This window comes from Oryza glaberrima, chromosome 7, assembly GCF_000147395.1.
Source record: "Oryza glaberrima chromosome 7, OglaRS2, whole genome shotgun sequence".
Taxonomy (NCBI): domain Eukaryota; kingdom Viridiplantae; phylum Streptophyta; class Magnoliopsida; order Poales; family Poaceae; genus Oryza; species Oryza glaberrima.
Window position 1 is genome coordinate 10,962,378 of NC_068332.1, and position 72,089 is coordinate 11,034,466.

At 43.6% G+C, this 72,089-nt stretch overlaps 3 protein-coding genes across 5 annotated transcripts in view; 1 reads left to right on the plus strand and 2 right to left on the minus strand.

Annotated features, from left to right (window-relative positions):
• The window catches only part of LOC127780876 (probable S-adenosyl-L-methionine-dependent RNA methyltransferase RSM22, mitochondrial), a 6,321-nt gene extending 5,377 nt beyond the window's left edge, over window positions 1-944 (minus strand). The window contains exon 1 of one of the 2 annotated variants that reach the window (XM_052307859.1): window positions 609-944. The gene's annotated coding sequence lies outside the window, so the exon portion shown is untranslated. The remainder of the gene's footprint in view (window positions 1-608) is intronic. The other variant, XM_052307858.1, reaches the window with a different exon arrangement.
• A 37,149-nt stretch (window positions 945-38,093) lies between these two features.
• On the minus strand, window positions 38,094-40,783 carry LOC127780604 (uncharacterized). 2 transcript variants are annotated; one of them, XM_052307533.1, is made up of 5 exons: window positions 40,655-40,783; window positions 40,403-40,555; window positions 39,826-39,905; window positions 39,105-39,727; window positions 38,094-38,689 (listed from the first exon to the last, which is right to left on the minus strand). In XM_052307533.1, the coding sequence occupies exons 3-5, from the start codon at window positions 39,835-39,837 to the stop codon at window positions 38,428-38,430; spliced, it is 897 nt and encodes a 298-aa protein (XP_052163493.1). In that variant the 5' UTR covers window positions 39,838-39,905; window positions 40,403-40,555; window positions 40,655-40,783; the 3' UTR covers window positions 38,094-38,427. The 2 variants fall into 2 exon arrangements, with proteins under 2 accessions (XP_052163493.1, XP_052163492.1); XM_052307532.1 differs by having other exon boundaries at window positions 39,105-39,749.
• A 17,289-nt stretch (window positions 40,784-58,072) lies between these two features.
• LOC127780180 (uncharacterized) lies at window positions 58,073-58,735 on the plus strand. The gene has a single exon (XM_052307128.1). The coding sequence runs from the start codon at window positions 58,202-58,204 to the stop codon at window positions 58,436-58,438; it is 237 nt and encodes a 78-aa protein (XP_052163088.1). The 5' UTR covers window positions 58,073-58,201; the 3' UTR covers window positions 58,439-58,735.
• The last annotated feature ends 13,354 nt before the right edge of the window (window positions 58,736-72,089 follow it).

Here is a 72,089-nt window from a genome sequence, read left to right on the forward strand (position 1 = left end):
CAAATAACACATAAAAATCATTCCAAGTCCACATCAAATTAATTCTGATCGGGATTTTACATATATATTTTCTTTACTATTATAAAAATTGAAGATATTTTTGCTGGTACTTTGGTATATCATCCGTGTATAAGTCTGTTTTAAGTTCGTTCGCTTTTCAAAATACATATCTATATTTGAGTCAGGTTTTAAATTCATTTGTTTTGAGAAATACAGAAGGAATCGTACAAGAAATTTCTTTAAAAAAATTCGCATGCTAACTTAAGATGATCAAACTCCTAATTGCAATTCATGATTTTATAGAAAAATATATATCCAAGCGAATTCTCATATTGAATTTAACCATAACTAAACTGTTTAACAATAATAAGATTAAAATAACTTTCACCCATTGCAACACACGGGCATTTTTTCTAGTAGAAAAAAATGTTCATAAATCCTAATCGAAAATCACAGGATTCACAGCACTACATTCAGCTTCCAAGCTAGGTTCTTCAGACAAAGTTACAAGTTAAAAGTCACTGCATTGCACTATGCCACTATCCGTTGTCTGACAAATGAACATGAGATAGATACTGGAGAGAACCAAATCTTGTTAGTAACCTTACCTGGCTTAGGACGCCGGGACGGTGGTCTGGTTGGTGGCGCGGCGCGCCGACGCTGGGCCCGGGCGGGCGGGCGGTGTGCCGGTGTCACGGGGCGAAGCGGCGGAGCGACACGGACCGCAGGGCGAGGGGGCGGGCGGGAAGCGCGGGGCCGCAGGGCGACGGCACGGCACCGGCGCACGGCGCACGGCGCATCGGCCTCGGACTGACGGGCGGCGGCAGCGGGTCCTCCCGCTGGGCGCTGCCGACTCGACTCCTGTCGAGAGAGAGAGCGGGGGAGGAGGTGGACGGGGCAGTTGGGAATGGGGAGGGGAAGGAGTTAGGGACTTAGGGTTAATGAAAATTTGGGCTTTGGTTTGCTATTGGACCAATGGCCCTGAAATAACGAGGAGTGGAAGGGAAAGATGCTAGGCCTTTTTTACGGGAAAAAATATACTTTGACTCCCTCAAATATCATCCGAGTATGATTCATATCCTCCAACCATAAAACCGGGTATATCGACTCCTCCATCTATCAAAATAGGTGCAAACAATGTCCCTCGGTAGTTTTGGAGGTGGTTTTGGCTGACGTGGCGTCTACGTGGCGGTTTTGACCAAGTATTTGTCCTACGTGCCGCTTACGTGGCATTAGAATAAAAACAAAAATAAAAAAATATGTGGGACCCCGATGTCATTTAAAAAAAAAGTATTGTGGGACCCACATGTCATCCTCCCTCTCCTTCCCTTCCTCCTCCACCTCACTCTCCCTTATAGCTCTCGGGAGCGCGGGCGGTGGCGGTGGAGACGAGGCCGAGGGGAGCGGTGGCGGTGAGGAGCGGCGGCGGCGGTCGGAGGAGGAGGAGAATGCTGAAGAGGTGGTTTGTGGGGAGGATGTGGCGGAGGAGAGCAGAGGAGGAGGAGGAGGACAGCGTCCTTCGGGGAGGAGCTCGTGCTTGTGCCACCATCGCCGTGCTCGTGCTCGTGCTTGCGCCAATGCCGCCGCTCCACACCGCCTCGTCCCCACCGCCACCACTACCCTTCACCACTCCCCACAGCCACAATCGCCGCCGCTCTCCACACCCACAGTAGTCGCCGCTCCCCTTCGCCACATCCCCACCGCCGCCGCTCCTCACCACCACAGCCATCGCCGCTCCCCACCTCCGCTCCCACCGCCACAGTCACCGCTGCTCCTCGACCTCCGCCGCCGCCGCTCCCCACACCCATAGCTGCCGCCGCTCCCCTCCACCTCATCCCCACCGCCGCCGCTCCCCATTGCTGCCGCTCCCCACCGTCATAGCCGCCACCGCTCCCCGACCTCTGCCTCGACCCTACCGCCACTGCCGCCACCACTCCCCTCCACCTCATCCCCACCGCCACAGCCACCGGCCCTGTAACACCCCAGAAAACCACATAAGCCTGGGATGCCACTAAACAACCATACAAAAGTGCCAAAACAAGCAAATTTCGGCAACAACTACCTTAGACAAGAAAACATCACAGAAGCATCAACATATAGATTAAGTTTATGATACAACAACTGACTGACATATAGCGATAGCCTTTGAAAAGTAGATAATCAATGGCCAGCAACTCTAGTATTTAATTAACCCATTATGTCTAAACACAAGTAATCTTGGCAACATATTACAACAATTATGACTAAGTAAGATCATGTCGTGCGACAATGTAGCTAATTCCATCCCTTCATGCAAACATGTCACGGCAAGTACCTGAAAAGACTATAAGCGGGTGAGAATAAATCTCAGCAAGCAAACGGCTTTAACAAGCTATTTGAACCACATGTTTATTATATAGCTAATTAAATACCACGTTATGATTCGCATAAAGACAAGTTCAATATCCAAGGAATAAAACATCATGACATCACCAATTAAATCCATATACTCACAAATTCTCAAATCCCAGAGAAGAAAACACTTCTCAAAGACATCTTCGATCGATAATTTTCATAACAACCTACAATATGTGCATATACAATGCAATGGTATGTACTCCAGCTTTCACACCCAACAAGGTGAATATGTGCATATGCAATGCAATGATATGTACTCCAGCCTTCACACCCAACAAGGTGAATATGTGCATATGCGGCGGGGCGGATCCGGCTGCCGGCGACGAGCGATGAGAGAGAGACGAGCGGGGTGGATCTGGCTGCCGGCGACGAGAGGCGGACGGGAGAGAAAGGCGAGCGGCTGCGGCGGCGGAAGGCGAGGAGGGAGCGACGACGCTGGATTTGCCGCCCTTGACCGGTGACGGCGCGAGGCGGAGGAGGCCGAGGAGGACTGCGATGACGCGATGCGAAGGTGAGAGAGGGAGGCGGCCCTCATCGCCCCTGCCGCCGCCACGAGAGGGGGAGAGAGCGGTGGCGGCGAGAGGGAGAGCGAGAGGTGAAGAAAAAAGATAAGAGTGGCGCGGCGAAAAAAATAGAGAGAGAAAGAATTTGTGCGGTGGAGGGGTAGGGAAGTAAAAATATGCATGGGGCTTCGTAGGCTAGGACTCCCATTGTGGGCTGGAGTATCTCCACTAAGTTGCTTCAGATTTTAGGGAACCCATCTAGGGTATTCTACATTGGGAGATGAGTGTCCCAGAGAGTGTCCTCAGTTAGTGAGGGCACTCTAGGGGTGACTTTGATTGTACATGCCCTAAGGTGGAACTTTTTTTTTGAAGGACTCGCACACAGTGCGAAGTTCATATTGATAGAGTAGGAAGGTGGGAACTTTTGCCTCTTTGCGCCAAGTTTTGGCGTAGCGAGTGTTAGCGCTAGGCTAGGAATCACAGTGGTGGTGCTACTGCCTCACTTCGCACGCCTGTGACCGCCACGCCGCCTAGGAGTTACCGCGGCGCTGCTGCTGCCTCGCTTCGCACGCCTGTGACCGCCGCGCCGCCGCTGTTCCTCGCCACCTCTATCTACGCCTCCCCGTCGGTCGTCGCCACTAGGCACTGGCTCGTCGAGCCACTGCCGTTGTCTGTTCGATCCGTGAAGGGTGGAGGCGTAGACCACCACGAGGCAAGCATCGAGGCCCTGTATGCGCCCCTCGGCCAGCGGCGCCGGGATCCCTGGCCCTGATTGATTGACTCGCTCCATGCCGCAGACCACAGTGGTGCCACTTGTTACCACCCTGCACCTGCTCCAGGATTGCTAATTGGCACGCACGGCCCCCACCGTTTCCACATCTTTCCCTTCTTTTCCACACATCCTTCCTTTCTTTTCGCGATTTTGTTTGCTCTTTTTCTGATTCTTTTTTTTCGCGCCAATTATCAAGTTTTAAATCATGACTTGAAATTTTTTAAATCTTAACTTAAAAATTTTTAAATTTAGACTTGAAAGTTTTCAAATCTCGAGTTAAAAATTTTCAAATCTCAAGTTAAAAGTTTTCAAAATTTTCAAATCTAGGACTTGAAAGTTTTCGAATCACGAATTGAAAGTTTTCAAATCTCAAGTTAAAAGTTTTCGAATTTTTCAAATCCGAACTTGAAGGTTTTCGAATCTCGAGTTGAAAGTTTTCAATTCTGAATTGAAGGTTTTCAAATCTGAGTTGAAAGAAGGGCAGAGGGCGCTCGGGCGGAGAATAAGGAAGAAGGGAAGGGCGGTGGCGGCGGGAGCACGGGGGAGATCGAAGAGGACGACCTCAAGCACGGCGGCGAGTAGAGTGGGGCGACGACAAGGCGAAGCGGAGCGGCGGCGCGCGAAGGCAGGTGGAATGGGGCGAGGGCGGCGGAGCAGCCAAGCGGAGTGGGACGACGGGTACTGGAGCTCACAGATAGCCGGCGGCACAAGACTGCGGCGACAACGGTGAACGGCGGCGCGACGGCGAGAACGGAGGGCACCGGAAGGAATAGCATGACGCGAGCAACTCACCGAGGGCGCCGCCGGCTTTGCAAGGGGTAGCACGACAACAGACGGCGAAGGGAGACGGGAATCCAACGAAGGCTGTTGGGGTCATCGTCGGCGGCGGCGGTGACCCAGATGGGAAGCAAGGGGACGGCGCCGCCGGGGCAGCCGTGGAAGTGGAGCGTGACGCGGAGGCAGCTGCTGCCGCCGCCTCCGCAGTCGGCGTCATCGCCCGTGTTGCGGCTGCCGCTCCGCCGTTCGCCCGCGCGCCGCTTTGTTGTCCGCCCGCGCGCCGCCTGCGCGCCCCTCCGCCGCCCGCCGCCCGCCGTCCGCCCGCGCTCCACTCCGCCACCCGTTGCCCGCGCGTGGCTTCTCCCCCCGCCGGCACCAGGAGCTCTTGGCGAGCCCGCTCCTTGAGCGCCACCAGTGACTCCGATGACAAGTGTAGCATCCGCTCGCATCGTCGTCGCCGCGTTCCTCCTGTCTCGCTGCCACTGCCAAGCCGACGCTGACGCGTTCCTCCTGCGCCTCCGTTGATTCCGCCTTCGCCGGCCGCGCGTGCGGCTCCAGCTGCGCCGCCGCGGTCGCCTGCCACTCCGCCCCGCGCGACGGCAGCCATCGGCGACGCTGCCGCCGCCGCATCGGCCCTCCTCTCCGCCGCGCTCCTCCCTCGCCAGCTGCCGGCCGCGCCGCCCGTGCCACCGTGCGACGCGACCTCTAGCTGCTCCCCCGCCGCCCGCGCATGGAGATGAGAGGTCTCCTCCTCGTCGGCGAGCACGGAGAGGAGGCTGCTGCCGCCGCCGCCGTCGCCCCTCCCCTGCGACCGCGTCATCGCCGCCACCGCCGCCTTGCTCCCCTGCTCCCACGTCGGCCGGCGGTCTCCTCCCCACCCCTTGGCGGCGGCGCGCATGGCCATGTTGTGCGCGATGTTCGCGCCGACGCTCTCCCCGGCGAGGTACGCGTGGGAGAAGTCGGCGTGGTCGGTGAGCCAGGCCTCCTCCCCAGTGCCGACGCCGCCTCTCCGCCGCCGCATCGCCGGCCAGCCGTCGGGCCTCCTCTCCCCGGCGACATCATCCCCGCCGCCGGCCGGCCTGCTCGACCTCATCCTGACAAGTGAGAGAGAGAGGATGAAGGGAGAAGGGGGCAATAAGAGAGAGGTAACGAGGTGGCATACTGACATGTGGGGCCCACATGGGTCCCACGCTGACTCAGCAGCCACGTAGGATAAAACTGGGATAAAAACCGCTGAGGGGCCTATTGTGACCAGTTTTGTATAGTTAAGGGACCCTATATATCTGGTTTTGCGGTTCGAGGACGTTTTTGTATCCCGATGACAAGTTGAGGGACCTTCGGTGTACTTTTTCCTATTTTGGTTGGAGGTGGAGTTCAACGAGGGCATTGATGAGATCATGGGGATTCGTGCAGTGGCGGCGCCCCGCCGCGTCCACTCGAAACCGTCGCTTCTCTCTCTCCCCCCTGCGCCCTGCCGCCCCGGTGCCGGCCAATCGACCATCTTACACATGAGCCCACGGACCAGGTTAGATTTGGGCCGTTGGGGATTCATGCTGCGCCGACCGCTGCGGGTAATAAGTTCATCTGGGGTCTCTTAACTTGTCAACAAATTCGACTTTCATCCTTTAACTAAAAACCTAGATACAACGGGTCCCTCAACAGGTCCCTCGGTGGTTTAGATAGCGGTTTTGGTAGACGTAACGTCTACGTGGCTAATTTAACTGATCTTCATCTGACGTGGTATTGACGTGGCAATCCGGTCGGTCAACAAATTTTGGCGACTCCGCTAGGATAAGAATTTCGGTTGCTTGATTAGACCGAAATCGATATACTTATCTATTTTATTCTCCCCAGTTTAATTTTGCTATCGCCGGCTGCAGCTGTTGCATTTGTTTTGGGACCACCTATACATTTGTCGACAAATTTTCTACTAAAAATTTGACAGATGTAATTATAATACAATCGTAGTATAATTACACTGTAACTGTAACTTGTATATAATTACACTGTAACTTGCATATAACTATAGTGTAACTTGTATGTAAGTTTCACGTAATTTTGAATCGTTAGATCTATTACAAGATTTGTTCTAGTGAGGAAGAAAAAAATCACAGCACACACATATGTGAAAGGATTTATTCCCAGGACCTCTATTTTACTGAAATAACATGTTACCGAGAGATTCTTGAAAGTTACATACAAGTTATATTATAGTTACAGTGTAATTACATGTAAGTTACAGTATAATTACACTATGATTGTACTGTAATTACATCTAACAAATATTAAGGGGAGAAATTTGATGACAAATATCTAGCGAAATCGTTTGTTTTTTTGGCCGAATAATCTGATCAGCTGGGGGTTAGGAAGAACAGGATATCTGCACGTTGTGAGGGCACGGGTAGCGAGGATTAGGGTGTGTTTATTAGTTCACATCAAAATTGGTTGAAATTATAACGATGTGACGAAAAAGTTAGAAGTTTGTGTGTAGGAAAGTTTTGATGTGATGAAAAAATTAAAAATTTGAAGAAAAAGTTTGTAACTAAACTCGGCCTTATTTTGTCTTTTGCAGGGTCAGAAAGTAGCTCCTGCATGCACACGCTGACGGAGGACAGAAGTATTTCAGGCAGATCAATAAACCAGGAAAGGTCAAAGCTTGCTGAAGAATATATGGGGACGTACCAGTGCGCTGTCACCTTCCTATATTAATTGCGAGGTACAATTTATAAATACAATATCTGCTCCTCAAAATAATTTTGTAAATGCCACAAATTCTCATTTAGATGTGGCTAGATCTAATTTCAATGAATATACTACATCGGCTAATGATTGTTCAAATAATTATTTGAAATCTTTAAATTATGAAAATAATATGTCACAGGCTATGCAAAGTAATTCACATCCTTTAAATTTTGATAATACCAGCAATATACAATATGTACACGCACCTTTTAATTCATCAACAATTATTTCACAATATATGATAACAAAACAAAGTATGTCGATGAATAATGGGTATGGATATGTTAGTCATTTAGTCAGTTACTCTGAGCCACTATATGTTTCCCCAAATACTTTGCATGTTCAAACATATGATCGATTGGCTAGTATAACAATGGAGCACTTCTGGATAGAGCTTATGGGAAGAGCAGGTACATACCAAAAGCCATATCCTGATGAGTTTGATTTAGGTCCCTATGTGCCTTGTTTTGTTAAATTTACTGGAAAAGATTGTAGGACTGCAATAGAACACATGGGACAGTTTCTTGTGCATTGTGGTGAAGCCATCTCTAATGATATTTTGAAGTTAAGATTATTTCCCCTATCATTGTCTGGTGCTGCTCTTATTTGGTTTGTCACGCTTATGCCAAATTCTATTCATACATGGTCTCAGTTAGAGCATCAATTTTATTGTCGTTTTTTTGGAAGCTGGTGAAGTGGGTCACAATATGATAGACTATAATGGTAGTGTTCATAATTCAGCTTGTTATTCTACCAACAGTTATAGCCGAATTAATGACAATTCACCGAGCATGCATGTAACTCCACAAAATTTCACAGCGTACAATTTATCCCCACTCAGTCACAAGATTTCGGCATTACTCATTCTTCATTGCCGAAATCAAATGTAAATAGTTTTCAACATAATGGGTCATATGTACAACCAACAATGCATAAAGCCAAACATAGGCTTCAAAATGATGACATTAAATTAGCAAGTTCGGCTATGGACCAATTTCATGAGGAATTTAGTTTCAAGAGAAAGAACCTTGAAGAAGAAATATATAGAGACATGATGAAGAGGTTGAATGTTTGTGTTTTAAATAAAAGGTCGGAACCAACTTTTGTACTAGAACAAAAGCCGAATAATGTAGAATTATCGACTAAGAAAAAAATGGTACCTGTGTTTGAGTTTTCTGAAATTGAAGAACCTTTTGTTCTGCCAGATGAATTTCACGCCAAGGAAGTTGATGAGCATCAAATCGATGGAGCACGAGTCCTTGAGAACACGGAGAAGACGTTGGAGGGCCATCATATGGCTAAGCATGACATTGTTCAAGTAAATAAATCACCATGATGCTTCTCCAACAAATTAGATAAGGTAACATTCACAGGTAATTTGCTTATTCCCAATTTGATCATGCATCTAAAAATAATTCATACATTAGTAATGTCACCATGAATAATTCGAAGGGATCGGTTGGGGGAGATTAATATTCTTGTTGGCAATAATAAAGTGTTTAAATTTTCTATATCACCATTGCCAAAGTTTATGTCTACATGGTTTGCTTGTGATCAATCTAGAGCTAGAGGCACAAAACTAAAATTGGAAGATATTAATGACGCTGGTGCTAATATAGTGGATAACTCTAAATCGCTGGACAAGGGAGAAATATAAACAATTGTGTAGCCGAATGGATAGATAGTAAATCCAAACCATTCGTTTGTTAGCTTTAAAACCATCTCCACAAAAGTGTCGGCTAGAGGAGAAGAAGTATACTTTTGACTTGACCATGTGTGATCATATTTTTGATGCATTGTTGAAAATAGTTATATTAAATTACTTGATCACCATGTCATGCCATTACTTCAGGATTTAAAAGAATGAATTTATTGTAAGGGGCACAATTCGTTTGATCATTGTACCAGAGTTTGTAATATTTTTCGTCAGAAAATACAATCAGCTATTAATGAAGGCCAATTGCATTTTGCAACTCCAAGAAAGTCATATGCCAAGGATGACCGTTTTGATAAAAGAAATCAGTCTAGGTGGTCTATGAAAGGACCTTGATGTCGCCTAGAGGGGGGGGGGTGAATAGGCGGTTTTAAAAATAAATGCGGAAGCTAAAACAAAACAGGGTCGGATTGTCTGATATCAGGTCGGATAGTCCTATGTGATCAGATAGTCTGAACTGAGATCAGACTATCTGACCTGCACAACAACAATACAAACAAGAGAACAACCTAAAAGATCTAGATTCAATCCACAAGCAAAGAGGTGAGCTCGACCAACAACAATATTAGCATAGCATAAAGCAATGGAACAAGAAGGTAAAGAGAGTGAGGATATCACCGAGGTTTATGCGCCGATGTATTTCTCGGAGTTCAAATCCTTGAGGGGATTCTAGTCTCCGTTGAGGGGCTCGCAAAGAGCCGGGTCTTTTTCAACCCTATCCTCGTGAGGTTGCACAAATGCACTCCTCCTTCCACTAAGGGTATCTCTTTCCTTGCGGAGGCGAGATCCGGCCTTCACAAACTTCTCTTGGCCAACCACACGTAGATCGGTGGCCCAAGAACGACACCTAGCCGTCTAGGAGTCCTCAACCTCCAAGAGTAATAAACACCACACAACTCTTAGACAAATCCTAGTGCTCAAGATCAAAAGAAACACATACTAGACTCCCAAACTCCAAATCCACACACAAAGATCCAAGTCACGAAGAACAACGGGGATTTGAGATAGAGAGGGAGAGAGCTCAAAGATCCAAAGCACTTAGCACAAAGCTCAACCCAAAATAAGATTTGAATGAAATGAGTTTGGGCAACCCTAGAAAATGGTTGGTGGGGGGTTTATATAGATCCCCCAAAATGTGACCGTTCGAGGGGAATCTTTCAGCCCACGTCGGATAGTCCGATACAAGATTGGATAGTCCGATATTTTAAACCTCCAAGGCAACGAGAAACAGAGAACGAAGTTCCATGAAATTTTGGACTTTCCGAGACATCGGACTATCTAATGTTAAATCGGAGTATCTGATATTTTAGAAGCAAAAACTTCGTCCTCAAACAGAGACTCAAGTTTCATGAAATTTCGGAGTCTCTGTGTCATCGGACTATCTGATCCGACATCGGATACTCTGATACTTAGAAAAACTCACTCGATAGGATTTTTCAAATCAAGGCAGAGAGTGAAGTTCTGTGAAAAATCGGATAGTCCGATACATCGGATAGTCTGATTTCAAATCGGATAGTCTGATGTTGCTCAAGTAAAAATGCAATAACTTTTTACTCCGAACTCCGATTTCGAAGATCTTGGACTCTATGGAAAGCTAGTTTCGTGGACTATCAAACCCAACATAAAACATGGTCCAAAACCTTCAAGAGATGTTGGAAAACTTGCATAGAAACCCAGTGTAAGTGTTGTGACAAGTGAAACAACTTGGGATTGAAATTTTGGCTTAGGTTTTTCAACTCACACAAAGATGAAGCATTTTGAGCACTAGTATTCAACCAATATTCAACCAATTATATGCATGTGGTATCCCTCTTAATAGTATAGCCTCCTAAACTCAAATTTGAAAGGCAAAGTCATACCAATAGGAGTACCTTCACACCATATTGTTTCTTCACTTGGAGGGCTACCAACGTCAAGGTCATTTGATCATCGGGAAGATCTCATCTTCTTGATCTTTGACATTTCATCTTCCATTTCTCAAATGATTGATGTGGATAATCCATGGCTTAAAATGGCCTCGCACGGTTCATCACGACACAGTCTTCACTCGCCCTTCACCACCGGTTTCGGTTCGTCGGCGCCAAGCCCCTTGCTTGCCCTTCACCACCGCATGGTCCATCGCAACTGAGCGTCGCTTGCGCTTCACCGTCTTGCCATAGGTAGTCACTTCATACCCGCATCTTCAATATCTTCTCTTTAATTCTCATCTATCGATAAGTCCATTTCCTAGCTTCTTCACCGGACTAATCACTTGCTTATACACTTAATAAGTGCATTAGTCCCTTAATCGTTTGTCATCAATAAACCAAAACCCACTAGGGGCATAGATGCTCTTTCAGTCTAGCAGGAAGAAATCTTCGGCACAGGTGGGAGGCAGTTCAACAAGAAAGCAAATCTGGGTGCCGAAGTCTAGAGGTCAAGAAAAGTGCTTAGCCACTGGTGCACGTGTGTACAAAAGGCTTCAGTTTAGAAAAAGATTGTTGAACCTAGGGGGTATGCATGTGTACAACAACTAGAAACTTTACACCACGTGAGTATGAACTAGAGGCATCTTCGGCAGAGTTAGTATCAAGTCAGAATCCACCAAAGAGCTCGAGGGGCTATGGCAGCCAGCCGAGATACTCACACAGCTTATCAAATTGGCAGAAGCAGCGGCTTCACAAGCTTAGTGCAGAAAAGCTGAGTTAGAGAGGTATGGCATGGGATCATAAAGAAAGTGTTCAGGTGCAGAATGAAACATATGTTAAAGTTGAAATGGAGGCAAATAATGAGAAGGGAGTTAGGAGGTATGCGCCAAATCAACGGTTTGCATCTAATCATCAGGTTCCTTCGCCACCATATTATATATATTCTTCACCTATGCAACCGAGGCCTATGTCTTGGCCTTATTATAATTCTTGGATATCATACGAGTCTTTATATTATGGAGGAATGTTACCATATAGTTTTGCATCTTGACTATTATCATTTTTAGAGACTGAAATAATTAGGTGCTAGAGATATTTATGATTCTTGTATTTATATATTATTCAATAGAGTTTATTTTGGTCATATTTTGTGCAAGTGGGGAAGGTGTTGTACTGTTTTAATTTCACCAAGTAATATTGCTTATGACACATCGGTCCCTATTGGTCTCTTTAGAATATCCTTGCACTTTAGACCGAATACGAGACTTTATATTTGGTTTGCAGAGTTTTGTCTATGTGGGTGTGTGAGGGATGTAGTTTTCGATGATTTACTTTTAATAGTCCGACAGAGTAATAGGAAGTTTCAGTGTTTTGACGGACTGTTAAATAATTATTTCGACTGATGCTTAGATTTAATTAAATTGCTATAGCCTTAATTGTCCATCATATAGCTAAGTCGAGGTGTGTTTTATAGTGAATAAACCGGCTATAATTAGCTGTGTTGGTTCGTATAATAAATCTATGCGGGCCGGTTTGTTAGGTGGAAGTAGTGTGGTGCATCACGTGTGTGGTTGTAGCAATGTGTCAATTTTATGTTTCACGACGGTGTTCCTGATGGTCTGCATTTTTATTTGGCTGGGGTCACGCATGCTGCAGTTGATGGTAGTGGTGTTCATATACACACTGTTGGTTGGTGGGTTGATTACAGAAAAGACCGAGCAGGGTATTGCTAGTTCGGTCCAGGGGATTCCAGCATGTTTAGAAAGACTCGGTACGGAGGTCATCAGGGACAACCGAATCAATAGGAAAGTTTGAGCCGAGTATTTGGAGGGATCCATTTGTTGATTATGTAGAAACCCGGATGAAATTAGAGATAGAAAAGTTCGGCGACAGGTATGTTTTATTGGATGACAAATTATATCACGGAGTTGTAGATGGCTTGTTTTAAAATTAGTGTGTAGGTTTTGATTAGTTTAGAGTAGCTAATGCTTATAATGAGAAAATAAGGGGAAAATCGTTTCAAATAGGTAAAGTTAGCATGGCTAACGATTTTGTCCGTTGGTGTTAGAAGTAGTAAGTTTGGCATGTGGTCATCAAGTTGGAAAGGTCCGTATAAAATTGTAAAAACTATCCCTAAAATTTATATTTTGTTCAGTCTATGCAGGCGAATAAAAGGTTGGATAAAGCTCTTAGTGGGAATATTTGAAAAGGTATTATCCTTCTGCACGGTAGCAAGCTTGATTTTCTTGGAACGAATACATATTTGAGTATCGTTTTGAGATGACGACTGTGGATGGTCTCAGAACAGATACCGTGGTTGAGTATCGTTTTGAGAGGAGGACTGTGGATGGTCTTAAAACAGATACCGTGGTAGAGTATTGTTATGAGAGGACGACTGTGGATAGGCTCAGGACCGATACCGTGTATGGAGTATCGTTCTGATAGGATGATTGTGGTTTAGGTTGGTTAGTTTTATTGTGTTTTCGGTAAAATAAAAGTTATACGTATTAGTTATACCAAAAACAGGGGGCATGTGTTTATGCCATAATTTGGCTAGTAGTTAATTCATTTAGGCATGCCAGATCGATTGTTTAGTTTAGCTTCACGATTCATTGAATGGCTTGCTTGAGAGCCGGTTAAATGTGTGTGCAGTTTGTTGGGTGGCTGTAGAATTTTACCTATTTTGGAGACATGTATATATATATATACAGATCATGCAGGTGTAGCCGGATGATTAGGAGTTTTGGATAGCCACAGCGGTGAATCGGGTGGACTGGTACGTGGTGAAGATTATAGATGATCATCATCAGCCTGATTGCATGCCTACAGTATCGACTCGGATAGGAAGGAAGGATGGATCCATCGAACATGAAGGAGACCTATGATGCCGGGTGTGGTGCCAGTATAAATTTACGGCCCCGACGTCGGCAAGACGGCCCCGATCAATTATCAATTTACTTCCTCCGTTTTATAATGTAAGACTTTCTAGCATTGCTCACATTCATTTAGACGTTAATGAATCTAGACATATGTATGTGTTTATATTCATTAACATCTATATGTATGTAGGCAATGCTAGAAAGTCTTTTACATTGTGAAACGGAAGGAGTACTATTTCTCTGTTTGTTACTTTTCCGTTATTTTCTATTTTCTTTTCATGGCCGAGTTCTAGTAACTTAGGATTTGGTTAATCTTTGCCGTTTTGTGCTGAAAAACGAACGTGCTTCTCTACGAAAACGAGAAGATTATCCTTTGCTAGTTTGCTCGGAAACTAGTTGTTCGTCGTCACGTAAGTATGATATTTATCTTCTTTGCTAATTTGCTTGTAAATTAGTCATGTGATTCTGCGAAAGAGAATTAATCTTGAAATTGGCTGCTAGCCCGTTTTGATCTATCGATTTTGACGACTCTGTTGATTACACCGCAAATCGTTAGTTGATCTTGTGTTGGCCATGAAAAAGCGTGAACATGTGGCTGCTCCGATGATCTCCCGGCCAATGCTCTTCAACTTGACGGCGTGTGGTCGCTGCTGTCACGGGTGGCATGTCGACGGCGGCCGCGGCGTGAAGCACCATCTTGGTGACTGGTGACTCCTCGGGTCAGCAAGACATGGACGAAGACGAGCTTGGAGAGGCATCTTGATCCATGGCATCGATCAGACGGCTGAATTTTCTCGCCGGCTGATCGATGTCACTTGATGGATTTTAGTAAACAAGTTAGTCAAAGGGTATTTTAATCATTACGAGAAAATTCAATTCAATAAACGTGTGCCAACTAACAGCTCGTTGACGGTGATGGCATACAGAGTAGAGGTTGAAGAAAACACAATGGTAACGCAGTGGAGGGAGGTTGAAGAAAAAATGATGGTATATTATTGAACTTCATAAAGTCAGTGCTAGATTGTAGGAGTGTGACAAACTCAGCTGAGTGAATTCTCTCAAATAAAAAGGGGCGTCACTCATTTATTTTATTCTACTCTCCTGTACTAAATTTATACTCCCTCCGTCCCATGATATAAGGGATTTTAAGTTTTTGTTTGTAACGTTTGACCACTCGCCTTATTCAAATTTTTTTGAAATTATTATTTATTTTATTTGTGACTTACTTTATTATTCACAGTACTTTAAGCACAACTTTTCGTTTTTTATTTTGTTGTTTGCAATAAGATTACTAAAAAGAAGTAATATCACACTATATTCAATATAAAAAATCATAGATTACCTTGTAACCATAAAAACTAAATATGTATACCACTGTTGGAGAAAGGGGCATCACTCCCGGAGAAAGGGGCATCACTCCCGGTTGGTAACCTCCTATAGTCCCGGTTTTGTAACCAGGACCACGAATCCGGAACTAATGACCATCTTTAATCCTGGTTACAATAACCGGGAGTAAAGATTGATCTCTATTTCCGATTGGTGTTACCAACCGGAAATAAAGATGGAAATCTTTATTCCCGGTTGGAGTTACCAACCAGAACAAAAGAGGGTAGCGCCAGGCTCTCTAATCCCTATTCTTCTCCTTTTCTTTTTTACTATTCTTTGCATATTGATTTCACACCAAAATCACATGGATCAAAATCACAAAATCGAACGTTGACATCACAAATTCACACATACATCACAAATCCACCAGATATCCACACATACATCACAAATCCACATATTATTGACACAACAATTTCACAAAAAAAAATCAAACAAATTCTCAAAAAAAATTCACACTGCTGGGGAGGGCATCGCCGCCGCCCACCGTCTCCCGCGCCGCCACCCACCGCCGCCTGTAGTCGCCCCTCCCACCGGATCCAGTGGAGGGGAGGGCACCGCCGCTGCCTCTAGCCTCCTCCCGACGCCCACCGCCCGCTGCCTCCCCCTGCGGCCGCCACCGCCCGCTGCCGCCCGCCGCCTCCCCCTTTGTGCGCTGCCGCCGCCCACTGCTCACCGCCTCCGCCTCCTGCCCGCCATCGCCACCGCTGCCTGCCGTTGCCGCCGTCAGATCGAGAGGCCGGAGGGAGCAGATCGAGGGAGGAGAGAGGGGAAGGGAGGAGGGATCGAGAGGGGAGTGGAGGAGTTAGAGACTTAGAGCTGTGAGAGAGATCGAGGCACGCTAATAGATAAGGACGAGCGATCTGATCGAGGCGTGCGCGCACAGCTCCAGTATTTAGTCGCGGTTGGTATAAACAACCGGGACTAAAGATCTATTTTTAGTCCCGGTTGTTTATGCCAACTGGGACTAAAAATAATTGGGGTTTGACCTCGACCCGACAACTTGTTGAACCGGGACTAAAAATGATCTTTAGTCCTAAAGATCAAAAAAATTTTAACCGGACTAAGAATAATCTTTAGTCCTGGTTCTTATTAGAACCAGGGCTATTGTGGAAATCGACCGACCCAGCAAAGATCACTTCTATAGTAGTGTACCATGAAATAGACCAAATACTTTGATATACTAAATGATAATATCTATCATATTAAAAAACACTTTATTCCGGTTATATGTAAACTTGCTTATTACCATCCTTCGGAACATTCGAATTAATATGGGTTTTTGTTTTTCTTTTATTATACATCAATTCACTTATGCATCTTTATTGTGAAAATTATTTTTGCTAATTGTTAACACTATTTAGAAGAGACTGACATAATTAAAAGGGTTTATAATGCGGTTTCATTGACATTTACGATTGCACATACGCATGTATGTTTTTTCGGGCGATTAGTAGTCTCTTACTTACTTACGTACGTTTTTCTTAGGTTTTCATCGTACAAATATTTTTCTCTCATAGGGATAGGGTATGTGCATGTGTATTCATTGGGTGGGTATGCACGTGTTTATATGAGCATTTGCAATTGCCTTTTAGTTCATCGTTAGTAAAAAAAAATACTTTCAAGTAAATAGATGGGATGGTGTGCAGTGGCGCAGTGGTGGTGTGGCTTCTTCGACAACCTCACCAGAATTTGAATCTTGGAGCCCATACTCCATGTAGCACCAGTTAATTTACATATATATATATATATATATATATATATATATATATATATATATATATATATATATATATATATATATATATATATAGAAAAACTATTCTACACCCGTGTATAGAATAGCTATTCTTTACCCCCCTCCCTCCCAAGGGTCACACCCACCTCCCCCTCCTTACCAAGGCCCAAAACTCACCTCCCACCTCGGTCAAAGGCCCCTCCCACTGGTCAAACCCGCCTACTAACTCCCCCGCACCACCCACCTCTTCTCAGCTCTCGTCCCAGGACAGTGCAGTAACACGATGACCACTGTGCAGTAACACTGTGTCTTACGTGCAGTAACAGCGTTAAAATATAGTTGAAATATAGTCATGACGGATCTACTTTTGATAAGCTCTTTTTTTCTAGCATCATGGTGCAAACGGTTTTAAAAAACCTTACATCACTTGGGAGATATTGTTCATCAAAGCTTGACTTTTTTGCAATTTGTCTCTCCACAAGTGGTAATACTATACTATTACTTGTTACTACTTGTCTGTTGTACGTTACTACAATCACATCACGATGTTACTACACTGCATTTTACTATGTTACTACACTGCATTTTACTGTATTTTTTGGGTAGTGTTACTGCATAAACACATGGTAACGTGTACCTTCCATGCAGTAACACTTTTACTTTTGTGCAGTAACAAGTTTATGGTTAGCATCTAAGACTTTTAACCTATATATTTTTGTTTCAATTCCTGATTTACTGTAATTCACCACAATATTACTGCCAAAAGTGCAGTAACGTCATATACATGCAGTAACACTATATTGGAGGGAGGAGATCGGTATTCTTGAAAAGAGGGAGGAAGAACGGTTTCTTGAGGAGGGGAGTACGTAGATGCATTTTGAAATTTAAACCTCCACATGCAGTAACACTATAGCATCATTGTGAAAACGGTTTTAAAAAATAATACATAACTTGTGAGATATTGCTTTTCAAATATTGACAATTTGAACTTTAACACTCCATATGCAGTAACATAGTATGTAATTTGCAGTAACATGCGTATATACATGCGGTAACATGGTTTTACCAAATGTATAAAATTGTTCAAAACACTCCATCAATCAGACCTCGCTCAAAGCCACCTACAGACTTTACCTATAGCCCACCTATTCGATCTTCATCTTGTAAAAATGACATAGTAAAACTACAATTATCGTGCAGTAACATAGCTACTTGAAAGTGGTAACATGTACCTATTATGTAGTAGCACTTCTACTTTTGTGCAGTAACAAGTATATGGTTAGCATGTGAGGCTTTAACCCAGCAATACTAGTCACTTGGCTGTAATAAGAACCTATATATTTGTAGTAACCGGACATGCCACTATATTTCGTAATGTATGAGAAGATAAGTTTTTACTAAGAAAACTCTATCACAATTGAGAAATAGCCTATTGGTTAGTGCCATGTGGTAATTTGAGTTGAATGTCTTGAGTTATATTCCCATTGAAGGCAAATTTTTTCCTTTATTTTTTTCTCTCTCAAAAAAGGGGAGGGGTGGAGGTGGGATCAGGAGAAAAAAAAGGAGAGAGGAGGAGCGAGCGCTCCTGGGTTGGGGGGAGGGGGAGCGAGCGCTCCGGGGGGTGGGGAGGGGGAGGTGCGCGTGAGTAGGGGGAATCGGGAGGGGGGGGGAGAGGAGGGGGGTATAGAATAACTATTCTAAACATTTTAAACATTTTAAAAAAATTCATGCTCATTCAAATTGGATATATACTCAATTTGAATCTTGGAGCCCATACTCCATGTAGCACCAGTTAATTTACCTATATATATATATATATATATGTGTGTGTGTGTGTGTGTGTGTGTATGTCGACGGGTGATACTCGTAGACCGGATATAAAGGGTATTGGGGTACGCTGGTACAAGGATCTACGTAATACGACATCAAGCAGACAGGAGACAAGAGTTATACTGGTTCAGGCCCCTTGATAGGTAATAGCCCTATTCCAGTTGATGTGGGATTATATGATGGAAAACACAGGTTACAAAGGGAACAATGGAACTTGTCGGATCCGGCGAGATCGTAGTTGAGTTGGTTCGACTAGATCTCGATGGCTTGGCTCCTTGCAGGCTCCGGCTTCGTAGGCTGTGTGGGTTGTGTTGGCCCTGAGACTCGATGATCTTAAGCCCTCCTCGGGGGGGTCCCTTTTATATCGCAGATCTGGAGGTCTCCAAGTAGAAATCGGAGGTATCAGACCCTATATGATACGTCAACGACCCAGTCCTGTCCGAGTAGGATTCTTCCCGTCTGTAGATTTAGTGAAAGGTTTCCTTGGAACATGCAGGAAATATCCGTATGCGCGTGGGTATACCATACCGATATGTAACGTATATCGAAGGGTAAAGGGTATGCCTAACCCGTAACCTTGACAGTAGCCCCCGACTTCTGCTTAAAATGAACTCGTGCAACCATTTGCGACTTCGGGTGTCGAGGCTGTTGTCATTCCCGGTGCGAGGACCGCGGAGACAGACCGTAGTCGAGCAAGCCATTTGAAGCCCAACGGTGACAAGCGAATTTTAAACTGAAGTCCAGAAAACCGCCGCGCGTAACGGACCCAGAAATTTCCGGTGGGCATCTCTCTCTGTTTCTTGGAATTTGCACCGTCGGTAGTGCGCCTATTTAAAGGAATTTTGGGAGTCCATTTTGAAGTCCACCGACCCTGTTGAACACACACCACCTGTAAGCGCTCTTTGCCTTCTCCGCCGCCACAAGAAACCCTAGTTCATCAACCTAGGCTCGTTTTCCGGCGATCTTCGATCAGCAATGGACCTCGGCAAATCGGCTTCCACCAGTGCGACGTTGAAGAAGCTTCAGGAGGACGGCGCCCTTCCTGGCCGTGGAACCATGGAGAGGGAAGCAGGAGGTACTAATCCTCAGCCCATCTTGGGTCGCATGGTTGCGATCGAAGATTATGTTCTCTGCGGTTTTCTCCCTCCACCTTCCGAGTTTCTTCTCCTGGTTTTGAATTTCTATGGTCTTTCTCTTCTCCATTTGAACCCCAACTCCATCGCCTTCCTTAGTATCTTTGTCCATCTTTGCGAGGCCTACATTGGGGTACAGCCCTTTCTTGATCTCTTTCACTCTTACTATGAACTGCATTGGATGGAATCCAACAGGGTATCTGGTTGCGTCGGGTTCCGACTTCGGGATGGCCTGAAGTCGCGTTATATCCCCTTCCATTGCCCTTCTTCCCGCAGCAAGTGGCGGAATAGGTGGTTTTATCTTGAGATCAAGGACTCGAACCCTGTCTTCGTTGTTCCCAAAGATCAACCGGACAAGATTCCGTCTTGGACTGCAAAGCCCCCCTTGACCCCCTCTCTTCAGTCGTTTATCGACATCATCGACGATCTCCGAGTACGGGGCTTGTCGGGATATGAAGTCATTGCAGACCTCGTCGGTAGGCGGATCCAGCCGCTCCAGGCTCGGGCCCATCCAGCTTATAACTATTCCGGGCCGGAGGACGCGACCCGGGTTTCTCCTCGGGGTATCTTTCTCGCATTTATCTTGTCGTCAGATCATGCAGCAAGAAGGATTTTGCCTTACTTTGCATTGATTGTCTTTCAGGCCTCGGACGCGTCTCCCCCACCTCCATGATGACAACGCATTGTGATGATCGGCGAGAAGTAAGTAGATGAATTCTTGGATTCCCGCGCTTCTTATTCGAGCGTTGTCTGACTCGTGGTCGTCCTGTAGGGAGGCGCGGGCAAAGGCTGCACGAGCCAAGTCCGAAGGGACTTCCAGCGCGTCGCCTGTCGTGGCCTCGACGGATGTTGTGCCCGTAGCCGGGAGCCGGGAGGCGACGCCTAGCAGCCCAGTCAGCGATCCCGCGGCAGGTTGTGATCTGCCAGCTGCCGTCCTCACCTGGGAGGAGCTCCAGGGTGTTGACACGGGAACATTGTCGGGAAGACGGAGAGGTGGTCGCCACAAGTTCTTCGGGCTTACGCTTGCGATCTTTGTGGTTGTTACTTCCACTCCCTCCTGCGGTCGGCGTATCCTTCTTTGGCTTCCAAGTGGTGCCCGACTGCTTGGACGCCGTGATAGCATCTTCGGCTTTGGCATACTCATTGGCTTTTTTAAACATTTGTTTGACCGTCTTGGGAGGTTTGCATCCGAACTTGCCGACTAGGTCCTCGTGGCGAATGCCTTTAGTAAAGGCGGCGATGATGACGTCGTCGGTGATGTCGGAGATCTTGTTGTGCTGCTCAGAGAAGCGTCGAATGTAATCTCGAAGAGATTCTCCAGACTTCTGAACGATGTTGTAGAGATCGAAGCGTGTACCGGGCCGTTCAAAAGTACCTTGGAAGTTGGCGATGAAGTGGTCGCGTAGCTCTGCCCATGATCCGATCGTGCTGCGGGGTAGCCCGTGAAGCCATGACCGGGCAGAATCCGCTAGGGCCACAGGTAGATAGTTCGCCATGGCTTTGCTGTCTCCTCCTGCTGCGCGGATTGCGAGACCATAGACGGTGAGCCAAGACTCAGGGTTGGTGGTGCCGTCATATTTCTCGATTCCAGTCGGCTTAAAGCCGGCTGGCCAATCCACTCGACGCAGATCGCTTGTGAAGGCAGCAACTCCGTCCACGTTGTCGTCGTAGCGATCCGGTGAATGATGGCCTCTTGCTGCGCGGCGCTGGTTGATGGTGTCGCGAAGATCGACGGGGTGTCTTCGATGTGGGGAGTGTGGTCGTTCAACTCGGCGCTCCCTATATCGCTCGGGAGGTGAGCGAACGGACTGTTCATCATGTCCCCTGCTCCTGCGACTAGATTCGCCGCCGGCAATGTTGAGGCTTGGCTGGTGATAGTCTTGAGATCGAAGATGAGGGACTCGGCTACCAGTCAGGGTGCGGGTGCTTGCGGAGTTGGCTGGAACCGAGGCAGCGATCATGGTCTTCGTCTGGTTTAAGATGTTGACTACATGATTAGCTTGGTTGAGTGCGTCTTCCTTGAGGAGGGTGTCGAGGAGAGTGATTGCTGCAACCGCGTTCTGCTGGGGGGTGCGAAAGACCGCTGTCCCATCGACGTCTTGTTGCCCAATGAGCTCTCTCGCTCGCCGCCCAGATTCCAAGGCGCGTTATCGTCGATCTTCAGCCTCCTTTGCAATCCGTTCGCGATCTTGTTGCTCACGCTGTAGTCGTTCTCGCTCTTGTCACTGTCGCTCTTCCTCCAGTTGGCGATGTTCAGCTTCTTGCCGTGCGCAATCTTGGTCCGCTTCTCGGGCTTGGCGCTGTTCCTCCGTTTCGTTGTCAGCCATGAATACGCCGAAGAAGAGGGGCGTGTAGTTATCCTCATAGCTGTCGTCGAAGTTGTCGAGGTCGCCGTGGTCGTAGTGGTAGCCGAAATCGTCGTAGTCGAGGATCTCGATTGGTCGAGAACTAACGCCGGGGGAGCTGAGGTAGCCATCCAACTCTTCCGCCAAGACTGTCCCGAGAGGTTGGAGTATAACGCCAACCTCCCTGGATCTAGATCGGATCGGGGCCGAAGCCGGAGCTCGCCTAGATCTTCGAGTGGGAGATGTCTTGACTGTGAAGACAGCGGCCAAATCATCAAGAAGTTTCATCAGGATTGAGGGATAGGACCCGTCGTCTTGATCTCGTCGCGGAAGAGTAGATTGGATCTCATCCGAGTGGTTTGAAGCCGACTCGGGAGAGATGATCTTGGAGTAGGCCTTGGCCGAGTTCGGAATACCGAACGGCACGGGGACCTGGTCTCTCCCCGACTGGTTTGAATCCGAGTCAAGGAGAGAGATCTTGCCGAAGTCGTTGGTGATGAAGTTGAGGCTGCCGAACCAGAACGCCTGCCCGGGAGGAAAGGCGAAGTCGTCGATGCCAGAAACGAAACCCATCGCACTTAGTCGGCGAGAACTTGACGTTACCCCTACCTGGCGCGCCAACTGTCGAAACAAGATTTCGACAAGTAATAAAAGGGGGTGGCTATCAAGTTAGGAAAGTGGATGGGTTTGGAGACAAGGAATTTTATACAGGTTCAGGCCTTCTTATTTAATAAGTAATACCCTACTCCTGTCCGGGGATGATTCCGCCGAGTGTGTTATTGATTGTATAAACTGGAAAAAAGAATCGCCTCCCAAGAGGCACACGGACCCTCCTTATATAGGGGAAGGAGTCCGCTTTACAAAATACAGTCCATATCCTAACGGAATATGGGATTATAGATAAAATACAATCGTAACCGACTAAGATCCCGGGTATTTCCTTGACATACAAGTTTAGAACCTAACCCGAGTCTTCATAGAGATATTCCATCTATATTTGGTACCATATATCCAACTAAATTATGACCGTCATGTAGATATGGGGTATCCATAATCTCCACAGCGATCCCGCGGCAGGTCGTGATCTGCCAGCTGCCGTCCTCACCTGGGAGGAGCTCCAAGTCGAGATGGGGTGCCTCCTCGAAGCTGGTGCTCGCGGCATCGGCTGCGAGATCGCGAAGGTGAGGTCGGAAGCGGCGACGGCGAACGCGCGTGCTGACAGACTGGTGCGCGAGTTGGCTGAAGCCCGTGAAGACCTCACGAAGATGAGGGAGTTGGTGGCCGGCAACAAGCGACAACGTAAGGGGCTCGAGGACCGTATGTCGGAACTCGGGAACAACCTGTCGGAGATCCGAGGCTCGTTGCGGGTCACCTACACTGGCCTTCACCAGCTCGCCGGGGAGTGCGGTGTCAAGTCCACGATCCCGGTGAATCCCGATGAGTTCTCGCTGACCTCCTCTCTTGCGGAACTGGCGACGGCGATGGGGGAGATCCCCTCCAAGCATGCAGCCAGGATCGCGGAGGAGATGTCAAACGGGATCTACACCGGGGCGTGTCATGTCCTCGCGTGTGTAAGGCTGTCGTGTCCTGAACTCGATCTGCGCGAGATCTTGGATCAGGGGACGGCCAGCGACACGCGTAAGGAGGTGATGAAAGAAGTTAGTGATCTGGGGGAGTCTGTTCTCCCCCTTTTTGAAGAGTAGGACTTCTTGTATTTCTAAGATAATGTGTAAAACTTGAATTCTGACCGCCTTCGTGCGTGCGTTTACCATCCTGGTTTACTTTTGTATGTTGACCTCGGGAACTTTTGTCCTTTGTAGAGATGCTGATGATGAGGATGTCCAGCAGCGCGGGCAGCCCGAGTCACTGGCAATAATTCCGATACTCGAGTTTGAACCACACGTTTCGCCTGACAATGTGGATCAGACCCTTGATACGGATACAGGGATGGCGACGACTTCCTGAGGTTAGTAGTCCCTTCACCCCTTAATGCCCTCCTGACTAGGTCAGCCATGTTCTCGAAAGAGGTGTATAGCTTGACTTAGTGGTTATCACGTTTAGCAGATCTCGAGGGTGCCCTTGCTAGCCAAGATCGTCGTATCCAATACTGGAAGACGAAGTTTGAAGTGGCAGAACTCGAGAGAACCATGCTGGCCGTGAAGAAAGAGCAGGCTATGGAAACGCTCCGAGGTCGTGAGGTGTGGTTTAACTCGTACCTGAAGAGTTGCTGCACATCCATGGCCAGAGTCTGTAGGGAGCTTCGAGTGGTCCGCGGAGATCCCGAGGAGTCAGCGGCCGGGTACATCTCGTGGCTGAACGGGGCCTGTGCCCAACTCGATGGCATCGGCAAGCGTATTGACGAGGCCTTGAAGCAGGAGTGTCGTCGATCGAGCCGATACGCCGGAGGGCACGTGTTGGCTTGCCTATGAGATCATCGCCCGCGCCTGGACCTCGAATTTCTCCATGAGGGTTTTGCTCGTTCTCGGAGGACTCCGGCGGAGATAGACCATCTGGCGAGGTCGATGTCGTTGTTGGCCGAGAAGATCTTCCAGTCTGACTGGCGTTGGCCTTCTTGGTAGTATTCGTACCCTGTGACAAATATTCTGGATGTCATGTGTAAGAGTGCGTTCTCAGTTAACGACTTTAGTCAGCCGTTTGAGTCGTACACTCTCCCTAGCCCCCAGCCTTGTCGTCGGAGGAATTTTCTCAAAGGATAAGGCTCTTGGACCTTTGACCCGCCTTGGTTGAATAAGCTCTGATCCTAGCCCCCAGCCGTGAAGTTGGAAAGTTGATTTCCGATTTCACGGCTTGGTTAATACGCACGGCGAGAACTCTTACACGACCAGATCTTATATGGTCTTTCGTCTCTACAGGATCTGACAAGGCCTTATCAGCTCTGGGTGTCCCCAGCCGAAGATCCCTTAGGTTCCTCGGAGGCCTTGTCGAGATGGCGTAAAGGGACATAAGGACAAGTTTCAACGCTAGGTGTCATCAGGGTAAGGGATCATCGGGCGAAAATACTTTGATTGTAATATGGGCCTAAAAATAGGCTTTATTGATACTGTAAGGTATCTTACAGGTATGGATGGTATTGACTCATACATAGAATTTACGTAGTTGGTCAATGTTCCAATAATTTGCTAATCAGCAACCGTCGCCGTCAGCGATTTTGAATGCGCCTGGTCACAATACTTGTGTGATCGTGTAAGGTCCTTCCCATTTTGGTGAGAGTTTGTCTCGCCCTGCTTGGCTTTGAACTCGTCGGAGGACATAGTCGCCGATCGAAAGTATGCGTGCTCGGATGCGCTTCTCGTGGTAACGGCGGAGGGCCTGTTGATAGCTGGCTGCTCGAACGACAACTCGTTCACGATGCTCCTCGAGAAGATTTACGTCGATGTCTCGCTGCTCCTCCTGGTTCTCGTTGGAGTACTTCTGTACTCGTGTACTCTGATGTTGTAGCTCACCGGGGAGCATGGCCTCAAAGCCGTACACGAGGAAGAAGGGTGTTTCCTTATTAGACGTTGTCGGTGTGGTGCATACGGCCCATAGTACTGATGGGAATTCTTCAACCCACTTTTTGTCGTGTGACATGAGCCTGTTGTAGACGCGGGTTTTCATCCCTTGTAGTACTATGCCGTTTGCCCTCTCGACTTGTGCGTTGCTTTGAGGGTGAGAGACCGAGGCGAAGCATATTTTGACCCCCAGCCCGATGCAATAATCCTGGAAATCGGCGCTGATGAACTGGGAGCCGTTGTCGGTTATGATGCAGTGCGGTAGTCCGTATCTGCAAAATATCCCTTTGATGAATTTGATGGCGTTGTCGGCCTTTATTTCCCCCGTGGGTACTGCTTCGATCCATTTGTTGAATTTGTCGATCGCCACGAATAGGAATCTGTAGCCGCCCTGTCCTCGTGGGAATGGCCCAATTATATCTAGCCCCCAGCACGAGAACGGCCAAGTCAGAGGGATAGTTTGGAGCACTTGCGCGGGTAGCTTTGTGTGTTTACTGTGGAATTGACAGGCTTCACATCGCTGGACCATGTCACATGCATCTTTAAGGGCGGTTGGCTAGAAAAAGCCTTGTCGAAAAGCTTTCCCGACCAATGTCCGACCGGCGGCATGTGACCCACATATGCCTTCATGTATGTCGAGGATGAGGTGTCTGCCGTCGTCGGTCGAGACGCATTTGAGAAGTACCCCGTTTGGCGCTTTCTTGTATAGATCGTTGCCGACCATACAGTAGATCTTTGCTTTACGGGTTATTTCCTCGGCCTCTGTATCGTCCTCGGGCAACTCCTCGCTGTTGATGAATTTGATTAGTGGGATGCGCCAGTCGTCTGTGGTTTCGATGTCGGCAACGGCGCGTTCTGCCTTGGTGACCTCCGACCTAATGTCGGGGGTGTCCGGGCTAACTTCGCCGCTAACCTCTTTCACTGATGGCTTCGTCAGGATGTCGAGAAAAATGCCGGGCTCAAGCGGTTCTCGTCTGGACGCACGTCGTACTAGGTCGTCTGGCTCGACGTTGTCCCTGCGACAGACGTGTCGGACCTCGATCCCATCGAACCTTTTCTCTAGCTTCCTGACTTCTGCGAGATACTTGGATAACTCGGGGTTAGAGCATTTATAATCTTTGTGCACCTGATTCGCAACTAGCTCGGAGTCCCCTTTGACGATTAGTCGCTTGGCCCCAAGTGTAGTTGCAGCTCGTATCCCGGCGAGTAGTCCTTCGTATTCTGCTGTGTTATTGGTCGCCCTGAAGTTGAGGTGGATTGCGTGCTTGAATTGATCTCCGGAGGGAGACGTCAAGATAAATCCTGCCCCTGCTCCTTGGCTGTTGAGTGCGCCATCGAACGCCATTGTCCACGTTTCGTTGTCGACTTGGTTGTCTGATTTGTTATCTGGCATAGTCCAATCGGCAATGAAATCGGCGAGTACCTGGGACTTGATGGCTATTCGTGGCACAAAGTGGAAATCAAACTGGCTCAGGTCGACTAGCCATTTCGCAATGCGGCCGACAACGTCTTTGTTTCTCACAACTTCGCCAAGAGGGAAAGAGGAGACAACTGTTACTCTGTGGGCTTGAAAGTAGTGGCACAGCTTCCTTGATGTCATGATGACCGTGTAAAGCAGCTTTTGGATCTGTGGGTATCTTGTCTTTGCGTCATGGAGAGCTTCGCTGACGTAATAGACTGGTCGTTGTACTTTCTCTCTCTCGACAACAATGACGGTGCTAACGGAATATGGTGTGGCGGAAATATAGAGGAATAATTCTTCATTAGGCTGGGGAGCAACAAGTACTAGGGGGTTTGATAGGTAGCGCTTGAGTGCAACAAATGCCTCTTTGGCTTCCTGTGTCCATACAAATTTGTCTTGTTTCTTTAGCAGAGCGAAGAAAGGTTGTCCTCGTTCTCCCATCCTAGCGACGAACCTGCTCAGTGCCGCCATGCATCCAGTTAGCTTTTGTACCTCTTTGAGTCTTGTGGGCGACTTCATGTTTTCGATTGCCTTGATCTTCTCGGGATTTGCTTCTATTCCTCTGCCGAAAACAAGGAACCCGAGCAGCTTGCCTAACGGTACTCCGAACGTGCACTTTTCTGGATTGAGCATGGGCGATATCGTCGGAGGTTGTCGAACATTTGCCACAGATCGTCAATCAATGAGTCACTTATCTTGGTTTTGACAACGATGTCGTCGACGTATGCCTCGACATTGTTGCCGAGCTGGTCGCTAAGTGCGCCCTGGACCGTGCGCTGGAAGGTATTCCCTGCGGTTATCAGTCCGAACGGCATCTTAACGTAGCAAAATACCCCGAACGGCATGATGAATGCGGTCTTCTCTTCGTCCTCTTTTGCCAATGCTGATTTGGTGGTAGCCAGATTAAGCGTCGAGGAAGCTCAACAACTCGCAACCGGCTGTTGAATCCACCAGTTGATCTATTCGAGGGAGAGGGAAGTGATCCTTGGGGCACGCCTTATTGAGGTCGGTGAAGTCGACACACATTCTCCATTTTCCGTTCGCCTTCCGCACCATGACTGGATTGGCTAGCCACTCTGGATGAAGTACTTCTCTGATGAAGCTAGCTTTGAGAAGTTTGTCGAGCTCTTCTCGTATGGCTTGTTTTTGGTCTAGTGCAAATCTCCGTAGTCTTTGCTTTACTGGCTTGGCATCGGGTCGCACCATGAGTTTGTACTCAATCACCTCCCTGGGGACCCCCGGCATGTCGGACGGCTGCCAAGCGAACACGTCGGCATTATCGCAGAGGAAGGTGATGAGCGCGAGTTCCTATTTCTCGTTTAGTGTCGCCCCGATCTTGACGATCTTGTCGGGGTTGGCACTGGAGAGTGGAACGATCTTGATGGCGCCGTCTGGTTTCGGCGTCTTGTTTGTCTTGCTCAATTTTTTGGGTGGCTCAGTCGTGGCGGGTGGGCTGGGCATTTGCTCGACCATGTCGAGGCTCCGCTTGTCGCACTGCACGCCAGCTTTGTGTTTCCCTGAATAGTGATTGTTCCCTTCGATCCCGGCATCTTAAGCACTTGATATGCGTAGTGAGATGCGGCCATGAACTTCGCAAGTGCAGTTCTCCCAATGATGGCGTTGTAAGCTGTATCGAATTCAGCGACATCAAAGGTGATCTGCTCTGTTCGGAAGTTGTTGGCTTGGCCGAAAGTTACGGGCAACGTAATCTTGCCCAAAGGTCTGGACGATGATTGGGGAGTAATTCCATCGAAGGGTTGATCAGTTGGTGTCAACTCGCTTTGCGGAATTCCCATCGCGTCCAAAGTGCTGGCGAAAAGAAGATTGATTGAGCTGCCACTGTCAATGAGGACTCACGCTACCTTGATGTTCCGAATAGTGGGTTCGACCATGATCGGATATCGTCCTGGGATAACGGCGGTCTTGGGGTGGTCTTCTTCCGAGAACTCTATTTTCTGCTCAGACCACTTCATCTTGAGTGCAGCCCCCTGCCATGTCGAACAGACTTCACGTTCAACTTTCTTGTATTCTCGCTTGGAGGAGTACGTTGTGGAACCGCCGAAGATGTGTGAAACGTGGAGGTCGGAGTCTGGATAAGCTGAATCCGATTCGTGAGGAACCGCCTCCTCGTTCTTATTGACCACGCGTACTCGCTTGCCTTTTTCAAATGCGATGTGCTTCTCGAGCGATTTTTTGAAAACAAGGCAATCTTCCAGAGAATGTCTGTCCGTCTTGTGTATGGGGCACCATGCTTTCTTTGTATCGCTACTTTGTGGGTCTGGGCGCTTGGGAGGGTTCGCGTATTCTGCTGCGAGGACTTCCGCTTGAGCTTTCCTTTTCCCATTCTTGCGATTTTTCTTTGTGCTTGACTCAGATGCGTCTGTGGCTGGTTTCTTCTCTCCCACGGTCTTCGGCTTATCGTTCTTGCGTCTTAGCACGTCATCTACGTGGGTGCACCGCTCAACAATCTCGAACAATCTCCGAGTGGTTGTGATGCGTCTTGTCGCCAACTCCTGGGTAGTGTAGCGATCTCTGACACCAGATTTGAAGGCGCGAATTACAGAAGCGTCGGTGATTTCGGGGATCGTATTTCTGCACTCATTGAAGCGCCGAACGTATTCCCTCAATGATTCACCCGAGTTCTGTGTCAACGCGTGTAGGTCGTCTTCGATCGCGACGAACTGTTGCCACAGGTCTGCCCATGAAGAGATTGAGTAGGAAGGAAGATGCATCAGCCATGAACGTGCAGAACCTTTCAACGCAGTTGGTAAATAATTCGCCAACGCGCTGTCGTCTGCTCCGGCAGCGTAGAGTACTATGGAGTAGACTTAAAGGAACTCCTCTGGGTCGGTGCTCCCATCATACTTTTCTATTGCTCCGGGTCGGAATCTCTCAGGCCATCGGACATCACGCAGGGAACGACCGAAAGCCCTACACCCAGCATTGGGGGCGGTGGGTTGTCGGCGGTCGTGTGTCCTTCGTGGATATCTGTCTGACGATGAGGAGGACGCGGATGATGACGATGACGATGGGTCGCTTGGTTCCGGCGTACGATTGCGAGGATGACAGCCTGGATCTCGGGAATCCTATCGTCGTCTACCGCTGTTGTCACGGTGCCGATCTCCATCATCGTCGTCATTACGGCGGCGGCCACGACCAGTGTTGTCTGGCACCCGTCGTTCACGATCGTTGTGATCGTGGTGGTTGTCCTGGTCTCGGTCCTCGTTTGAGCGGTCTCCTCGATTTCCGTTATCATGGTGCCGTGAAGAGACATGACGCCGAGAACGATTCACATTGTCTCGTGTGCATCGTGCTTCTCGGCGACCGTTGATTTGATCTTGGAGATCGCCAGTGCCGCGGGGTAGAGGGGTAGCTCGTTGAGGTGATTCCCTCCGTTCCGGGTCTTCACCATTGGCATCGCCAGTTGGTGGCTGCTCCTGGTGTGTTGCGGTAGCGGCTTCTTCAAACGCGTTGCTGAGGTTGGTCACCGATTCCCGTAGTCGTTCTGTCCAACGCTCGAGGTCATCGTTCAGAACAGGATCGTAGGGAGTTTCCCTCAGTATAGCTTGAACGGCCCTAATGTGCTGGGCTGGAGTAGTCGATTGATTTACCGCTTCTGCGTTGGCGTGCGCTGACGTGCCAACATCATCAATAGCAAATACCTCCCGCGGCGCGCTCGTTGTCGATGACCCATAGTCTTCGAGAAGGTGTAAGACTGATGGTTCGTGAGGATCGATATCGATTACCCCAACGAATCGATCTGAAGTTGTAGTCGCTCTTTGTTCCTTGTCGTTATCCCTGATGGGGACGTATGACTTAGGAGACGAAGCTTTCATGGAGCCAAGAAAGACTTTGCAGCTTGAGAGGTCGTGATTCTTTGTCTTGTGAATAGGACAATAGACATCACGAGTTGGAGAAACACGCTGAATTCCGCGTTCTTTGCAGGCGCGAATTTCAGCATGGACGTTGAGGAAAACCCAGCAGGCTTGCAGAGTGTGTTTCCTGGTTTTGTGGATAGGACACTAGGACCTTGTGGCTTCAGAAGTCATCTTTGTCGGCTCGCGGTTCATGTCGGAAGGACAAGGTTTGGCCGCATTAGAATCCTTCTCGAGCCCGGATGTCGTCGATGTTCCGTTCTCCGTCTCGGCGGGAGGATTTTTCGACATGGAGTCATCTTGGTTCGTAGCCACTGCGTTCTCGTTTCCGGTCATTGGGGGGCCGGTTGAGATCAACATCGTGGTGTAAACCGGGAAGATGATTTCACCGACTTGAGTCCATACCAGCATTGTTGAAGGAGGGAGTACTTGGCTGAGGCTGGTGTTGACGTTGTTGTCGACGAAGCTGGATAGCATAGTAGTAGAACCTTGAGTACCAAGTGCCCCTACCTGGCGCGCCACTGTCGACGGGTGATACCCGTAGACCGGATATAGAGGGTATTGGGGTACGCTGGTACAAGGATCTACGTAATACGACATCAAGCAGACAGGAGACAAGAGTTATACTGGTTCAGGCCCCTTGATAGGTAATAGCCCTAATCCAATTGATGTGGGATTATATGATGGAAAACACAGGTTACAAAGGGAACAATGGAACTTGTCGGATCTGGCGAGATCGTAGTCGAGTTGGTTTGACTAGATCCGATGGCTTGGCTCCTTACAGGCTCCGGCTTCGTAGGCTGTGTGGGTTGTGTTGGCCCTGAGATTCGATGATCTTAAGCCCTCTCCGGGGGGTCCCTTTTATATCGCAGATCTGGAGGTCTCCAAGTAGAACTCGGAGGTATCAGACCCTATACGATACGTCAACGACCCAGTCCTGTCTGAGTAGGATTCTTCCCGTCTGTAGATTTCGTGAAAGGTTTCCTTGGAACATGCAGGAAATATCCATATGCGCGTGGGTATACCCTGACAATATATATATATGTGTGTATATATATATATATATGTATATATATATATGTGTGTGTATGTATATATGTATATATATGTATATATATATATATAGAAAAAATAACGGGTGCTCCATGGAGCCCATGCTCCAACACTATCCACTGTTTAACTGCTTTAGGATTTGTGCTACTCAAAACAAGGCATTACACCTATTAACGGGTTTAACCCGATAAGAGATACTCAAAATCTGAATTAACCCACCTGTATGATTTGCATGCAGCTGTTGCCATATAAATTTGCATGTAGGTATTATCCAAATGAGTATAAGCGTGATTGTGGTTTTAAATTTTGAGATTGTACAGATATCAAGCCCACTAATTTCGGTGTAACCCTTGCTTTATTTCCATCAATTCCGATTAATATTTCCAATCTTCTGTGCATATATATGCATGGTGACAGCTAGCATTCTTATTTTACGTACTCGAGTTTTGTTGTCACGCCGTTACACCGCCGAACATTACGTGAGCTTCTTTGTTACCATCCGCAAGAATAATCGCCGGTGATGTTCGTCTGCAAGCTCTTCTTCGTCGCAGCTAGTCGTCCGCAATCTTTGTCGCTTGGCCGTTGCGCCGTCGGATGTCCGCGAGCTTCTTCATCGCCGCACTAATCGTCCACGAGATTCATCGCAGCCGCCTGTCGTCTGCATGCTTCGTTTCCGACAACACGTTTGTCCGCGAGCTTCTTCGTCGCACTGCTTCATTGTTGGTTGCCATTTGCCACCTATTCCAGGTATCTGAAATCACCTTGAACCCAGAATTTATCGTTAGTATTTTTGGACATCTAGCTCCATATGTATATACCAATGATTTTCCATTTTTTTAGGTACATTACTAACAGAACCCATGTGAGTTTTGAATCAAGCACACACAACACGTGAGTTTGAAAATGCTTTGATGGCCCTTGTCAATAAGTATGGTCTGATGAAGAGAATGCATACCTCCAAAAGGTGCAGAAAATCTCAGATTGATGATGAATCGGAGCAACAAGATTCTTGGGTATTTTTTTAAAAAAATATATTCATGTACCATGATCCATACCTGTTTTGATTTTATCACGTATACTGTAAACATTTCCCTTGTTTGTTGTTCATAGGAGATAGATAAAGAGAACTGCAGTGTCAAGATGGGATTGGATCCTCCTAAGTTGCTCGCTTCCTCCTAGTGATCAATTTGAACAATTTGAAGATCAGCCGACTATGAGGGTGTGCCAGGATTGCAAGCCTTCGGACAAATAAGCATCCAGTGTGCACCTTTATATTTACGTATCATATGTATAGTGTAATAATCCACTATTGGCATCTAGCTTCAAACAGTGCTATTTTTTTACATTAATTAGTGGACCATTTTTTGTTATTATATTAATATTCCAATTCGAATAGTATGTCTGCATGACCACATTATGCAAAAGATAGCCAGAAATTAGTTAAACTTATGAGTATTTAGCCTGTCATTTGATCGTTTTCTCTGCAAATATTATTGATTTAATCGAAAAGTGATCATCACATATACCCAACCTCAATTTTTCGGTATATACCCAACTAAAGGTCAACTGATTTTTTTACATACCCCAGGATTTTCGGTATATACCCTGGGTTTTTGGGTAGATATCCAAAAAATATACCCACCATACATCATATAATTATACCTAATTATACTTCGAATACCCAGATTTTCTATGATAAACATAATTATACCCAATATTTGCGTAATTATACCTAATTATACCTAATTTTTTTTCCTTTCATACCCAATATTTGCGTTCATACCTAATATTTGGGTATATGTCAAACTATATGCACCGAAATGTGTGCCACTCTCGTCTGATACATAAAAGCCATGCATATATATTTTGTGCCTAAACATGGAAAGTGACCCATACTGCATAATTTTGTGTCTCGAATAGTTAAATTAATGATGTCATAAATGGAAAAAATAGGTACGGATACATTATCATATACCCAACTGCAATATATAGTATACACAAGCAAATCATATTTCCAAATAAGTAGTTTCCATGTTGCCAAATACCGAGGATCAGTATTTATTATTAGACACTTACTTTAAAAAAATGCTTTCATTTTTCCATATACTTAGTTTCCATATTCCAAAATGCACGCTTTCCATGATTTCATACATATATTGCCATTTATTCAAACCACACTGTGAAGAAAGTGAGTTTCCATATTTCCAGGATATTGTTTCCAATTTCACGGCATTGAATGTTTCCATTTTGAACTTTACGCAATTATGAAAATTGTCTCATGCGCATTGCATGCATGCATAGAAACATATTAATTCAATGTATTTACTATGTATAATTACGTTGAAATATATGAAATTCAAATTCACTATTAACTGTTGCATTCTAAATGGGTGTATGCCCGTTAAGCCAATATACCCAAATGTTCAAACTGATCATCAGCGATCCTACGGCTCACAACATTGGAGCCCATACTCCATCAAGCCCCATCCGGGTGTCCTCTATATATATATACATACATACATACATACATACATACATATATATATATATATATATGTATGTATGTATGTATGTACATATATATGTATGTATGTATGTATGTATGTATGTATGTATGTATATGCATTTCCTGTGTACATGTGTACATAGGGAGGGATTAACTGGTTTTTAAGAGCGAGCGATTACTTGAATAGATATAATCTAATGGTTGAAAATAATGAATCCACCGGTTTAAGTGTACATCAGTGGCTAGATGCTTTATTTTTTCTTATTATTTTTCTTACATATACTTAATTTATTAGAGCATCACGTAGCATAGGAGAGTAGGAATATTATTACTCATAGTCGCAGTCTAATTGTAGTCGACTATTGTTTGTCTGTCACTTGGTGGCATCATCTACTTACCTATGGATTGATGATCAGACAATATACATCTTGTTATTATACAACTCCAAATAACATATATTTTTACATATGGGCTTAAATTATTAGTTTGTTTTTTCATCTAATCTAAGTGAGAAAGAAGAAAAAAAGAAAAAAAATGACGTGGAGCTAGGCGTAAACGTACCATACTTTTTATTTCCTTCATACTTACCGATCAGTGCCATAAACGTGGGTTTTGGGGATAGATTTAATTGGTGACTTTTAAGGTATAGATCTAATGGTGATAACTATGGTCCACCCGATTAAATAAAAACCAACGGTTATATGTTTTTGCTTTTTTCATAGAATTTTTAGGATTTATTAGAGCGTCACGTGGCGGTTTAGAAAAAAAGTCATTAAATGTCTAATGTTGGAGCTAAAATTGTTAATTTAATTAAAAAAAATACAATGGTTTAATCTTATCATAAATTGTGGATGTTAATTTTAAAATGTCATGGTTGTAAAGACAGTTTATTAAAGAACGAATCTAAGACCACCAATGAAGTATGCATCAACGTAGATGGGACATGCATCAGAATTTCTTCCACAACCAGTTTTGCCTCCGGTCCGTGAGAGAAGTCAAGGAATTAAGTTGACCATTAGATATATTAATCTGTAACAAATCATGGATTAAATCTTAACAACCGTAAGATAGAAAGAGGGGTGCGTAAGATAGAGGGAAGCGTACGTTCCTGCCTGTAGATCGATTCGGATAAATCTAAACGAATAAAAAAATGGTTAGATGTTTTTCTTTTTCCGTAGATTTTTAAGAAATTTTCTAATTTATAAGAGTGCGATGTGGCGGCTTAGAAGTATTTATAGGATGCCACGTGGCAGCTTGAGAGCATTCGTAGGAAGTTTAATGGACTTTTAGTATATAATAGATAGATAGATAGATACGGTTGCCTAAGCTTGAATTAAAAAGATGTATATATGATGAAAATAAAGTAACTATAGCTAAATATTTTTGGACTGGGTTCCTGGAAACCCCTCAACTATCTAGCCCCGCTCCTGAGACCACAGTCGTCCCACTAGCCACAGCGACCATAGTTTCACTATTTAATGTCATGTCCCCGTTACTGTCTCCCTTCTCAACTCCTTTGCTGCTAGTGAAATGATTCTTGCGATGGGAGCGAGGTTGCCGACGACCTTTGCTTTCTGATTGCTTGGAGGTTCCCTCCCCCTTTCTGGCTTCGAGTTGCAGCAATTTACAACGTTGGATCTGACCACCGTTCCTCCACCGTCTTGAGGCACCCAGTTACATCGAATCGAGAGATCCAACAGAGTCTCGATCAACACCATATTATTTAATTAGAATAATTGCTCCGATGACGCGCAGTACTTTTTTTATTCTACTCCTCACTCTGTTCTCCCAGTATCCCAAGCTGGGAGACCAGACTTACTTGTGAGTCGCATGTCGAAATTGTTGATTGATTCCCATGGTGGAATAGGATGGATTCATACTCTCAATGCAGTTACTCACATAGTCTGTGAGCATCCCATGATTTATACCATGCATAACCATTAGCACTTGTCAACACGAAAATGGAGAGGGTGAGTGGCTATTTATACGTGTATGGATCTAACTCATACGAATACGTATGGTGCTCGCATTGAGGATTGGATGCCCACATAGACCATAGTCCATGCCGACGCTCATCAACTTAATTGCACCCTAGGCATCTTGCATGAAGTACTTGATGGCGAGCAGTGGATCATCTCAGTAAGGACCATCTTCCATCTCAGGATGCTTTCCATTACCCTCCCGGCCTCAGGTTGGTCGAAATTACTGTACTCCACTGCGTCCTAAAGACCATGGGTTGGCAGCATCACCTTTATCAGCAACGATCACTCGGTGTTTGGTTCTTGTGAGAGTGGGGAACCCAGCATCGCTGCCAACCGCCTGACATTCCACTGCACAACAAGCTCTCATGGATGGTTGCCTAGACATCGTCCTCACAATGGAGCTAGAACTAGTGTTGGCGAGTGCCGATGATCTCAGCGTTGTGGCGACCTGGAAACATTGGCTGAACACATAATCTAGCTGAATTTTGAATCATGTTTTTAGCTGAAAAGCTTGAGTAGCTTTGATTTTCATTCTCTATAAAATGAATAGATGGCATGTCGGTTTTGTTACAGAAACCACCATTTTTACGCTATAAACCTTACTAGATTAGTTATGGTCCGTGAGGATATTGCTTGGCTACCAAGTAGGAATAGTTAGATTGGTTCTTCCTATCTAACTATCCCTAATTAGATTAGTTTATTTTTTAGATTGGATAGTTACAACTTCTTATAATATGGGTGAGAATCTATATTGTTTGGAGAACTAGAGACTGACTTAGCTTACTCACACTCAGTTGCTGATATTAAGCATTATTTCAGTCGTTTCATATTATAAGTCACTTTGATCTTCTTCATGCCTGTATTTGAGGTGTGGAATTATTCTCCCTCAGGTCTTGTTCGGTTAATCCCTCTCACAAGAGGATTGAGGAGGATTTGCTGCACACCATTCTCTCCTTGGGGATTAACCAAACAAGGCCTCAACTATCTTTAATCCCTGTCTCTCTCGGATTAACCCAACAAGGCCTCAGGTGATTCTCTTATCACACTACGTAGTCATACGTTTTTTATTCATTTCCATCGCATTTCAGTTTCAATTTTTGAACCAAGAATTAGTCTCAGTTGCTTTGGATACCTAAATGCTACCAAAAGTCCAAAACTGTGTGCACGAACTAGTATTTCTTTCTAGTTTTTTGGTAATGAGCTGCCACTGCCATATCACATTAAGTTTTGGTGTAAAGCAAGAGCTACCATGATAAGATGTTTGATACTCCCTCCATTCCAAATTGATCTACATATAGTTTTTTGAGGTTATTACTAAATGATCTACGTATTTATGTTTATTCATTAGGTCTATTCATTATTTGTGCATTGAACTAAATAGACATTGATACATGCATCCATGCACACAAGCATTTATAACCCACATGCAATATCTTGATTTGCTATTGGCTAGGAAATAGTGGGGATGGTGCATGCATTAAGTTTGTTGCTAGAGTAAATATAGTATGAGAGAGTTATTAGCTTTTCTTGGTCTTGGTGTACCTATGAAATATGTAGATCAATTTAGAATGGAGGGAGTATTTAGTTTTATTTCGTGGACAACATCATCTGAAAAATACGGACAAATAAATAAGCTTAATTTCGTCTAGGGAACTAACGAATATCAAGAAGCTACGCTGTTTACATCTGTTAATGAAAATGAGAAAGAGACAGTACTGTACATATCTAACATAATCTACATTGTTCAGAGCAAATAATTAATTGGTTTCCGATGTTCCTTTTGAACCAGGAATTTTATCCTTGTACTAATGTCAGCATGTATAAATGAATGTGTCGAATGCTCAAAGCTTTCCACTAGTTAAGGATTCAATAGGCAAATGGACATGGATGATGAAGTTGCATATCCCTTTGCTGTTAGCAACAGAAAGGGCAGCATGAACAGCAAGGAAACCATTTTGTTGTGGCCGGTGGTGCTGGTGGTGCAGGTGCTGTTGCTGCTGCTGCTGGGGTTGCTTCGACTTTTGGTGCCTCCATTACAACTGCTGGAAATGGTGTTTCCTTATTCTCATTCTCATCACGCATCTCGCTGGGATGCGTCAGCTGCGCCGTGCTTTGCCGGGCTAACTCCGGATGGCTATCTTTCAAGGACGCACTTGTTTTCGCTGACCCTGTCAATCTGCATAGAAATCGGCATATCAGATATGCAGAAAACCTTGGTTCAGAAAGCATCCGCTGAACCTTTCGCGACATAAGAAGACAGATTTTTTTGTCTAAAAGTATATTCCTGGTTTTTACTAATATTCGGAAGTTATCACAAATTCACAGCTCCTGTAGTTACCACCACCATTAGTACGAACTACCAATCTTTGTGTGCCTAGGATGAACAATACAAAATGCAGTAGGACAGTTTGATGCAAGTTATATGCTTCATTAATTTTTATACCAGTTTATATTTCATATGGATGCATATCAATATTTCTAAAGTGGTTATTTCACAATATTGTATGGTGATACAATGATCAAGGCCAAAGTATATAATTGGACGTGTTTTGCAGCAACTGTAGCTAACAGAGTTGACAGAGGATTCTTACATTGGAAATGCAAAACTTGTTGTGCTTCCATCAGATCGGTGTGACGAGCTATGGGTATAGTCTGTATTGTCGTCCCCATTCCGGTCTGTTAGTCCACGCCCATCCCCCTTCTCCTTGGAAGTACTAGGCTTCTCTGGTGTGGCCACCTCACCTTTTAGAGGGCTGGAGCTTGGGCTCTGCTTTGGCAATGGTGGCAATGGATCATTAGCACCCAGCTCTCCTGACTTGCCATACAAAAACATGTGATCCTTGGAGAAGCTCGCATTCCCGACATTGATGCTAAAGAGAGATTCATTGGAGGTGATGCTCCAGTCAGTTGGTGTTGATGACTTGGATCTCGCAAAGACAGCGGACGGGATCCTCTTTGGGTCATGGGGTTCATCTGACTGCTTTGCGTCTCGGTTGCCACCTTCTGCAGGTGGAGGAGACAGGGAGTACTGGGTACTGAGTATTGGGCCTTCTATCTGAAAGAAATCATCCTCGTCTATTTCCTCTGATGATGAGGAAGATGAGGAGTTGGCCGCTTCCTTCTCATGTTTGGCATCATCTCTAGATGGAATCTGTCTACTGGTTTCGCCCGGAGGGGCAGGAGTGGTGCTCATCTGTTCACTGTTATTGCCTTCCTGCTTATGGACCATTTAATTACTGGTGATTCATCAAAAAGGTTAAGTATCCTTTCAAAAATTAATTCTTAACTTGTGGAGAGTTTCTAAAAGATTACCTTTTGGAACATAAATTATCCCGTACTCTGCACTAGAATAAGCATAGCATGAATTGCTTGAACTCAAAGCCGGTCTTCACCTTTATCAAAGGGAGTTCAGAAATATTTATTAGGATAACATAGAATACATAGCCGAACACAACAAAATTTGAGTTATCTATATGTTCCACATGGCTTATTATTACAGTCGATCTTCAAGTATTGGATTATTATGGAGAGCATCTCCGACCTCCATGATTTTCAATTGGTACTGTAGTTTTATTCTGTTGTGTAGAAATTCGCCACACCTTTTGAAACTATGTACTTATGTAGCTTCAAAAAGCATGGTGAATTTCCACTTTCTGGAATAAAACTGCTCTAATATACATGAAATTGACACCTGTCAGGAAATTGAATTTGTTTGTCCCAAAGGAAAAATCTCTACATCTCAATTATGTCACGAGAACAACTTTCTAAAAAAAAAATCGAATGAGGCAATGCCAAATAATTACATAAAAATAAGAGGTATTATACAGTATTTTACAGGCTTGATTGGTTTATGAATTATGTCAGCCATTTGTTTAAGAGCAAGGATTACCACATCCACAAGAAGCATTCCGCTGACACGACGATATATTTCCAATTACAAAAATCTTTGTCTTTCCTCTCCCTCCAGATCAATTAAGCTGCAATGCTGCCTTTTGTTTCTTAAGAAAAAATCCAAGCTGCAACCAAACCTGACCAATCCACCCTGCAAATTATGAGTAGAATAAAAAAAGCGTACCAGAACATCACAAAAAGTATGGATGTATAGAAAATTAGTATGAACTGAATATTGCACCAAGCGTACCTCTTTCCTCTTGCAACAAACGTTGTCTTTGCTCTGAAAATTTCCAGGGATGTGAAAACGAAACACCGCAAAGAACAAAGGCAAACTAAAAAAGGTAAAGAGTTGCAGAGTTGGTTTTTGTGGGGGTAATTTCACCCACTCATTCGCATCCTAGGATTTTCTGCGAGTACCTGTACCTATGCTGTATAACAACTTGAGAGTGGAAGAAGCAAAGAATACTGGACGGTAGCTACATGCTGCTATAATTAGTATATCAATTCCGACTTCACTGCAGATGCATCAAGACTATGTGCGTTTTGCTTGTCTAAATTGGGCAGGTGTTTGTGTTACAAGATAAACATATGTGTTGAGAATATGGGTATTGGTTACTCACGGGCCTCTATATTCGATTAGAGATAGGAGGTGTCACTACTATAGAATAGGTTTTTCCAGGCGGGCCAAAAGGCATCTTCCTGTACGAAAGCTGGCCTATAACCACACGGGAAGATCAATCTTCCGAGCGGTCGACTTAATGCGACCGCACGCGAAGATGGATCTTCCCGTGCATCCAATAGCCGCTTGGGAAGATGTCGTCCTCTATTGACTGGTATTAATAATCGAATTTTCGAATGGTACGTGCTAGATATCAGAGTCGTCGTTAGTCACACGTATTAAAAAATCACATCATGACATAAATAAGATAGTAGAATGCATATATTCTGATAAAAGATATAGTAGTATTGCAAGTTTTCATAAAAATCACATTATGTCCACTGCAAGTTGGCTCTCTGGATCGTATAACCTTAAGTAGTTGCAGCAATCATGGCGGATGAAGCGGTAAATATCTGCACACAAGTTTAGAATGGTTTGTTTGTCGAACGGTTCGCTACAATTGGAATGGACGGGATCTGTTTAAAGAAAAGACATACTGAATGTTTGGAAATTAATCTTCACGTGTAGAAGATACTCTCTGAACTTACTTCTTCAAAAGTTGTTGTGTATCTCCCATTGATTCCAAGCATCTCGCACACGTAGTTGATGACGCTCTCTCTCGTGGCCCGATCTTCTGGTAAGGGGGATAACTCTCGCTTTGATCGAGTGCGACGTTTGCGATGTGGCTACCAACCAGAACAAGTCCAGGACGCCGTGCAATCGCTACACCACTGTTGGAAATATAGTCATATATCGGCATATTTTAATCCAAAATGTTAAGACAATAATCATGGCATGAACAATGTGGGGTGATCTAGTGATAAAATGTAGCATAATCAGGAGCATGCTTAAAGTATAATAAGCATCATGAACATACCAAGAACGCAAATAGAATTGCGACTAACAGGACAAACAGAGGTATCAAAGAATGAGTTAACAGTAGGAGAAAGACATACCCCGAGAATGGCCCTCCGCTGGATTGTGAGGCAGAACTGCCTCTGTTGATGTTGACGTTCGCAGCGGCTCTGGCTCTCGACACGCCATCTCCAGATACGGCCGCAGCAGCTCCGGCTCCAGGCGCGCCATCTCTAGAGACGGCGCCAGCGGCTCCAGGTGCAGACATGGTGGACACCGAGACGACAACGAACAGAGCAAAAGTCGAGAGCAGTCGTGCAGAAGCACTCCCCAAAAACCTGATCACCCGCCTACCCGGTGCAGATCTCAGGCGAAGGTGTGGTTCTGAAGGCCCTGCTCCTTCCGATCTCTCGTGCGCGCTAGCGATCAGAAGCAAGGAAGCAGAAAAGAGGCAGCACAGGCGCGCGGAGGAGGAAGAACACCAGCGAGAGAAAGCAAGCGAGAGGTTCTGATCGGACTAGCGGCCTCCTTATATAGCAGGAGTGATATCCGCCAGTTGCCGCATGCGCGTCGTGGGATCGTGCACGCGCCGTTACGGAGGAAATCGTTGGATTGTGGGATCGTGGCTGCAAAAAGGATAGAGGCAGACGCGACACACGCCACACCTCGCCCACGCCCACGCCCTCGCCCTCGCCCCGGCTCGGCGCGCGCGCGTGGCTTTCCGATTCCCCACCCCAACCGGTCAACAGGTAGCCTTCAATAACTCCCTATTTAAGTTGAGATACTCCTCGCTTAATTCCTGAGGTGGTATTATTATCCTTAACACTTATTATGGGCCTTTGAGATTTAATAGAATAAATCGGGCCTAGCCCAATTATTCTAACAATCCCCACAAAATTTCAATGCTCATAAGAAATGTTCTCAAGGTTGTGCCTGTTTGATATACCAGTGTTTTGGTGGAGACTGTTAAGTTGAACTTCCACCTAGGAAATGAGCTACATCAGACCACAACTGAACAATGGACTATGTCTTGAATTGTCAGTCTTGTGTGATCAGGTTTCACTCAAACCCTTTACTGGTACTGGGCTGCCATTCGCATCCCCTCTGTTTGGAGCATATAAGTCAAACTCCAGGCCTTTTCATGAGTATCTAGAGATCGCCCAAATCTCATAGACTATGACTAGCAGTCAAACTCATATAGGTGTGTTCCTTCTGAGATGTTCTACAGGTCAACATCTTTGCTTAGAAAAGCCACTCGAATCACATTAAGGCATGAGCCATCCTACCATGCAGAAAAGAAGAGAAGTACATCATGAAAATGAGCCTTTTCAAGGGTCTCTTCTCTCAGTCACACAATAGTTTGTTTCGCCATCCAAATTCACGGGATCTCCGATTACAATGGACAGGTTTCCACTATTGTGCAACCTTAGGTGGGTATCAAGCCCATTTCCCTCGATGCACTGTCTATCACATTACGTGGTAGCCCATTGGTAAACTGATCTGCCAGATTTCTAGCCGTTTGGACATAGTCCAATGCTATCACTCCGGAGTTTTTCTGCTTTCTGACAGATTTCAGTCTTCTCTTGATATGCCTAGATGACTTCATGTTGTCCTTTGAATTGTTCACTTTAATAATCACTGTTTGATTATCACAGTTCATTAGGATAGCTGGCACTGGTTTTTCAACCACCGGCAAATCCATCAGGAGTTCACGAAGCTACTCGGCCTCAACTGTCGCAGTATCTAGTGCTGTAAGTTCTGCTTCTATTGTTGACCTCGTTAAGATGGTCTGCTTGCAAGGCTTCCAGGAAACAGCGCCACCTCCAAGTGTGAACACAAATCCACTTGTGGCTTTTATCTCATTAGCATCAAATATCCAGTTTGAGTCACTATACCCTTCTAGTACTTTTGGATACCTGGTATAGTGAATTCCATAGCTCATAGTGCCCTTTAGATAGCGCATTACTCTTTCCAGAGCCTGCCAATGATCATCTCCCGAATTTGAGACAAATCCGCTCAGCTTGCTTACAGCAAATGAGATGTCAGGCCTCGTTGCACTAGACAAGTACATCAATAAACCAATGATTTGAGAGTATCTTAGTTGATCCCTTGCTATTCTTCGGTTTTTCCTTAATAGCACGCTGGGATCATAAGGAGTAGGAGCTGGCTTGCAGTCACTATATCCAAAGCGACTCAAAACCTTGTCCACATAGTGGGATTGCACAAGTGTAATCCCACCCTCATCTCCTCTTAGTAGCTTAATGTTAAGAATAACATCAGCCTCTCCCAAATCCTTCATTTCAAAACTCTTGGACAGAAAATTCTTGACCTCCTCAATCACATTGAGGCTGGTCCCAAAGATCAATATGTCATCGACATATAAGCACAAGATTACTCCTTCTCCCCCACCATAGCGATAGTACACACATTTGTCAGCTTCGTTCACAACAAAGCCAGCAGATGTAAGTGTGGTGTTAAACTTCTCATGCCATTGCTTAGGTGCTTGCATAAGGCCATACAAGGATTTCAATAGTTTACACACTATTCCCTCCTGACCTTCTAGTACATACCTGTCTTGTTGATCCATATAGATCTCCTCCTCCAGCTCTCCGTTTAGGAAAGCTGTCTTAACGTCCATCTGATGGACAAGAAGACCATGAGAGGCTGCCAGAGCAAGTAGTACTCGAATCGTGGTCAAGCGAGCAACTGGTGAGTATGTGTCGAAAAATTCCTCGTCTTCCTTTTGGGTATAACCCTTGGCCACAAGCCTTGCCTTGTACTTTTCAATTGTACCATCAGGCCTAAGCTTTTTCTTGAAAACCCATTTGCATCCTACAGGCTTGCACCCATATGGACAGTCAACGACTTCCCAAGTACCATTAGACATAATCGAGTCCATCTCACTGCGTACTGCTTCCTTCCAGTAGTCAGCGTCAGGAGATGAATATGCCTCTTCTATGGTTCTTGGGGTGTCATCCACGAGGTATACAATGTAGTCATCTCCAAAGGATTTTGCAACCCTTTGTTGCTTACTCTTATGAGTATCTACAATGTTGTGCTCCTCAGGATTTCCCTCAGGCATTTGATCATTATGTTCTATCGGTGCAAAGTGCTCATGGGGCATGACAGTTTCTTGACTAGAAGTGCTAGGTGTATGTTTCATGGGAAATTCATTCTCAAAGAATATAGCATCTCTGGACTCAATAATTGTACCAACACGCATGTCGAGTACTCCAGAATTTACTATTAAGAATCTATAACCCACATTGTGAATAGCATAACCAAGGAACACACAATCAACAGTATTTGGTCCAAGTTTTCATTTTTTGGCTATGGGTACACTTACCTTGGCCAACCAGCCCCATGTTCGTAGGTATGAGAGATTTAATTTCTTCCTTTCCCATTCCTCGAATAGTGTCACTTCCTTATGCTTCGTTGGAATTTTATTCAGGACATGACACGCAGTCAAAACTGCCTCACCCCACCATTCCTTGGAAAGCCCCGCAGTGTCTAACATGGCATTCACCATCTCAGTTAGAGTGCGGTTCTTTCTTTCGGCCACCCCATTTGATTGGGGTGAATAGGGAGGCGTCCTCTCATGAATAATTCCAAACTCTTCGCAAAAGGATGCAAATTCATTGGAAAAATACTCCCCACCTCTATCAGACCTCAACCGTTTGATTTTCCTTTCAAGTTGGTTTTCTACCTCAGCTTTATAGGTCTTAAAGTAATGCAATGCTTCATCCTTTGTTTTCAATAGATACACATAACAAAATCTAGTGCAATCATCTATCAGTGTCATGAAATATATCTTTCCCCCTTTAGTCAACACGCCGTTCATTTCGCACAAATCGGAATGAACAAGTTCTATAGGTGCCAAATTCCTCGCCTCAGATGCCTTGTGAGGCTTGCGAGGTTGTTTCGATTGAACACAACTATGGCACTTAGAACCTTTGACCAAAGTGAATTTTGGAATTAAACTCATGTTAGCTAAACGCGTCATATAACCGAAATTCACATGACAGAGTCGTGAATGCCACACATTAGACTCATCATTCTTGCTTATATGGTTCACAACATTATGATTATTACACATGTCATCCAAAGAAAAGCGGAACAAGCCTCCGCTGTCATAACCTTTTCCAACAAAAGTTCCATATTTAGATATGACACATTTATTGGATTCAAACACAAGTCTAAAAACCTTCTCTACACAATAGAGTGCCGCTAACAAGATTCTTCTTTATTGAAGGGACATGCTGCACGTTCTTCAGATGCACGGTCTTTCCCGAAGTAAACTTTAGATCGACCGTACCAACACCATGAACAGCCGCAAGCGACCCGTTTCCCATCAACAAGGAGGAACCTCTCCCGACCTGATAAGAAGAAAACAGAGAAATGTCAGCATATACATGAATATTAGCACCAGTATCAACCCACCAATCAGTACCCCGATGTTCCTCCGCCCTCGCTAATAACCATGTTGGCAGACTTCCTGTCTTTGCGCTCAGGACAGTCCTTGGCCCAATGCCCAGACTTGCCACACACAAAGTAGTCTCCCTTTGCCTTTCTCTTGCCTTTCTTCTTAAAATTGGTTGTAGCCTTGGATTTGACATCAGGCTTGACTTTCTTATTGTTGTGGGATGCATGAGGGTTCTTCTTCTGTACCATATTGGCACAAGAACCTCCCTCAAACTTTTTGCCCCGATTGTCCTTTGCCCTCGCCTTCTCCTCAACACCCAAAGAGCCAATGAGATCAGAAACACTGAACTCTTGTCTCTTGTGCTTTAGAGAAGTGGCAAAGTCCGATCAAGAAGGTGGCAATTTGGCAATAATGCCACCCGCCACAAACTTGTCCGGCAACTCACAGTTGTTGTTCTCAAGTTCCTTAGCCAGCATCTGAATCTCATGAGCTTGTTCTACTACAGAACGGTCATCGACCATCTTGTAGTCATAGAACTGCTCCATGACATACAGCTCACTGCCGGCGTCGGAAACTCTGAACTTGGCCTCAAGTGCATCCCACATGTCCTTCCCGGAAGGCATGTGCATGTACTCGTCCACTATGTTGTCAGCGAGTACACTGATCAATGCTCCATGGAACAGGCAATCCGAAGTCTCGAACTTAGCCTCTTCCTCGGGAGAGAGAGGTGGTTCACTTCGTTTGCCCCGTGAAACATAGAAGCATTGTATCGCTGTCAACCACAATAGTGCACGTGCTTTCCACCTCTTATAGTTAGAACCATCAAATGCATGTGGTTCCAGTGCAGCAGCAAAGCCAACTACCGAAAATGACCTATCAGGTTTTTGGATTGTTGGAAATATAGTCATATATCGGCATATTTTAATCTAAAATGTTAAGACAATAATCATGGCATGAACAATGTAGGGGTGATCTAGTGATAAAATGTAGCATAACCAGGAGCATGCTTAACGTATAATAAGCATCATGAACATACCAAGAACGCAATAGAATTGCGACTAATAGGACAAACAGAGGTATCAAAGAATGAGTTAACAGTAGGAGAAAGACATACCCCGAGAATGGCCCTCCGCTGGATTGTGAGGCAGAACTGCCTCCGTCGATGTTGACGTTCGCAGCGGCTCTGGCTCCCGGCGCGCCATCTCCAGAGACGGCGGCAGCGGCGCCGACGGCGGCTCCGGCTCCAAGCGCGCCATCTCTAGAGACGGCGCCAGCGGCTCCAGGTGCAGACATGGTGGACGACGAGACGATGACGAACAGAGCAGAAGTCGAGAGCAGTCGTGCAGAAGCACTCCCCAAAAACCTGATCACCCGCCTACCCGGTGCAGATCTCAGGCGAAGGTGTGGTTCCGAAGGCCCTGCTCCTTCCGATCTCTCGTGCGCGCTAGCGATCAGAAGCAAGGAAGCAGAAAAGAGGCAGCACAGGCGCGCGGAGGAGGAAGAACACCAGCGAGAGAAAGCAAGCGAGAGGTTTTGATCGGACTAGCGGCCTCCTTATATAGCAGGAGTGATATCCGCCAGTTGCCGCATGCGCGTCGTGGGATCGTGCACGCGCTGTTACGGAGGCAATCGTGGGATCGTGGTTGCAAAAAGGATAGAGGCAGACGCGACGCAACGCACGCCACGCCTGGCCCTGGCCCCAGCCCGGCCGGCTCGGCTCGGCGCGCGCCCGCGTGTGGCTTTACGATTCCCACCTCAACCGGTCAACAGGGAGCCTCCAATAACTCCCTATTTAAGTTGAGATACTCCTCGCTTAATTCCTGAGGTGGTATTATTATCCTTAACACTTATTATGGGCCTTTGAGATTTAATAGAATAAATCGGGCCTAGCCCAATTATTCTAACACCACAAACGATGTCGTACCAACCGTGACGCGCGGTTGATGATCCCTGCAATGCAAACTAGAGAATACTGCAAGAACAAGATAAGATGCAATCTAAATATTGCGAATAGGTGATTAAGCACAAATGAATATTTGTGATTGAAGTGGTAGATCTAATCGACCCTGCAAATCAACACACCAACTATTGGGGGCTCTGAATCTATAGTCGCCGACTAATCGAGCGAGGACTAGAGACAAGGTGAATGGCACATGGCAAAATTCAACTAAACAAAACCCAATTGTTTTTGAGGATATACGAAGCTATTTATAGAGGAAAATAAAGCTAGGGTTAAGTGCTAATTCGTGGAGGTGGAGGGAGACACTTCCGAGATGGGCCTAGTCTATTATAAGGCCCAAGGCCCAAGTTCGGTTTCAGCAACAGCACTGTCTTGTTTTGGCGATTCTCATTGACTCAAGATGAATTTGGACATGAGACTGGATGCGTTTGAATGGTAGCGAGATAAGATTTCCAAGAAGTCCAAGATCACCCAAATCGGAGTTGGCATGAAGGTGCTAGGTCCGTTTGAAGTCAGTGCTATCTCCGGAGGCCGAACTGGATTCCAAAACTCATTGGATTTTAATATCTTGTAGATCCTCCATTCAGTCGATGTATTCTTTGGCCATGTCTTATATTTCTTGTGCTTGGATGTATGCATATACTTGATGGTCACATCATCCTCCCCTTCTTGCTTGGAAACCGTCATCGGTTTCTTGTTGCAATTGTCATCATAGGAGAGATCAACTGAAAAAATAGCAAACAAGCAATCATTGTGCAGAATCATTTGTTCCTTATAAATCTAATTTACATCATGAGGAAACCAACTCACCTCTGAATTTAACAGTGCACAACACTTCCCTTCTTGAATATTGTCATTGATCTTTAAAACAACGTTAGGTGAATTTATCCCAATAGCATCAACGTTGTACCATCCATTTGGTTTCTCATATTTTTCTATATTTAAAGGATGATTCATATCTAAACATATATAAACACGGTGCACCATATAACATCCTCTATTATTATATCTACCAATGACATGATAATTGTTCCAAGAATAACATGGAAAATCATAAATTTTCTTCTCTAAGGTATTTAGATCACAAAGAACATCAAATTCAATATAACCCAAAGTACATAAAGAAAACAATAATTTCAGCTCTTCTTGGTCATCAGCAATAACATAGACACGTTTATTTTGAGTGGAAACCAAATATTCAGAAATAGAAGTAACATGTTCTTTCACTAGTTGTGGCATGTATATAAGTGAAGCATTGCACAACTCTTCCTCATTACAAGCATTATTAATATCAACACAATCTGAATTTTTAGCTTGTGATAAAGGCAAATTAGAAATCTGTTTCACTAGAGATTGCTCTAACATAGCATAATTAGTGGACAATTGTAGCATATCACAATCTTTCTTACCTTGGTCCAGTCGACCATCAGTTAAATTACCTGAAATGCTCTCTTGACCTAATTTAGGTGATTCATTCTTTTTTTCTTCAAAATTGTTTTTACCTTCCTGCACGATGTTAGATACAATAGAAGGCATATGAATATTCTCATGTATCATAGGCATTTTTGTTTCATTTTCAATCTGACTTTTAATATCGCAAGCAAGCAGAAGTAACTGAAAAAGATGGCAATATGTTTTATTTTCAAGCCTATGCTGAATTTTTAAATCAAGCCCATGTAAAAATCTTTTAATTGTATCTCCTCTAGACTCCTCTATACCACCATACAATATACAAATTTTAAACTCCCGGTGGTACTCTCTCACGATTCTATTCCCTTGTTTCAAATTTTGCATTTTCTTTTGTAAATCATGAATATAATAACCGGGTATAAATCTAGCTCTCATCATTGTATTTAAGTCATTCCAAGAACCTGGTTTATTATCGACAAGACAAATATCCCTCCACCAAAGAGATGCAAAAGAACTAAAAGAACTTATTGCTGCCTTAATCTTTTGTTCCTCGGACCATTCATAATATTCAAGTTCATCTTCCACTACTAACTCCCAATCAACATAGTCCCGAGGATTAAACTTACCAACAAATGAAGGCAACGATATCTTATTTTCATAAACTTCATTATGTACCTCTTCTTGATGTGAAAGCCATTGTTTTATATGTTCCATCCCGTTCTCTTTGTACACTCCTGTCATTTTCAGTAACAAACAAGAAAAACAAGCATATGCATATAACTTCTTATTAACAACAACCGTTTGCTTGTGGGGTTGCATGTCGCTCAGCACTACAGCATATACCAAGTTCTTATAATGTTCTCAACTAATGCAAAACAGGTCAATCACCATGGCTGGTTTGTGGTACAATGACACGCTGGATGAGTGGAGCGATTGCAAAGTCAGACCTGTAAAGGTTAGTAGTATATGGATCTTGGTAGGCTTAACTATATCACAAGGAATAGCAAAAATCAAACAAATATACAAAATTAAATCATAGTCCAAGTACTAGTCAAAATTGCTGGCGTAGCCTAAACTCAATCCTAGCTCAAGCAAGCAAATGATCAACACTCGGACTAGAAACAACTCAATTTATTACACAGCTCTCCCAAGAAATCCAACAAAAAAAATGCCACACTTTTTTTTCTTATTTTTTATTTCTTTTTATTTCTCTTTTTTTTCTCTTTTATTGATTTTTCTTGGTGCGGCTTTTTTTTTCGCACCTTCTGCCTTTTTCTATTTCTTTTCTTTTTTTTTTATCAAGTGGTGGCTCTGCACAGGAAAGCTAACAGCCGGTTAAACTCCTGACGAAAAAAAAATTAATGGGAATAGCTATCTGCTATGCATGCGTGGTCAAGTGCTGCATGTGTGGTCAAAGGAAATCACACCTGAATGAAACCACATGCGTGCGTGCACGGAAAAATATAATATCCCGGTTTTGGATTGGATCAAGTAAATATTGGCTACTGGATTTCCTTGTGTGAGCAGCTCACGAAGATTTTTCTATTAATCTGGTACACATGCAAAGGAAAGATATCTCGGGGTAAAACCGAAATTCATAAACTTTCCTTCTCAACCGGATCTGCTACAACACATAACACTGGCCGAACAAGACGATGGCCTCAACACTCTAGACCGACGTGACAATGATTAATCAAACCAAGGTTAATCTATAGCTAGAACCAGCATTTGACACGACAGTGGACCAAAACTCAATAAAGCAAAAAAAAAACTCAATAAAACAAAAACTGAATGAAATTGCGTGGCTCAAAACTAATGTTTGGCGATGGGAAAAAAAATGGTGTGGCTATATAGTAGCGATGGGTAGAAGAAATATAATTGCAAACTAAAATCCTTACCAGGCAACTGATGCTCTGATACCAACTGATCACGCTCTCTCTCGTGGCCCGATATTCTGGTGAGTGGGATAACTCTCGCTTTGATCAAGTGCGACGTTTTCGATGTGGCTACCAACCAGAACACGTCCAGGACGCCGTGCAATCGCTACACCACAAATGATGTCGTACCAACCATGACACGCGGTTGATGATCCCTGCAATGCAAACGAGAGAACACTGCAAAACCAAGATAAGATGCAATCTAAATATTACATATTACGAATAGGTGATTAAGCATAAATGAATAGTTGCGATTAAAGTGGTGGATCTAATCGATCCGGCAAATTAACACACCAACTATTGGGGGCTCTGAATCTATAGTCGCCGACTATTCGAGCGAGGACTAGAGACAAGGTGAATGGCACATGGCAAAATTCAACTAAGCAAAACCCAATTGTTTTTGAGGATGTACGAAGCTATTTATAGAGGAAAATAAAGCTAGGGTTAAGTGCTAATTCGTGGAGGTGGAGGGAGACACTTCCGAGATGGGCCTAGTCTATTACAAGGCCCAAGGCCCAAGTTCGGTTTTAGCAATAGCACTGTCTTGTTTTGGCGATTCCCGTTGACTCAAGATGAATTTGGACATGAGACTGGATGCGTTTGAACGGTAGCGAGATAAGATTTCCAAGAAGTCCAAGATCACCCAAATCGGAGTTGGCATGAAGGTGCTAGGTCCGTTTGAAGTCAGTGCTATCTCCGGAGGCCGAACTGGATTCCAAAACTCATTGGACTTTAATATCTTGTAGATCCTCCATTCACTCGATGTATTCTTTGGCCATGTTTTATATTTCTCGTGCTTGGATGTATGTATATACTTGATGGTCACATCAGTAGTACCCACACAAGTTAGTGCTCAGTGGTTGCTTGAAACACTGTATACAAAAAAACTGATAAGTCAATATTTGAAAGTAACAAGTACAACAAATGTTACTATAGCGGACATGTTATTACTGACCAGCGTGTCTTCACGAGAAGCTTTTTCTTATCGGCATTCTTGACTGGACCGTTATGGTCTGCGTAAAACCTGTGTGCTCTATGGATCCAATTAACCCAATAGTTATTCGTGCGGGTGTATATGATAGTACTTACAAATTCAAGAAAGCAGTGAACTCCATGTATGTCTTCTCCTTGTAGTGTGCCGGATCAAGCACTACGACCAAGTGGTCTCTCGGATATACCAGAAATAATATATAGTGGCCGCTGCAAAGAAGATATGTTAATTATAGCCTATAGGTGATATTAGAGTAAAAAAAAACAGTAGAATGGAAGAGATGCGTACTTCAGAGCCTAAGGGACCTTTATGACATTCTTGTCTTGCTGCGTGAGCATTGCTTTCCCCAAGTACATTGCTACCTGATCCTCTTTTGCTTGTGCAAATTCTTGTTGAATTTTTTTCTTTCCTCCGGATTTTAATCTATTAGCTCCGGAGCATCCGCACGAAGTTTAACAGTGTGTTCCGTCCTGCAAACCCTTGTTGGGTTTACATACACTACTAGTTTGCTGGCCCTTGCACCGTCATGGAATTGCATTCTAAGTAATACAACGGGCAATTCATCAGATGAAAATTAATTTGTCTGATAAATTCATTTATCAGATGTAAGTAATACAACGGGCAATTTATCAGATTAAATTCATTTAATCTGGCCAAGCCTTCGGGCCAGCAACAACGACGCCTGCTGGCGCTGTATTCCCCTTGGGGTATTCTTGTGTTTTTTCTCCTCTCCCAATGATTTCTTTAGGTGAAAATCACATCCTGGTTCTCTAGGACGGGTGGCGATGGCGCTCCTTGGAGGCATCGTTCAGAAGAGCTATTTCTTAGGGGTGTCGTGCGCTTGTTTTGTTTTTCAGCAGCAGGATCAGACGTAGACGCTTGGTAAAGTTGTCTTTTTCCTTTCCTGACTATAGTCTCCCAAAACTATAGACTTGTATTTTTTTTCTGCTATATCAATCGAAACGCAGCACTATCTTGGACGGGTTATTAAAAAAACCTATTTTTAAGTTCATAGTAATTAATACTTAACTAATCATGTGCTCCGTTTTTTGACCCACCAACATCTACTGCTGTTTTAGTTTTGATCAAAACATCAACAACACATCCAACAACAAATTATCTGCAGTGCATTCACTGCAATAGCATTTGTAGAGCTGATCAATTAAGAATACTAAACATTCACTGATATCATGAATGTGCCTTCCTAGGAGTGAACCCCCACTTCCTCTCCAGGGGCCATCTCCCCCGAGCAGCCACTGGTGGAGAAACCCTCAATTCTCCCTGTCTAGAGGGTGGTCGTGAGACCCCCCCTTTGTGAGTTCGGCCAGGGGATAAGGCGCGATGATCAAGAGCGTTCTTTCACCTAGGGTTTGTTCACTAGATTGCTTGTTTAAGGCGTATGAGAGGCAAGAGATTATACAGGTTCGGGCCGCTAGGAAGCGTAATAACCTACTTCTGTACGTGGGATTATGATGGGAATCTTACAAGCATCCTTGAGCTCCTGAGGGAAATCTTCCACTTCTTCCTCTAGAGCTCAGGCAATCCAAAAGTCGTCACTTCTCTCTATGGGTAAGGTCCTCCTTTTATAGTCCAAGGGGATACCACATGCACCATTCCTACCTACACCTCCACCATAGGGAGGCCCACCTGACTCAGGTCAGGTGACTATCCATGCCTTCAACCGGAAGCAAGGTGGTTGTCTGCCCCTAGGTGGGGCCCAGCACCGTCCTCCGCCTGACACATGGGACATCCTTGTCATTCCCTCTTAAATGCATGGAGACTTTGATGGCTCATCACGCGCGGAGGGCGCTCCTGGGAACGTTTTGATGGGACGGGACATACCTGCCCCCACTCCGCCTGACACAGAGCGGACGTGGGGGCACTGCCGCCCGTCTCATCGTCTGCGACCGGTCACAGACCGGTCAGGCTCGATTGACATGGGTCAATCGGGCGGCACCACACGCCCGTCCACACCACATTAAATGCGGCGCGGGACGGTTGGGGCGCTGCGCATTGAAGGCGTGGAGCAGTGCCTCCTGCTCCGCCTACTCTCCCCGCCACGTGGTGGCCGGGCGAGGGCCTCGGGGCAACGCGCCCCGAGAGCCCAAGGGGTGTGACATGGCACCCCGAGGCCCCCTGGCCATCTCAGCGCTATCCAAGGAGCGGGGGAAGGCGGGGCCGCGTGGCCACGTGGCTAGACGGGAAGGATACTCTACTTTACTGTGCGTACCCCCAGGCCCATATTACCGACAGTCCTAGTTTAGAATCATCCTAGGTTGCAAACCGGGACTCCGAATCCGGGACCAAATCAGAAACATGATTGTGTTGTTCAGGTGCGCACCAATACCCGACCGGGGTGTTGAGTGCTGAAGATGTGCTGACGCCGCAATCGCTAACTGAGATGCCAAATCGATCGTTTAATTTTTCCTGTATCACGTGCCGAGGTGTATGTATACACGTAACTAACTTGATTTTTGGAATATCTTATATGTACCTAAAGATTATCTGGGAATCGGAACATAAAGATATAATCTGATATTTAGAATTTTAAAGGAACCGATCTTCAACTAATATTGGGCATGGCTGCTTACCTACGTGGGACTATAGGGGAGGAGAAGAGGTGGGACCATAGTTTTCGGTTTGATTTAATTTCAATGTAACCTAATGGTTCAGAACATTGACCCACGGATTTAAGTAAAAATTAACGGATATATATTTTGCTTTTTCCTTAGATTTTTTTAAATTGTCTCTAATTTAATTATTAATTAGAGTACCATGTGGCAGTTCGAGAGAGTTTCAAAGAAGTTTAATGAATCATAAAATTACCACTATATCTTCATATAATGTAGTTTCTAATTTTAATGTAGTTGTGAGTTTGCTTAATTAGTAGGTTCATTGATTTTTAAGTTTCTAGCCAATATATTTTGGGAACGGTTCATTTTACTTTTAAGACTGTAGGTCTAATATAATTTAATTATTATGAAGTTATGTAGGATGATAAAATCTACCTTATTATTGTTTTTCATATCTCTCGAAGTGTTTGAAATGCATACAAAAGTTAGAAAATGTAGCTCAAAAGTAATATATTTGTTTTCAAAGTTCATTTACAGTGAAATTTGGTATTTATTAGCAGAGAATTTAGTCACCACCAATCTAAAAAGTAATCAACGGATAAAAAGTAACTGTATGACTTATATATCGTAGTTACTTAATTTTTTAATATATTCTTTTCTTTCTAAATAATAAAGCATTAAAAAAGGAGAAGGAACTGATGGAAAAGAGAAGGGAGGGAATCAAAGGAAAAGGGGAACGTATAGTACGTGTACGTAACTTTACATATATAACGTACGTATGTACCTAGCAAGATGCTTGGTGGGGCTGAGGTTAGGAGGTGAAGTTTTTTAAAAATAAATCTAATGGTCGTAAATAATTGGTCCACAAATTCAATGAAAATCAACAATTATTTATTAGAGTGTCACGTGGCAGTTTAGGAGCATTTGTAGGATACCACATGGCGTATATAATGGATATGCACCCTACATAAATTTTATATGAATTTTTTAGCACTCCGTAGTTTCTAGAGATATGATATAAGTTTTATGAATGGCAAAGTTAATACGTTCGCCTATTTTTATGCGTGCCTCCAACTTCAAATAGCAGGGGAAGGGTTTTTAGGAAGCACGTACGGATCGGGCGCCCGATTTTTTACACAGAAATCGGGCGCCCACCCAGCCTCCGCCAGCGGTCAATGCATGCACCTACGCACAGGATGGAACAAGATCCTCAGGGTGCATGTATATTATTTTTTCTCTTAAATTATTTATCCAAATTATGGTGCGATTACACCATTAAATTCGTTGCAATTAAATCTTTAAAACAAGACCACATATGGATATATTCCGACGAATTTTTTTAGCTTATTATTGAATTATTTTTAAATATTGCACGATGCTTCATCAAGTATATCGAAATTGTTTCACTAAGTAGATCGAAAATATTTTAATCGTTTAAATCGAGCGTTGTTTCACCTTATATAAAAACAATGTTTCAGCAAATAGCGAAAGAATGTTTAAGTTCACTGCAACATTTGATCTATACATAGTGAAACATTATGAGTATGCTAGGTGAAACATGTCTGGTGGAACAAAAAAATGAAACATTGTGAGTACACTAGGTGAAATATTTTTGGTGCAACAAAAAATGAAACGAATTCCCCTAATAGAGGGTTTCCAAAATATGTGGATGATTTGTTGCAAAAGAATGTTTCAGTTCATTGCAACATTCGATCTATACATAGTGAAACATTATGAGTATACTAGGTGAAATATTTTTGGTGGAACAAAAAAAATGAAACGAATTCCCCTAATAGAGGATTTCCAAAATATGTGGGTGATTGTCGCAACGGCGTGTTCCATAATATCAAAATCCGCTGCAACATTTGATCTATATATAGTGAAACATCACGAGTACACAATGTGCAACATTCTAAATGACCTAATGAAACATTAAAACATTCATTGAAAAAAAATCATCAGAATATAGTCGAGTAACATATTATTGTGAAGATTTAATTGTAACGAATATAACAGTATAATCGGATCTCAGATTAGATAAATAATTTATGAAATAAGATCATTTGAAGTTGTGAAATAAAAGAGTATAAACATGCGCTAGGAGCATGTGGGAAAGAATAATTAGAAAGATGATTTTGACATCACACGATGCATATACTGAGTTGAAGAGACTAAAATAATAATAAAAAAATCATTAGTAGTTAATATTGCATGCACTGCAGCATCGGGGTGGAAGGGCGTCCGATTTTTTTCGGTTAGATCGGACGCCTGACCCTAATCATTTTCCAGGTTTTTAGCTTCAAATGTTTATTCATTCTCGATTCAGACTTCGAATGTTCTTTTCAAACGTAATATGTATAAAATTCATGCAATGTTACTATATATGGATAAATCCTCAAGCTGTAATCGTATTTTGTAAATACATGCAGTCTGAATTATTTTGCTGTCATCTGGATGCTCCGCTGGTGTCCCAGGCTCCCAGCTCTAAAGATGTTGTGACCTCTGAGGCTCCCAGATGCTGATTAATAGTTTCTCCTACATGATAGGAGAAGATGTACTTAAACATATATAAACATATATAGTTGTTTATCTGAAAGTATAGGTATATGGTCCTCATGCATCTACATATTTAACCTTGAAAGCATAGCATGCATATATTTGCAATATATGTAGGCGCTTTAGGGGATCTCTTCCGTGCTCGTGTCTGTTTCCAGAAATGAAAAAGCGTACGTGCAAAGATGCGTACATGTGCATGGTTACTCATTATCATCATTCATCAGTAGCAAAGCTAACTCTTCACCTTTTTCTCCTAGCTGCTGCTGTCTTCAGGACGCTTGCTTCTCAAGGATAGAATTTCATGGACGCTTTAACTGCGCTGTCTCCATAGGTTGCCAACTGAACCAATTCAACAGTGGAATGCACGACAATTGTGCAACAAAACGAGAGAGTACTCTGGAATTTGAGTGAGAGAGGTGCAGAGGGTGGCCATGGCGGCGACGACCGACTGGGGACCGATCATCGCGGCGGTGGTGCTGTTCATCCTTCTGTCACCGGGGTTCCTGTTCCAGTTGCCGGCGAGGGCGAGGGTGGTGGAGCTGGGCAACATGGGCACCAGCGGCCTCTCCATCCTCGTCCACGCCATCCTCTACTTCTGCATACTCACCATCGTCGTCGTCGCCATCGGCGTGCACGTCTACTCCACCAAACCTGATCCGATCGATTAGCATACATATATAAGCATGCATATTTGTGGTGTGCAAATAGTAGAGATGGGCATTTATAGAATATAGTGTGTGTATGGATAATCGACAAAAATATCAGTGGTGATAGCTAGTGTTCTTTGTGTTCCATTTTCCTTCCTTCGGAATCTTTTTTGAAGTATGTTTAATTATTGCTTTTTTCTTTCCTGTTTTCTTCTGTAACAATATTTTATATTCATGTGTGTCTTCTGTGACCTACCTGTCTCTAAGTAAATAGCTAGGTAATGTTATGAATTTTTCGTACCAGAATTAATGTTGATCATAACTGCACGGTACTTACTATATATCTAGATGAGTTGATCGATCATGAGATCACGTCAACCCATGATTTTGGTAAGATGATCCGATCTTTTTATAGTACAACTAATTCTTGTTTGATTTTGTAGAGGCATCAGCAATCCATATATATGAACTACACAAATAATTTAACCACGCGTTTCAAAACAAAAATAATCACGATGACATACTTTTTGGGAAGTGTTAGCAACTACGATGAAAATTTTCAACGGTTGATCTCCATATATTTATACCGCAATGCTATAAAATTAGCAACTGTAATCAACAGATCAAGTGGAGACTGCAGAAGTGCAGATCAAGTAGTCTAAGGGCCAAGTCTCCACAGGCAGTACAGGCACATGTTATTAGACAAAACAGAGCAAGGAATGGACAAGGGAGCTACTAGGAATTCAAGCTTGAGTACTAGTCACCAATTGTGATCAATGGTTTACTTGAATGAATTAGGCCCTATTCTTTTCTCCAACAAAAATTGGATAAACTTTTGGATACTTGTGGCACGTTTTTCAATCTGCTCAACAATGCGTTTCGTGCAAAAACTTTCTATATGGAAGTTCTTCTAAAATATTAGATTAATCCATTTTTCAAGTTTGTAATAATTAAAACTCAATTAATCACACGTTATTACCACATCGTTTTGCATGAAACACTTAATTCTTATCTTCATCTTCAGAAGATTCAAACACCATCTTAAAACGCTTGCTTAATTAGAATCTAGATCACCATGCATACATACACCATCGAATTGAGCAATGAGAACATGATGAGGACATCAACACCATCAATACATCCACGTCTCCACAAGTATAACTTCATGGTCCTATTACCCGCACTCATGCACGTCAACTCAACTATCAGGTGAGTTTATTCTTGAGTGCATGTTCCTCTTGTTTATACCCCGGAGATACGTGCACTCTTGTTTTACTCAGGAACAATGGGGTCCAACGGGGAGAGGATTCGCGCGGGGTGGATTCGGACTGCAGGACAGCGCCAAATTCTGACGGCCTCCACGACTTCATGCGAGCTCCGATTTGGGTGTGTAAGTACTTCATGGAAAGCTTATTAAGTCTACTTTCAAATGGATCCAGCCTCATGTTCATATCTATCGTGGAGCGGCCACAATCATCGTTTTACTATCGAGTACTTTTCTGCCCACGATGCTGCCACTACTACAAAACATCAAACAGGTGTCGCCACTATAGGTGCCGGTAGTGTTAAAACCGGCACCATATTTTCCCACCTCCGCGGGTTGAAATCGTAAAAAACCATCACCTTTAAGTAATTATAAGTGTCGGTTCTAACTAAAAACCGACACCTATTCTATTTTGTGTCGGTTTTTTAAAAAAACCAGAACCTTTAATATTAAAAACCGGTACCTATAATAAATTATAGACGCTGGTTTTTTAAAAATACCGGCACCTACGAATTGAGCCGAGCCGGGATGAGCCGAACCGGTGGGCCCCACCACGACGCGTCAAGGATGAGGAGATAAGGTCGATCAGTCGTTCTCTCCATAATCACAATCGAACTCTCTCGTTCTCTCTGCTCTCTCTCCCCTCTCTCTCTCGAGCACCCTCTCTCTCTCGGCGGCGGAGGCGGTGGCTAGAGGAGCGGCATGCGGCGGCTCCTCTCTCGCTGCCTGTGGTCAGCGGAGGCGGCAGCGGCGGCCGCACCCTCCCCTCCGCTAGATCCGGGGAGGGTTGGCCCAGCGGCGGCATGGGATGGGCAGCCCAGCGGCGGCAGCGGGGGGAGGTGGGAGTCGGCCGCGGAGGGGAGGCTGGATGTAGTGGCAAGATGAGAGGTGGTGGCGCCCTCCCCTCTTGACTCTCTCTCGCTGCCCGCGGCCGGCGGCTGGCCGGTGAAGGGGGCAGCGGTGGCCGGAGCCTCCCCTCCACCAAATCCAGGGACAGGCGGCCCAGCGGCAGCAGCGGCGGGAGGCGGCATGCGGCGGCGCCCTCCCTCCTCTCTTTCTGTGATAATTTATGTGATGTTCTTCAATGATAGTGAATGATTTTTGTGAAAGATTTCTGTGATGTTCTTTAATGTTTCTTGTTGTGATGTTGTTTGATTGGGGATTGATTTGGAGTTCTGTGATGCGGGATGGATGAGCTCGATGCATCGGCTCGATTTGAGCTGATGCATTGAGCCTTTTTTTTTGGCTCGCGAGTAGTATCAAAGGTGCCGGTTTTTAAAATGGGATTGGGGCCGGATCAATCTTCAGTGCCGCCTCCATAGTGCTGGTTAGTAAAACCGACACCTTAAGGGGTTTCCCAACTGGCACTATTCACGTGTTATGTGGTAGTGTGTATTACCTCATTTAGGCCCAATGGACTGTGTATAATGTTGGGCCCATTAGGGGCGCGTCCTAAAGTTAGAGCACGTCCCCAACACCCCTGTGGTCATTCTCCCCCTCATCTTATACCTTCAGCTGCCGTCAAGAACATTTGGGTTTTGATGATTAGAGTTAGCTACTAGCTACCTGCTCGCAGCGCGCGTGTTGGCTAAACCGCACGTCTGCTTGTAATCGGAAACCCGCCATTTTGTGTTTTTCATATATAGTGAAACTTTCATCTTCATCTATAGCAATTCAGTGCTTGTTCTACATGTTCTTGCTTGTTCTTCGATTGCTTGTATTATGAGTGCCCTCGTGGCAGGATACTGTTGTAGGCTGCAATTCGCACTAGAGGTAAAAAAGGACGGGCATTTCCCACCGTCCACCTGTATCAATTCCGGATAGGTTCAGGTCATAAATTCCGCTACCGAGTTTTTATATGGATATTGGAGCTAGATCACGTGATCCGATTCGGGAAGAAATATAGTATCCTGTGGATATAGATTATCCGAGTAAAAAAAGTATTACCAAGTACGTAAACTGTCCGGATAGTACCAGTTAGCCCGCATGGTTTACATCAGCACATAACCACCAAAATATTTGCATAAATCCTTTTTAGTCTTGGTTTTTATTTGAACCTGGGTAATTGTAAATTTTGGCCGACCGAGCAAATATAGTTTCTCCAGTAGTGTAGTACTAGTTTACTACATGTCGAGCTAGTGCTAAAACGTAAGGGTGTAACGTAGTTAACGATTTTTAGTGACCCTGCTAATTAAGATCTTAAGGACTAATAGGTTAGCTATTGTTATGCCTTAATCTAGTTGTATTAGGGATATATTGCATGGTTGAATGGTAATTGCATGTGTGACTTGATACCTGGATCGGTATTCATGACCGATATATTACACACCTAGCTTGGTACATACTCGTTCGGTATTTGCGATCAAGATTACCCGTGTTTGAATACCTATTCATCAATACCAATATCGGGCCGATTCTGATTATAAAATATGGATTTGGCTATAGTAAGAGTACCTGAAATCTGACCCCACCAGGACCCAATTTCACCCCTAGGTGCAATGTTTTGTATGATGTCTAATCACTATAGTAACAGAATCCTAATGTGTTACTTGAAAATATCACAGTGACCCATCGTATGTGCCACAATCCCACAAGAGTAGTCTGTAATAAATTGGCATTTAACAGAAAAATGAGCTCGATATGCTCGCAAAATGTGTGTTACAACCATGCATGCGTCTCAAAGACACTACAGAAATAATGAAAACTAAAAGGCTATTTGTTCGAAGCACTCCGGATCGCTCATTATATTTGACTAGCCGCCAACCCGTGCGTTGCACGGCGTAAATTTGTTAATATCTTTCATAAATATTTTTTCCCATGCTGAATATGTAGTATTTCTTTATAATTTCTTGATTCCAAATTTTATTTTTGTAACCTGCTAATTATTAATCAATAATTTCAGTATTAAATTAATTACATAATGGATAGCCACTATGGATACAAAGTTCATGTTTATTAGTTCCTATCAGTTACGAATTTAGGATTACTGAATTTTTGAAAAACAAAAATAATTAAGTTTACCAAAATGAAATAACCCCATTGTATATTTAATGGTATGTTTCCTTTAACACAAAATTGTTTTCATATAGTATTGTTAGCATTAGTAATAATCACATTTTAATCAAGCTTGTTGCTCAGTTTTGATTACAGAAAGAACTTCAAATTTGATTGCTAAACTATATTGAAACAACGAATATAAATTAAAACATACGTTGTTCAACTCAATTTGGACAAATAATGCAGCAAATTAGTGTTGTAAGATGGTGCAAAACCTGTAATTTAACTTAAAATATAACATAAAGTATCAAAATCCAACAATTTAAATATCCTTAATTAGACACCAAACACTACACACTACAAGATATGTGTGGCTTTTTGACGTATTTAATATGACACAGCTCATAATGTCACTATATCATCTAATTTATGACATTTTATTTCAAGCATTTCAACTTAATGACAATAAAAAGTTGTGTGTCACAATAAATGTCATGCCTTAGTCTAATGTCATCCAGTGACAATATTTACTATGTCATAAGACCTATTTATGTGTCACAAATTATTTATTGTATTATTTTAAATATTTTTGTCCATGTAGGCAAGCCTTACTGCCACATCAGATTTTCTTTTTTCAAACTCAGCAAAATAGCTATAAAATTTTGGGAGCTAGGAGTCAAACCCGCGAGCTCATAAGTTAGAGGTGGTGTGCAAACCACTAAGCTACATGATGTTTTCTTACATATTGCATATTATTTTATATATCATGTTTATATCTTCTAAAGAAACTAATCTCAGGCCTCCAACCTTCCCACTTGAGTCCATACTGCACTGCCAGCGAGTAGAAAAGTCCATTTTGCCTCCCTCCTATCAATTAATTTCAAAATATTAAAACTTTATCATACTAAATGAACTTATGTGAAAAAATTGTCAAAAACAGTTGTATAACTTATTGAAATCTACCAATTTTATTTTGGTTATTTCTCCATCTGAGTTTGATTAACCTATATAAAATTTGAATTTTAAAATATAAGAAATTCAAATATTATTTTGTGTAGTAAATGATTTCAAATGAAAAAATTGTCAACAACAAAGTTGTATAACTTATCAAGATCTACAACTTTTGTTTGGTCATTTTGCTATATGACTTTGTTTCAATAATTTGAATTTGAATTTCAAATTATGACTATTTCAAACAAAATTTTTAAATACTAAATGATTTCAACTGAAAAAGTCATCAACAAGAAAGTAGTATAACTCATGAATATCTATAACTTTTATTTTGGTCATTTCTTCATTTGGCAAAGTGATATTAACATTATTCACAAAATTTCCAAATCTCTCTTATAGTTTATAAAACCGTATAAGAGATATATAAATTTTGTGAACAATCTTACTATCACTTTGTCGGATGAAGAAATGACCAAAATAAAAATTGTACATTCAGATGGATTATACAACTTTGTTGTTGATGACTTTTTCAGTTGAAGTCGTTCACTAATAAAAAAATTCTATTTGAAGTTCTCAAACTTTGAATTTCAAATTTCAAATTGTTCAAATAGAGTCAGACGGAGAAATGACCAAAATATTTTTTTTTTGTCTCGATGAGTTCTACAACTTTAGTTTTGGTGACTTTTCCATTTGAAATCATTTATTAACCCCAATTTTATTCGAAATTGTCAATTTTTATTCAAATGAACTTATCTGTAAAAGGGACCAATACAATAGTTGTAGATCTCGATTAGTTCTACAATTATGTTGTTTATGATTTTTGCATTTGAAGCAAAAAAAAAATTGACCTAAAATTATATTTAAAGTTCTCATAAATTGAAATTAAAAAAAAATATCATATGATCATTCCTGTTTCGGCCCAAATGGCCCAACTATTTCTAACCGTCCATCTCCGATCTAATGGTTCTGATCGCCGTCCCTAACCCTAGCCCCAACTATGAGTTTGGTTCGTGGCTTTAGGCTGCCTACCTCATGTATAAATAGAGGGGGAGCGTGAGGCTTCCCGGTATCGTTTTTGAGAGCAATTGAGTTGCTAGTTTAGTTAGGGTTTCGAGTTTAGTCGAGATTTTTGTAAGGAGTGCTATTGGTGCACTTTGTAAACACAGAGAGAAGCAATAAAGTTGTTATCTACTTTGAGAGTTCTTCAATTTGTGTTTCACCGGGTTTCCGCGGTCTAACCGGCGACATATCGGTGGTCAAACCGGTGGAAGGCGGCGGTCAGACCGGTAGGCAGTTGGCAGTCAGACCGGCGGCGGCATCAGGGAGCAGAGGCGATCTCAGAGCGGTCGGACCGGGCAACCTTCATCGGTCAGACCGGCGACACAAGCTCGGTCAGACCGACAGGATTACTCCGGTTAGATTGATCCATCGATTTCGAGAGTAACTTTTATTTCCACTAAAAGTTTTCGGTTTTTGGGTATCTCAACCATTCACCCCCGCTCTGGTTGGCTTAGTTCTTGTGATTCGATCCTACAAGTGGTATCAGAGCCTTGTTTGCTTCTTTGGATTTTTATCGATCTAGAGTTTTTGCCATGGCTACTTCTAATAAGTTTACAACTAAGCCTCATATTTTCGATGGAACAGATTTTTCTCATTGGTGTAGTAGGATGCAATCTTACATTATGGCTGAGAATTATGATCTTTGGTGAAAAGTTTCTCTTCCTTATGTGATTCCTGAAGCTATTAATACTGCTGCTGAAAAAACTGCTTTTGAACTAAATTGCAAAGCTCGTAATATTCTTTTGAGTGGGACTTCTCGTTCGGATTATGATCGTGTTGCTCATCTTCGAACTGCTCATGAGATTTGGGTTGCTTTAAATAATTTTCATCAACGTACAAATAACATTAAAGAACTTTGTCGTGATCTTTTCAAAAAGGAGTACATTAAATTTGAGATGAAACCTGGAGAAGCTTTGGATGACTATCTTTCTAGGTTTAACAAAATTTTGAGTGATCTTAGATCTGTTGATTCTTCTTATAATGCGAATTATCCACAATCTGAGATTTCTCGTCACTTTTTGAATGGTCTTGACATGTCTATTTGGGAGATGAAAGTTACATCTATTCAGGAGTCTGTTAACATGTCTACTTTGACTTTGGATTCGCTTTACACTAAACTGAAAACTCATGAGATGAATATTCTTTCTCGTAAAGGTGATTCTAAGTCTAGTGCTTTGGTTTCTTCTTCAACTTCTTTAGATGTTGGTGCTTCTTCATCGAAGTCTTCTGCTCTTGCTTTATTTAATGCCATATCCGATGATCAACTCGAACAGTTCGAGGAGGAGGATTTGGTTTTGCTATCTAACAGTTTTTCTCGAGCTATGAAAAATGTTAGGAACAGGAAAAGAGAAGAACTGAATCATTGTTTTGAATGTGGAGCACTTGATCATCTTCGTTCACATTGTCCTAAGCTTGGAAGAGGAAAGAAGGAAGATGATAGTAGAGTCAAAGATGATGACAAGAAGAAGAACATGAAGGAGAAGGAGAAGAAGAAGCATTGCATGCAGTGGTTAATCCAAGAACTCATAAAAGTTTTTGATGAATCGGAAGGTGAAGATGAAAGCAAAGGTAAGCAAGATGTTGATCTAGCTTTTATTGCTTGTAATGCAAGTTCTGATGTTGATGAATCTAATGATGATAATGAAGAAATGCTTAGTTATGAGCAATTAGAATATGCTGCTTACAAATTTGCTAAGAAACTTCAAACATGTTCTATTGAGCTTGATGAGAAGGATCACACTATTGAGATTTTAAATGCTGAAATTGCTAGATTAAAGTCTTCGATTCCTGATGATGATAATTGTCAATCTTGTGAAGTTTTATTTTCTGAAATTAATGCTTTGTGAGATGTCAATTCTGTTAATTGCAAAAAATTGGAATTTGAGATTGAAAAATCTAAAAAGTTGGAATCTTCTTTTGCTCTTGGATTTGCTTTACATGTTTGTGTTGTTGATGAGTTGATTTTGACAAAAAAATGTGTTGAAAAAATACAAAGTTGCTTTTTGTGCAAGTTCTTTGGTCAATGCTTCATGTGCAAATAAGGCAAGACAAAACAATGGTATTTTGATTTCTCAAGATTGTTCAAAGTGTGTTTTGAATGAGTTGAAGTTGAAAGATGCTTTAGGGCGTGTTAATCACATGGAAGAAATTGTTGAACAAGATGAGGTGTTTTCTTGCTCAACTTGTAGAAAGCAAAAAGGTCTTTTGGATGCTTGCAAAAACTGTGCTATTCTTACTCAGGAGGTTTCTTATTTGAAAAGTTCTTTGCAAAGATTTTCTGATGGTAAAAAGAACCTCAACATGATTCTTGATCAATCTAAGGTTAGCACACACAATCGTGGTTTAGGTTTTGATCCTTATGCTCATAATTCTAGACATCCTCCTGTTGTGTTAGGTGTTGGTGCTAGAAGTGGTGAAATTTTGATTGAATCTGAGCCTAAGAACACTGTGTTTAAATCTGCTGGCATCATGTCTTCTTTGAATGCATCTTCTTCAAAATCAAATGTTGTGAATGCAAGACCTTCTATTGTTGCAAAACCATCAATTTCAAAACCATCTACTTCACGAACTTGTCGTGAAAAGTATACTTGTTCTTTTTGTGGAAAAGATGAACATTTGGTTGGTTTTTGTTTTAGACTTGCCCATAAACAGAAAAAGGAAAGAGAAATTGCTTTTGCAAAACGACGTTGGCAAAAATCGGGTTTTAATTCGAGGACCACGGTTAGACCGATATTGACAAGTCGGTCAGACCGGCCAGCGGTCAGACCGCAGTTGAGCCGGCGGTCAGACCGGTTGCCAGGCTCGGTCAGACCGCAGGCACAGTGGCGGTCAGACCGGCCTCGGGGCAATTTTGCGCGAAATTCAAATCGGACTTTTGTGAAGCAAAAAGGTAAGTTTTCTGGTAAGTCTGATTCTGATTTTGTTAGTGCATATGTACCTATTGGTTCTACTGGTTGTGTGACTCAGTGTTGGATTCCAAAATTTCTTATTTCTAACCCCAACATGGAGGCCTCGACATCTTCTCGTTCGTAAGTATTTTGGCGGCATACTCCCCATGAGTGTTCAATTTTGAGACGACGACTGCTTTTCAAGGTAACATCAATTTACTTTTGGATTGACATATGTTTGGTTCTACTTTCTTAATTATTAGCTTTTCATATGCTAGTGTTTGAGGTAGTAGTTTTTGTTAATACAAGTGTATACATGTCAATTCATTGGCAATTGGATGTTTTTTTTTTTCAAAATCTTTGATACTCTTCTTGATTTTTTGTTCGGGGAGAATTGGAGGTTATTTTGAGGGGGAGTTAGTGCTTTTTATGACTTTCTTTTGGCATGTTTTGAGGGGGAGTTTGTGCCTCATAGTTTTATCAAGCAAAAATATAACAATGAGAAAAATTGATAAAAAGAGAGCTTTGATTATGCATATGGTATTTTCTTGTGCATGCTAGCAATACTTTGAAGGTTTATTTGTCTCTAGCATAGCTTGTATGTATTCTAGTCTTTTCATGAGATTTAGATTTTGCTTTTAAGGGAGATGATGCATGACACTTAAATTCTATACTTAAATTAAGAAAATATGCAATGTTGATGCTAGCATATGGTTTGATTTATAAATGCTATATATATATATGCTTTGTTGACTTGTTATTCCTCAAATAGCTTTAATTGCTCATTGTGAAAAGGGAATAAAAATATAAAAAAATGAATACCGAATCCTTGGAAACAGTCTTGACGACAAGGACGTATTAGATGTGAGCAAAATAATGTGTGCCGAATCTCTTGAAACAGTCTTGACGACAGGGACGTACCCGGAATATAAAAAAGAGAAAAATATGAGCAAAAGGGCTCAAGAAAAGAAAAAGTTAAAAAAATTCTCTTTGTTATTTTGTGCTAAAGGTTATTTGAGAAAGAGTAATATATGCAATAGGTATATATGTTTAGTGTTTATTCTTCAACCTATGTGCTTGATAAGATGTTGCATTATAAACCGTATGAAATCATGAATTTTGTGTGGGGACACCCAATTTAGGCTTGGTGCCCCAAAAATCCACTCGTGATCGTCCAGGATTTCGATCACACACAGATCGATATACAGAACAGCTTTCGATTATTTACACAGGTTCGTTCATACAAACTAATTATACAATTGTTAAAGGGTGAAAAGATCCAAACTAAAATATCTTATTTGAAATACAAGAGAATCCAAAGTACTAAACTCCTAAACTTCTTCAACTACTAAAACTACAATTAATAAATTCCAAAGAACTTGAAAGAACTCCACAGGCAAAAGCTCGAGTGTAGACTAGCCTAGAAAAACTCATCGTTGTCGTAGATCTCGCTTCCTTCTGATCTCCTTGTTAGCACGTTTCCTCTATATGTCAAATTATGCAAGGGTGAGTACTTATGTACTCAGCAAGACATATTATAAATAATTAAAGGTGAATAGATATGAATAAATAAACAATAATAAAGTAAAGGAATAATAAAAACCATAAATCATCTTTATCCTCAACATTTTAATTTTAAAACTACTTATACTTCAGGAGTAGGAATCACCCTGATGACACAACTCCAGAACCGGGAGTACGGCACATTCGAATGATTTAATTCACCTCTGCAGAGACTGTCCAGCTTTACCCGCATGATGCCCACAGCTAGCTGGGCTAAGAACAACAAAGCCGTTCGAAGGTCCCACTTACTACTAGTTACTGCACAGTGGGGTCTTGGTTCATCATAGTGGTCGAACTCTTGCCAGGCCTAAGACAAGGTATCTATATCGTCACACTTTTATGAATCCCACTGTTGTGAAACACTGCCCCCTAACTCCTTACGCATGTTCACCCCAACCGCTCATAGAGCCACCCAACAGTCTTTTATATAGTGGGACAATGTACTAGGCTAAGTCCAACTACTTGGTCATGTGGATGGATGCAACTATGTCATTTCCCATGGTATAAGGGGGTAATAATAATCCGGTTAAACCACCCAAAACTTTCCAAACTCCCCACACCAATAAACTTCATTATATATAACATTCAAAAATACCCATTTTAACCAGATTCCTAAGTTTGTAAAGATATTTGAATAATAAACCACATAAAATGATCTCAAATGTATCTTTCAATAATATCATGTAATCATGCTTAAAAGCATTTCACGTCTACCCACGAGATGTTAAAAGAGCAAATATCATGCATCAAATTTAAATATGAAGATTATATCAAGGTTTCTATATGATCAAAATTTTAGTTATGTCTTGCCTTGCGCCTCGAGATTTCCCGCGGCTTCAGCGTAGCCATCTGAGTCCACGTCAGTTCCTTAGATGCTGATAAAACTTACTGTACAGTCTAACGTACGAATACGAAAAAGATAGCAAATAAAACCTATAAGATAAATGCTACAAAGAAACGATAAAACCAAGGAATAATAAAATTGGAGGGCGAAGGAAAAAGGAATGGTTTAAAATTTAATTTTAGTTTGGAAAACAAAAGAGAGGTTTTGGTTTCTAAAGGTTGGAAATCGAATAAAATCAAAGGAAGTATAACTTTGGATATGTGGGGTTTATTTGGTGGATTTGGTTTGTAGTCGGTGCTAGAGTAAAGTAGCACGACGGCTAGATATTTGGATTGGTTAGCCGATGCTAAAGATGGGCAGCATAATGGCTAAATATCGGCTCGTCTAGTCGATGCTACAGTTAAGTAGCACAACAGCTAGTGAGTTAGGATATTTGTGTGGAGCGGAACAGTGTTACTCTATAGTCATGAGTGACAGTAGAGCGGCTAGGGTCGCACATAGCTCAAGAACTAGTGTGCGGCGTGTTGTAGAGGTCGAGAGAGTAGTGAGGCTTCAAGCACTGCACATGTCGTGGCGTGGGGTGCGAAGAGCAACACTTCGACCTTGGGATTAGGTTATGCCCGGTTTGACGTCGGGGTTTGAGACCACGCGAACATCTCCATAGAAGGTGTAAAGTTTCCACGGCGGCTTTTTGGTGGCTAAGCATTGTAAAAGAATGGTTTAAAGAAATTTGAATTCAAATAGAGTTTTTAAAAATAGATTAAAGAAAGAAATAAAATTTAAAATGGTATTTTAAAGAAATAAAGAAATGGTAATTAAATAAATAAAAAAAGATATTTAGAGAAAATAAAATATAATTTAATTTTAAAAAGTTTTTTAAATAAAACAAGAAATTTCAATTTAAAGGGATTTAAGATAAATCAAATAGGTTTAAATTAAAAGGGTATTTAAACAAAATTTTAAATAGGAAATTTGGTATCAAAAGGGAGGGTTTGAAATTAGATGAATTTAGATCAAAGGTTCACTGGAATTGGATTTGTGGTTGGAAAGATATGGTTGTCTAAAGATTGAAATCAAATAAAATAGGAAGTTTACTGTGCAGCGGGGCCCACTTTCATATGTCTCTTCTTCTTCCTCCCGTTCTTCTCTCCTTCTTCCTTCTGTTTCTTCTCCCGAGCAACAACAGAGAGGAAGAGGGACAGGGCGCCGGGGCTTCGGTGGTTGAACGGCCTCTACGGCGGCGGACAAGCGTGTTCCCACTCGCTACGAATCCGGGGACGTCGGTGGAAGGCATAGGGAGTAAATAGAATGGCCGGAACGGCGGCAGCAAGAGCTCAGCTCCGGCCGACTATGGTGGTGCCGGTAGTGCTTGTGGCAGTGGCTAAAGGAGAGGGGAAATAGGAAAAATGGAATCACCTCGACGAGGCAGAGTTGGTGGCGCAAGGGTTTGGCTTGCGAAGCTCCGGTGAGGGAGATCGGCCGATGGCAATGATGGCCGGACCTGGAGAGAGAAAGAGAGCTTGAGGAGCTCGGTTTGTGTGGGGAGGAAGAGGGAACCTCGTCATCCTTTTATAGGCGGCGAGAGGCGGTGGATAGAAGAGAAACTGGCGACGGCACGGCGTGCTTCGATTTAAATGCAGAGAAGCGGCGCCGGGTGGCCTCGTCGGATTGGCCGACGATGGCGGTTTCGTTGGTCGGCGACGGCTTTCGACGACGCGTGGCGGTGGCGGATTGGCGCGGTGAGGTGGCGGCGGCGGATTGGTTGGGTGAGGTGGCGGCGGCGGATTGGTTGGGTGAGGTGGCTGCGGCGGATTGGCTGGGCAGCGGCACGCCGATTTCGGCAAGGCGGCGGCGGAGCCCACAGTAAAGGGGAGGGAGGCACAATAGACTTGTGCCGATTGGGCCGAATGAAAGGATTTCGGCCCAAAATAAATAGGAGCCTTTGGCAATTTATAAATAGATTTGAAATAGGATTCAAGGAGATGAAATTAGAGGAGATAAAATTTGAGGACTTTTTGAATTTAAAATAAAGCTTTTAGATTACCAAAAGGATTTGAAAGTTTTTGAAATAGAAACGTAACCTAATTACTTAGAGATATAAATTTG

Bases quoted from the DNA above. Each gene is read 5' to 3' on its own strand.
- LOC127780604 (XM_052307532.1), bottom strand. From the start codon at position 39,742: ATGGTCCATAAGCAGGAAGGCAATAACAGTGAACAGATGAGCACCACT. The intron at 38,690-39,104 runs GTAAGAATCCTC...ATTTCTATGCAG, and splicing joins ACAAGTTTTGCATTTCCAAT to ATTGACAGGGTCAGCGAAAA.
- LOC127780180 (XM_052307128.1), top strand. From the start codon at position 58,202: ATGGCGGCGACGACCGACTGGGGACCGATCATCGCGGCGGTGGTGCTG.